The 72,089-nt window shown below is 40.0% G+C and overlaps 3 protein-coding genes across 3 annotated transcripts; all 3 read left to right on the top strand.

The window, feature by feature from the left end:
- Positions 1-21,523: 21,523 nt before the first annotated feature.
- Positions 21,524-25,718, top strand: LOC115823811 (uncharacterized). Its single transcript, XM_030787836.1, has 5 exons — positions 21,524-21,656; positions 22,106-22,429; positions 24,514-24,810; positions 25,311-25,372; positions 25,662-25,718. The coding sequence occupies exons 1-5, from the start codon at positions 21,524-21,526 to the stop codon at positions 25,716-25,718; spliced, it is 873 nt and encodes a 290-aa protein (XP_030643696.1).
- A 14,103-nt stretch (positions 25,719-39,821) lies between these two features.
- Positions 39,822-54,858, top strand: LOC115823810 (uncharacterized). The gene is made up of 4 exons (XM_030787835.1): positions 39,822-40,002; positions 48,074-48,400; positions 50,888-51,184; positions 54,761-54,858. Exons 1-4 carry the CDS (start codon positions 39,822-39,824, stop codon positions 54,856-54,858), a joined length of 903 nt encoding a protein of 300 aa, XP_030643695.1.
- Positions 54,859-66,136: 11,278 nt separating this feature from the next.
- LOC115823809 (hepatocyte cell adhesion molecule-like) lies at positions 66,137-70,948 on the top strand. Its single transcript, XM_030787834.1, has 4 exons — positions 66,137-66,155; positions 68,348-68,677; positions 69,576-69,872; positions 70,941-70,948. Exons 1-4 carry the CDS (start codon positions 66,137-66,139, stop codon positions 70,946-70,948), a joined length of 654 nt encoding a protein of 217 aa, XP_030643694.1.
- Positions 70,949-72,089: the final 1,141 nt, after the last annotated feature.

Below are 72,089 nucleotides of genomic sequence, written 5' to 3'. Positions count from 1 at the left end.
GGTGAATAAATATATCTAAGATGAAATATAAGATATGTTTTCGCTTTTTTTTTTCAATATTCCTGTCTCTGTTATGTTTTGGTTGCACAGGGAAGAGATGAGAGTTCAGAGACATTCCATTCAACTGTGTCACATCATTGGACATATTTTTGTTTCTGTTTGGGTGTTCATTCTCTCTCCTGCTCTCTCCCCCTCTCGTTCCCCGCACCATTTCACCTTTTCGGATTGCTCGCCGTTAGCGATTGGCTCTGCCGCTGCGTTACAGTTTTTTTCCGATTGCTTACACACTGGAAGTGAATGCCTGGACAAAAGCACCAAAACCTTCACTTTTGCAACCATGTCTTAAACAAAGGCACCAAAACTACAAACACATTTTCTGCTTTGCACTTTGTCTGCAATTCTGCAACACACTGTTTGCAAAACACTACACACTGTTTCTTACATTAGACACATTTTTCATGGATGAACCTCTTGCAATCATTGGGAAAACACTGAAATTGGCAACACCCAAACATACATATGAAAACACTTGTACAGTAATTGAACACCAATCAGTCTGAGCCTTAGCACTACTAATAGACCTCAGGTAAGCTTTTGGTGGGGGTGGGGTGTCATATGGGGCCCCTGCAAGGAGTCTGTAAGCTGTTCTCCATCACCATGCCACCCTAGGTTGCTACAACACAGCACACATAATCACATTTCTGGATGCACTACATACTTGTACTGGACAGACCAGAACAGCCCAGGTTTGTTGTGATCTGGGATAATGTTAGTTTCCACCAGGCTGCTCTGGTCCGAGACTGGTTCACCAACAACAATAACTTTACTATTGTACACTTGCCCCCTTACTCCCCATTTCTCAGTCCTGCTGAGGAATTCTTTTCAGCTTGGCTTTGGAAAGTGTATGACCACCAACCACATGCCCGCCTGCCATTTTGAAAAAGGATTGTTAGGTTCTGATTGCAGACTTTTATTTTGACATAGACGTGAGATGTTTATCTCCAAGTGTTGTGTCTCATTCGCTTGTGTGTAGAGATTCTGACACAATGAGCAAAATTCCGCAACAAGTGTGTAAGCAATCATAAAAAACTGTAAAGAAGTAATCAGTCTGTATTACTTTCTGTCTCCCTCACAGAGTCCTTTTGCCCATCTCATCCCTAAATACTAAGAGTGTGATTTTAGAAATATGTTCTCTTTCACTGGCAGGATATTCCCCTACGGATTAGCAGAAGAAGCCAGGGGCAAGTTTATGGTTAGATCACTAAACACAAACAGATTCCTCTGTCTAGTTAAGGCATGTCACATAAAAAATACTTAAATCATCGCCTCTAAGAAAGTTTACCAGTCCTAAATAAACCATTGTGTGTACACTGGATGTTCTGAGGTTTTATTCTCTTTACTTTTGCAAGATGAGCCCTGTAAGAGCACAATGAGTCGAAAATATCCGAAATATTTCAGGTCATCTTTTGGTTCAGTGTTTTACTGTATTAGAGGAAGCTTTAGCGCAGGAGTTTATGCTGTTCCCAGAGTCTGTAAGGATGTAAATCATTATTAAAAGAGAGACATTTGTAAAAAAGTATTCATAAGCACCCTCCCTCAAAAAACAAACAAACAAACAAACAAGAACTCCCAGTAAAACAAAGAATTGTATATTCCCATGTAAAGGGACACCAGGGAAATGCAACTAGAATTTCTGTTACAGAATTTGTTGTTTCAGTTACTTCTTTGGTTTGTTATAGAAATGTATGACAGTTCAGTCACATTTCATTTTGAAAACTGAATAAAACTCATCAGACCTGTAGTTCTCCTGTAGTATGTTTCCATGTCCTTTTCCCCATGCAAACTTAGCAATGCACTGTGTAAGGAAGGGATATATAACCTGCTAAAATGAACTACTGTCATATTTTAAGTCTGTATAATTGAGAAGAACAGACATGTGGAACTCGCAAGTCTGTGTCATTGAGAGACCTCCATGAGATTTTTTCCCCCTTTAAAATAATACTGTTACGGCTGTGGTGTTGGGGTGTGTTCTTTTTTCCGTCTCTCTCCAGGTACCGCCCTCCACTGTGCGCATCGTTGCCGGGAGTGGTTAACGGCGCCGGTGCTTAACTGTTCGCCAGAGGCGGCTGTTCTAAAAGACCCGGGGAGACCTACAGACGAGGCCAGATGGCAGTGCGAACGCTGTGTGTGTGCGCGCGCGTGCATTCTAACTTTCCATAACAGCGATCTCTCTCTCCCTCTCTCTGTGTATATATTTTAATGTCTGATTACAGGAGTTATGCTGTGTGTGTGATTTGTAATTTCTGATAACCGCGATTACGCTGTGCGTGAACTATAGTTTCGCGGTGCGGTAACTATGACTTCCTACAGGAGGGAGTAGTTTTGGTTATTATTTTCAGTTTTGTTACATCCTTTTCTCTCCTTTTTTAATTTATAAATAAATTTACGATTTACTTACATATTTCCGTTTCCCATGTATCCTTTTTCCCTCGCTTGCTGTTTTGATACCTCCCACATCCCCTAGACTTAATTCGCGGGGACGTAACTAATACTAACCTGACAACGGAACATGCCTAGACAGACATGAGTGAGAAGGTGAGTGTAGAAGATATGTCGTTCCTAGAGAGTTAAGACCATACACACATTTATTTCAGGTGCAGCAATCCTATTAAAATATCGCAGAATTAAAACGTTAAATAACTGAAATATGTCTGGCATACTTTTTTAGCCCTTGTCTCCCTGCTGTTTCATATGTGAGACTCTCAGGAACATTTAGAAAACAAATTTTGACAACTAGTCCCACATTTTGCCCCCATATTTCCTTATTGATTGCATTTGCATGTATAAGCATCACTCGTGAGCAAATTCTAACCTCAGCTAAGCCTTCACCTCTTGTGTCTACACACACACACACACACACCCGCCCGCCCTCACACGCCCAGACACACACGCCCATACACACGCCCATACACACACACACACCAACACAGTGCAGTCCATACACTGTATGATAGCATTTAACTTTAAGCGATATTATCTTGTGCAACTGACAAACTTATAAAGATAAGAATTCAATATAATAACACATATAGTTCTCAAATATAGTACCCAGTTAATCACCTTTTTTTTTTTTTTAAATGTTGTTTTAGGATTTTTTCTCCTCTATGCATGTATTTAGTATAACAGTGCGTTTGATGTGGTTCAGAGGGAACCAGGGACATGTTTCATCATGACAGGATTTCAAAGCCTCAAAGACACATTTTTAGGTGCTGTTCAGGCATAGCACAAATTTCTGGAATATCTCACCAGTGCTGCAGTTTGCCCTCACATGCATTCACTGGACAATCTAAACTGTTACCAAAGTTCACTAATGTACTTGGAGGAAGAAGGTTCTAGAAACAATAGAACAAATGAGATCTGTAAGAGTATGATTTGTCACAAACATTTCACATGTACATGTTCTCTTGTGCCTTGCTGGTGGTTATCTGAGCTTTTGAAGCAGAAGGAGTTTGTTCTGTTCTCACTCTGTCAGCATGAGCAATACTTACCTAATGACAAAGCATGTTTCAATAGACAAGGGGAGGGAGAGACAGGAGGTAATGCAAGATTTTGAGCCAAGTCTTGTAAATGAGAGTTAATATCTGACACACTTCGATTTCATTCACAGACAACAGATATTAAACATGAAATGTTGAATGCCTGGAATGTAACAAAAATTTGCGCACAGGCTAAATCATTTCATAACTTGTTTCTATGGTGCTCTTTTTTTTAAAATATAAAAAAAATAAATAAATAAAAACAGCCTTTTAAGAGCTTAAACCAGCACTACCCTTTTCAGATTCACCGACTATAATAATAACTTCAACTTCAACCACCCAGTCATTAATGTATTTCAACAATTTTTATTCACAAATTAATTCTTAATGCAGCTGCTGTTCTTTTTATTTTCATTTTCATTTAAATGAAAGTGCAGATTTATTTCCAGTTGATCAAAGTGCAAATCACTTTTATCGCAGCTAGTGATGACTCTTAACATAAAAAATTCTTGTGTTGTCAGTAAATGGCTATTTTTTTCTTAACAAACTTGTTGACTCTATTTCTATAATAAAGATTTTGACTGATACCAACTTGTACTATATCGAACATTCCCAAACTTCAAATTGAATTTGCTGTGTTACTATTTTTAAATCCCTTTACATTTTTGAGTGTGTGGTCTAGGACAGGCTGTTTAGGGGTCCAGGTTGCCCTAAAACACAAAAAAAGTGGTTCCATCGCAGATAGCACTATAGTGCATGTTATTGTTTTACAATGCAACAGTCCGCGGTCCAAAAAAGTCCGCGGTGCAAAAAAAGTGAAAAGTGTCCAAATTGTAATTTATACAGTGCAATAAATATTTACAAGTACAAACACACACACACACACACACACACACACACAAAAGAATAGAAAACAAAGAATTAAACAAAACAAACCGCCATTTTCAATACTCAACTCCCACAGCTACGCTGGATGAGAACAAACCAGCTTGTGACTCTTTGCTGTACGGAGGTTGAATCACTAAACTCTGTTCCCTTGTGGGATGCACTGTTAGTGATGGAACAGAGGTCCACCCTGTATGTAGGTGGGTTCCACTGACTGAATGCAAGCACTAAGGACGACCTGAACAAAAGGCTAACAGTTGCTAATTTCTAGCAGTACACGTTGTCTCAGATTACTTGACTGACTTACAGCTAAACTCTGCCAGTAAAGCTATTAGACCTTTCAAACAAGTACAAGATCATCTGTCAGTCTCAATTTGCTTAATGATTTCCTTACATAAACATTTTTTTTTTCAAAAGCTGAGAGTGTGTGACTAAATACCAAAAAAATAGTGAGTCGGGTCGTCACTGTCCACAGTTTGTCCACTATCCAAAATGAGTAGGCTCATCACTGTCCACAGTTTGTCCACTATCCAAAATGAGTAGAGTCATCACTGTCCACAGGCAAAACTAACAAAAACAAACAGCTAATAATTCCACCTGAATACAGTGCTAATTTCTCTGACACAAGACAAACTCTTTCTGATTGTTTAGCTAACTAGCAGCTAGGGTTAGGCTCTGATAACACAGCCGACACAGTGGTGTTAGTGGCTTGGCTGATGTGTCATAGTACTTTTTTCTAGCAGTTTTATCTCCAAGTACAAAATACTTACATATCTCTCTGGTTGACTCTCACGAGTTGAAGCCTGGGCAGATTTTAGCAGTCTTCTACTCGTCAGTTTTGCTAATGTTGTCCACAGATGTATTGTGATGTCCTAGCAAACTAATACAGGGATCCATTTCCCCTGCCTTTTCCTTGTCTTGCAAGGTTTTGGAGATTAGCACGGTTTTCTGGGCAAGCTGCATCGCTCTGCAACCAATGTAGAATCATCATAACATGTTCAAAAGCCTTTGTCTGTGTAAAGGATTCAAACTCCTTCAAATTGTACTGTGGACCATTATCTACAATAACATGTTCATCAAATGCACGCCTGGTAAATGCAGTAAATTTGAATGCAGTGAATTACACCATCAGATCTTGCGGTGCTGACTTTGTCCAGCTCAGACTATCATCTTTAGACGTCAACAATGACAATTATTGTTGTTCTATGAGAACAAATCTGTTTTTACAATTTGCCGAGGCCTGTCAGGAATCTGACGAGGTGTCACTGGTATGATGTGTGACACCTGAGAGAGATTGAGCACTTCTCAAATCATATCTCCACTCTGTGAGCACTTCTCAAATCATATCCCCATTCTGCCAAAGAAGCAGCTGAGAGCCTTCGGATTGCTGTCCACCACTCCCATATGACCTCTACAAACACAAAATAGCATCTCTCCTTATTTTCCCTTGAAGATGATTCCACTGATCTCATAAAGTTAATCTCTCAGATTCTGGTGTTCCAAAATGTGTGACTGAACACAGTTTTCTCTCCACAAGCCAACCTTCAGGAGATATTTTGAGCTGCTAAGGCTCTCAAAGTCCCTACTTGATTCATTTTAGGTTTGTTTACATCTGCTAATAGGTAAGTGTTTGAACACTATGAGCATTTGAAGGTCCATGCTTGAAACTGTTGTCCTGAGTATCCAAAACTTGGTGGGCGTGTCTGAAACAGGTATGTCTTTTTGGTGATGAAGGATGACTGTGAAGTTGTAATTCTGCAAATGCAACGTAATGGGCTAGAGCAGGGGTGGGCAAATCTGGTCCTGGAGGGCCATGGTCCTGCTGTTTTCCTTGTCAACTAACTAAATACAATCTGTGATTGGCTGAAGAGCGTGCACACCTGTTTTTAAGGTGAAAATCAACAGGTAACTAAGAGGTGGAAACAAAAACCAGCAGGACACCGGCCCTCCAGGACCGGATTTGCCCACCCCTGGGCTACAGTCTGGGCGGAGTAGCAACTATTGAGTTTTACATGATAGTTTCTAGCAGTTTTTGGTCTTGTTCCATAGTCCATACATTTACTGGTGGAAGCGCATGCATTCGAATAGAATGGTCTACAGCTTTTTTTCTATTTGTGCATAATTTACCTCAATTTCTTTCAGGGACAGAAGCATATGCAGTGGGCTTAATATCTCACAGAAAACTGCCCCTGGTTTATGTTTAAAAACATTAACTTGTACTCTCAGCGCCTAGTTCAGGTCAGAGTAACTGGGGGCTGGTCCTGGTTCAGCTGAAAGTTCTTCATCTTTTGAAAAGCAGTGTCATGTTGCTTCTCCCAGATGAACTCTCACAAGTGTCTTAATAGTTGATGGAAAGGAGCTTTTGTACCAGAGGTCTGCTGTGAGGTTTGATAGGTAATTGGCCATTTCAATCATGTTTCCACTTCCAATTATGCTTTCAGGTTCTTCGATGGCATATTCACTGCACACATCCATGCAGGATCTAATTTGTATCCATCTAGTGTGAGACAATAATAGGAACAACTGACTTGAGTGACCCCCATGTTGCTTTTTTTTTTTTGGGTTGACCTTTCAAATACTGCATGGGAATTTAACCCAGGACCTTCCTGCTGTGAGGCAACAGCGCTGCCCACTACCCATGTGCCTCCCAACACATGGTTTAAGTGACAAAAAAGGCTTAACTGAAAATCTTCAAACGCATGCAAAGACTTGATCTGTACATGTCCACAGAGGGACCATGAAGATTGACCATAATATACAGGACTTAAATACACACCACGAGACAGCTGTAACACATAACTAATTAATACATGTGGAAGCTAGTGAGAATTAACACAAAACACAAAGACAAAGACACTCTATCGCCCTCTGGTGACAACCTGAGGAAGTAGCAGCTGCACTCCTACAACACCTGTAGGAGCTGATCTTAGTAGCGCCCCTCCAAACTGCACTGTGTTGGACCAGGGGGGTATTCCAGAAAGTGGGTTTAGTTAACACTCTGAGTTAGCTAACTCAGAGCAAGTGGTAAACCTCTTAATAGAGGAGCCCTGTGGCTTTATTTTGCTAGGAGAATGAAGCAATAGGGCTCTTCTATTAGGAGGTTTACTACTTACTCTGAGTTAACTAACTCTGTGTTTTCACGTAACCCGCATTCTGGAATACCCCCAGTTACGTTCAATGACTGGACACAAAACCACAAGAGGATTATAAAAAATAATAGCAAAAAAATCTTGTCTGCTGTGCTCTTCTTTATGTTCTAAATAGTTTACGCTTCTGAATGAAAGCACGAGCTCAGTGAAAGGCTGACGCGCTGCACTCCCCCATTGGCCGGCTACTTACCTCTCTCATTCTCGCAGACCAATGTATCATCTCATTTACAGTTCACAAATTGGACCATGTTACAGGGGACATCTATTAACCAATCCCACCTAACATTATAGGACTGTGCATCTCTATTTTAAAAAACGGATCCCTAATTTCACACACTGACAAGAAACTAAGTGTGATAATCATTTTTTGCTTTTTGGTTTGATTGCGTGGTCAAACTTCATAACTCCAAGGACCCACTTTGATCCAGATATTAATCCTCGTTATTCAGCCTTGCAGGATGTAGTTTCACAGGCCATTTACAACTTCAGCACGCACATTAATACAGGTTGTATACAGAAAAGTCACCCTGTGTTTATATGCAAGGTTCCATGGTCAAACCTTGCCTTCACACCTCCTGGCTCATATTTACATGTACAATACTTCTCTGAATGTGCCATATAACTTGACTTGTGTCAATGGGTTTTGTCTCCTCATGTATGTCTATGAATCCAGGACCATGGACAGCACCCAGCTGTCACTCTTCTGCTATCAGAGGCAGTATATCATCATCACAGACATTGTATTTGTAGTGTTGTGTTATTCTACAGTAATGAGGTTTTTTCTCATTTATGATGATTTATAGTGTTTAAATTTTTATGTTGAAAAAGAGATCAAACACAGGATGTTTCCACTGTTGTGTCTGACTGTACATGACAGCAGTGTGGAGACAGAGGGTCACACTGTCATTGTCTGGATGTGTTTGATCATGATCAAGTTTCCTGCATTAGTACACTGCTGCTCTTAAAAGAGTTAAGCCTTGTTCCTCTGTGGTCATCTTCCATAAACCTTCATTTCCATTGGTGGTATTTTAGCACTACCCCCGTGTATAACACGTTTCACTATACTTGACTCTAAGAGTGTAGAAATAACCCGTGACTGGTGGCTTAATCGAAAAGTGATACACACTTTTTAGCTTTGAAAACCTCGGGTATAAAATTCAACAAGAGGTCTCTGATAAACTGTAACAATTATGAAGAATATGTGTGACCAACACAGTCAACCAGTCTGTTTCTTACGTGACTGCTTTTGCATGAAGTCTCTGCAGTCATTTAACCGACAACCTGTTTTATATTACGTCAAAGTAATGTAAAATATCATGATGGTTAAAGGTGAGTTTATGTCCTTGGAAAATATAGGATTCTGTTCTATATGTGCGTTTCAGTTATCTTTTCCTCATGAAACATCATCCTTCAATACAATTATCTCCACTCTTCCATAACAAAGTTAATTAGGATTACACTTGCTTGTGACAGCTATAGGCAACCAAAGAGATATTCACAGGGCCATGCAAAGAAAATGGTTACAGTAGTTCACCATGATGTGTTAAACTTGATCAGGCCAACCTGTCTGACTCTCTTGTACACATGGGTAGGGGGCTGGTTACTCCTTAGGCAGGAGTAACCATGTGATTGTTTTTCTTGAATCAACTGAATTAAACATAATGAATTAAAGGTGGGTGCACGGTGGTACAATGGGTAGCACTGTCGCCTCACAGCAATGTAGTTGGAGTGGAGTGTGGAGTTGACATATTGTTTCCGAGTAAAGTGTGGAGTTTGCATGTTCTCCCCACATCTGCTGGGGTTTCCTTTGGGAGCTCCGGTTTCCTCCCACAGTTCAAAGACGTGCAGATCAGGTGAATTGGAGACACTGAATTGCCCCAGGTATGAATGTGTGTCTGTGTGTCTGCCCTGCGATGGACTGGTGACCTGTGCAGGGTGTTTTCCTGCCTTTCGCCAAATGAACGCCAGGATAGGCTCAAGCACCCCCCGTTAGGATAAGTGGCTTGGGAAATGGATGAATTAACAACATTTTGCGTGACGATGTCATCGCTTTTACAAATGCAACACATTTGTTTAGATCAGGGGACTTTTGGTACTGTTATTCCGCTTGTACGAGTTACAAATTTTCTCACAAATGGGCTGAGCACCAAAGCAGCAGGTGGCGCCAAAGGGACATCTACCTTCCATTCAGCGCATTTAGCCTTCCAAAGGAGTTGCCTCGGAGTTCACCAGATCAGTCAGAGCGCATGGACATGTGTTTTAATACGGGCGGTCGGCAGGTGGGTCAGTCTTTGTTTTGCGAGGAGAATGAGACCATAGGTCTCTCCTATACGGAGGTTTACAACTCAGAGTTTTCACTAAACCTGCGTTGTGGAATACCCCGCAAATATCAGAATTTGAGTCAACACGAGAATTCTCATTTCTCGACAGAGTAAGCACAAAGACAGGAAACGCGTGTGTATCGTATTCAGTTTCGGTTAGTGCAGAGACCAAATACTACGGCAAATTTGTAATACAGTGTATTGTATATAGTCTATCTAAAGTGGTCCTTTCCTAATTTAGCAACTAATGAAAATCCCGGAAAAAGAATCTGCTGCTGGCGCGGTACTTTCGCATTTTTTTCCGAAGAAGTGGCAGGTTGGGTCGTGTTTGTTTGAGAGGAGAGATGGTAATTTTCGTTGCATTGTGGAGCTAAATTTAATCTCCAAAATGGACAAATATGGATTGAGTTTCTGTACCTCTGTCTGATACATTTTCAGATATGGATTATGTTCTGCATCTCTCTCTTTACTTGACGTTCAGAGGAGTGGTATCTGTTCGAGGACGTTCAACCGCGTGTTCACCTGGCGCGTGTGGACGAGGAGCATCGCTGCCGAGGAAGATCGCTACGTTCACTGAGAGGGACGTTGGCTACCTGCGATAATTCGGCTGAATGTGTTCTAAACTGAGGACGTTGGAATTATTCTACCGTGGCTGACGGTGTTACAGTAACTACAACTTGTGCTCATTGGTCAGTCACATGAGCCCCAACGTTAAGGGCCCCAACGAAATCGCACCCAGTCCTCGATCTTCAACTTGTCTGTTTGGATGTTGGATGTTTACTTTGATTGCTTCAGTTTGAACGGAGGTAACATTTGTCCATTTACTAGGCTCATTTCATTTTGTGTAATGAACTGTGTACAAAAGGCCGCAAACTTATTTGGTTTCATTTGTGTTTGTTTGTGGACGCGGGTTAGACAGAATAAATTAGTTTCAGTTTGTAATAATCCTTAGTTTAAATAAATTTAATTTTTGGGTTCCTTCAGTTAATAAATTTGGCTGGCGCTCGAGTCAGGTGCAGCGCCTGCGTCATAATGAAGGGACTTTCTAGTACGCGTGGTGTGTTTTGTTCATGTTAGGCTGTGAGATTCTTCGGATTATTGACGGCTTTTCGCTTTCTACCCCGTTGTGCGTTAATGCAAGAAGTAGGTAGTGTGATTTCTATATTATTTAAGCATAAGCAGTTAAACGTGAACACCGAGAGTTATTATAGCGTGAATGGAGCATGTTCGCTTGTACACTTATAGTTAGCTCGATATGACAGGTTGTATTAAGATAGCTAAACAGTCTCTGCTCGTAGTTTATCGAGCGCATTTTCGGAAATATATTTGATCGTATGTGTGTGTGTGTAAGAGTGCTGTTTATGCTTGTGTTTGAAGTTGCCTGTTGTATATTTTTCTGATAACAGCACAAGTGTTTTATCTACGTGCAACGTTACTTTGTAAATGTTGTACTCATTGCTTTGCTTTGTTTGTTCACAGAACCACACATACAGCGCTGAATACAGTTGAATATCAATCTTTATTCTGGTCTCCTGGTGATGTCCTTGCCTGTGTTCAGTAAGTTTCATCCTGGCCCTAAGTGGTGTCCTGGCCGACACCCCAGGTTAAGTGCGGTGATAAGCACGACCAGCGCCTCACAGTCCCACAACACCACAGCTCTCACAAACAAACTGTTTGATGTTTGTACACGTATCCACATCTACCATTGCATTTGGGAGTTAAATACATAACCGTTATTTGAAGATTCCATTCTCTCTGAGCTTTAGTGCGCATGCGTAAATGTTTTTCGCTTTATGAGAAATGGCACCCAACTCTTTTTCAGGTGTTATGAAGGAGCAACCGCAGAACATAATATCCCTGAAACAGTCCATTTTCTGATTGAGGGCATTTTCACCAATAATCCCACGTAGAAATCAGTGTCACGGCTAGATTCATTGCACAAGAATAGTAATGTAATATTCTTGAGTTTTGATGAAAGTGTTACATGAATGTAATCTAGGGCACTGTCGCCATCTACTGGTAAATTCAGTCTCTTGTAAAAGAACAAAAAAAAAAAGAGAGAAAATGGTAGCCTAATTTGTTCTGTTTGTCTATAGGGTATACCCTGCCAAAATTAAAATTAAAACAGTTGAATTAAAAGACGAGAATGCAAAATGCGATTTGATTTTCAACGTGAATGCGCTCTATCTGGGAACAGACTAGAAGTGAAATTTGCCACACAAAAGCATTCACGTCCGTATCACTAAAAACTGCGATATGTCGCCGTCTATCTAAAGTTACTTCACCTCGAAGTAAAAGGAGGTTTCTGGCGATCACACGACTGTCACCAGCGTTAAATTACTATCGGTGATGACATGACTGTCAGCGTTGGTAAACAGTTTCCGGCATTTGCATGACTGTCAACATCAGTGTCCGCTTTCACATATGATACAACACGTTGTGAGGTCTCACGCAAGTTTTGAACTTCGCTTCAGACTGAGGCATGTTAATATTCCCCTGTGTTGCATTGCAGTTAGGAGTTATTTCAAAAATGATTTTTGTAAACTATCTTCTAACAATATTTAATGTAGTCAGTTGTTCCCGTATACGTATGTCCCCTTAAGTTGATAAATAACATTATAGTGTATGACCACTTGGGGACAATGTGGGCCACTCTAATTTGATTTACTAACACCAAACAGCCATTTGTGGTGCGCTACATTAAGTCTACTGTAGCCTACTGTATTATTTTTATAGATTTTTCATGGTTGTTTTGAAGCTGAATTGCTGTGTCATCATGTCTTAATTACATTGCTGAAAGCAGTAGCTGAAAGCATTGAAACCGGGTGGAGTGCTGCACCGTTTTTTTGAGGTCTGCTGCTTTGAATGTACTGTGAATTTGCCTTTTTCTTTGCATCAGTTATATAATCCTTCATGCACTGTTTTCAGCCACCACCCGCTACTGTTCACTGTTAATAAAAAAAAAAAAACCTTGTGTTAAATTAACCTTGACCAGTCTGAGGAAATTCCCTGCTTTCCCTCTGTTATTCATAGATACTATTCCTGTGTATTCCTTGTGGCAGACATTTTTTTACTCATAAGATAACACTTTATTAATCTGGGCAGCCTTAAAGGTTAGAGAACCGGGCTCGTGACCAGAGGGTTGCCGGTTTGATTCCCACGACCCACATCCACGGCTGTGTGCCCTTGAGCAAGGCAGGGAATGCTGCCTTCAGGTGTGTGTGTTCACTACTGATGTGTTGGATGGGTTACATGCAGAGGACAAATTCACTGTTCGGTGTGTGTGATCACGGAGACCCCAGGTAGAGAGAAAGACATAGATAAAGATAAACATACAATAAATATAATATACTATAGTGTAAAAAATAGTAATGAGCAATATGAGCACAAAGAACAGAAGAGCACAAACTGTACATGCAGTGAAAAAGGTGCAAAGAGCTGTGATGGCTGTCAGTAAACAGAAGAGCAGAACAGGTTGGGTATTTACAGTGTCCAAAAAGCACATGTAGTGCAAACAAATGACCAAGACGTTTGGAAATTAAGTGTTCACGTAGATAGAGGTGACCAGGTGAGGAAGAGTGTGTTTAGTCCAGGGTATGTGTGGGTAAAAAAATCCACCGTGGAGGGAAGGTTTCTAGGGGTCTCAGGCATTGTTGTTGTACAGAGAGTAGATTGTATATTCTAATGAATGTAAGGGAAATGATTGTTATAATCCCTTTGAAATAAAACTAGACAGAACTCTACTGAGGATAGACACAGATCTTGAAACTGTGGTTTTTATAAGAAGAACACCCAGAATCTGGTACATAAAGGCCCGTTCATTGTCGACATGAACAAAGGCATTGACTCAGGATGAAGACATATCATCTTTAAAAGCCTTTTCTGGGAAACATTAAACTTGGCTCTGAGATGAGGGGAACTGCCTGAGAGAGTGAGAGAGAAAGAAAAATGGGGGTGTAAAGTAAGTGAGGGGGGGGAGGGGTGATTATAGACAGTCTCACTTTTTAATATAGACAACAAAGAGCAGCCATCTCTATGTTTATAAATATTTCAGACACCACATGATGGTAATTTCCACAATGCACACTAACTGAGTGAGTCTTTGTCATAGACGTTAGAGGCCCAGAAGCAGAATGAAAAACAAAGGGAGAGGGGCTCAGTGGTAGATGAAAAACTATAGTGAGTAATTCTGGAAAAAATATGGCTACCGCATGTTACTTCTGTCTTTATACAATATAAGTTGTTTATGACGATCATCAAGCATGAGTTTTATGTGGGCTTTAATTAGCGGTCTCGGTTTTCAGCTAGTGACGGACCAGTTACGCTGTGAGAAAAAGAAACTTTTAACGGGGTGAAAAAGGGACCTCGGCCACAGAAGTAGTAAACAAAAATACATTACGCAAGCATTTGAAAGCTTAATCTCCAGTTTGTGTCACTTATGGAAACAAAATGAGTCAGGGTCAAGGACAGGGTGGCATTAACGGACATCAGCATTTTCTCTCTTAATGTCAGCAAACATTTCTAATCTTTTGCGTGTTTCAGGTTGCCCTCCGTGGACAGTGTTAAATAATCCAACTGAATGAATGTATGACTGTCGCCTAAGAACTTGCATTACAGGTAAGTTGAGCATTTAGGTAATAATTACACAAATTGCATTAAGGCAAATCCCAGAATCATTTTGCCTTTTGTCCTGAAGTGTTTCTATCTCCTTAACTTACTCTTTTAAAGAAAAATCTTACAACATTGCCTATTACATCAGGGGGCCTAACAGAATAACTGAAAGACTTCCTGTTTGTAGATGGGCACTGCACAGTTTCCATACATAAATGAAATGGACAGTGAGACTCAATTTGGGATCTGGTGTACAAGTTGACCATTGCAAAAAAAAAAAAGTCTGCATTCTGGTTTATACCTGTAATATTTTACCAGCCTTTGGCGCTCAGATGTGCAAAGGCGACATCTGAAAAATATTAATGAGGATCAGTAGTGTCTGTCAGTGTTCTGAAGCTTCTCAGCTGTTTTAACTGGGACCATATGTTCAGTTAGTTAAAAATTTACTGTGACTGTCTACTTAACAGTCGGTGCTGCTCTTATAATAACACAATGTTCAGCAGGACTGTTCCCCAATACTTTACATACCATTGAAAAAATAAAACGGGTCAGGGTATGATACTGCCATATTGCCCGTCTCTAGGTATGGGCATTAAATGATACAGTGTTTAGTTTGGACATGAATGGATGGGTCAGTAGTTGTGTAAGGTCAAGTAAATGTCTTTGAGGGGCAATTCATCTGTGTACCAATTCATCACAACAATCGTCAGCAATAATCAAGAGCATCAGAGCACATGGGTATGGAGCTAAAAACCATTTTTATGCGTGTTTCAAAACCCCATAAAACATCACGTCTTTAAGACTGTTGCAGAACTCGGGCCAACACAGAGGTGAGGTTTGTATAAACGAGACAGAGGATAAATGCTGTGAGTCTGTCTTTTTCTATAACACGTTCTAACGTGAGGTCATCAGTTCTAAATACTGTTAGCGTGCTGGCCTATACCCACACGTGCTTACCGCTGTCTTCGAACTTTAAAGCATCTAGCGCTTGCCTATTTGTCCACTGCCGAGTGTTCTCACACACACACACAGACGGAGCATGACTGTTGTGAGCATTTTACCGGCTATAGGGTAGAAGTGAAGCCCATGTGGTTTTTTGTTTTTGACCCACTGGAACATAAGCAGTAGAATGTGACTATATAGGGGGAAGTGGGCTGTACACAGGCTGTGCTGTGTGACAGACGACAGACTCACACTAACCACAGTCAGTTATTCCTAGCACTCACCACATCACGAGAGGCACATGTGCTGTTGAAGAGACTGTGTTAAACGACAGTCTAAAATTTATTTACTTCAGGTCTGAAACAAAATGGAAGTGATCGGAAATACATTGCAAAAGCATATGAAATGCTTAGGTAAACCCTCTAATGATTATGGAAACAGACGCATAACTAAGGGTATTAAAAGTAACTTTATCAGCATCACACATACACACGTTACACAGCAATCAGTAAACAAATGACTGTTCACAGTAAAGAATCATGATATTATTGTTAATATTTGCTTGGGATGATATGTCACTTCATTTTTTAAAATAAACTGTTGACCTCAACAGAGTCATTAAACACTGGACGTTTCATGTCTCTCACAGGCCTACAGGATGTGTGTGAACCACACTGAGATGAGTGAAGAGAAGAGGACAGAGAGAACAGAATAAACCTCACTGACACTAAAGACTCTCCACTATTAATCATTTTAAATATGCTGTGAATCTTTTCAGTTGCTTTTAAATGTTTTCTGAACACTTTTTGCTACCCAGACCTTTTTACACCATGGTTCCTATGTATATCTCTCTCAGTTCCGCTACTGCAGAACGTTTACATACAGCCGTTACATGCAAAGAAAAAAACAGATGGAAAAAGTCTTATTTCTTTTGTGGGGAGGGGGGTTGTGGTTTCTATCAGGGTTCCTCTTTACCAGCGATGTCACAAACAACTTTAATGGCTATTTTACCGCTGTGCTGCCCCATAGACTACTCTTTAAGACACTGCCTATGAAAACTCTAAACTAGCAAAAGTCTTACATCTATGTATATAAAGAACATAATTAAAGCAAATTATCTGAAGAGTATCTCTGTTATCTGCAGTGCTGTTCACACAAAGTAATGTGCAATCACATATTTTACATTCAGTTACAGATGTGACGGAAAATAATTTATTATAGAAATGGTGGTAAGTTGTTTTCAATGATTGCATTCCTACTGGGAATTTTTTGCTAATGAGGTAGTTAGCTAAACTTTATTGATGCACTAATTGTAAGTCGCTTTGGTTTAAAAGTGTCTGCAAAGTCACATACAAGAAAGGGAGGGTTGTTGATCTTAATGTTTTCTTCTGACACTTTTTACTTCTGACCTTAAACCATGTCACATGACACCCAAATCTCAAACTGCACATACTGCACTTTTGGTAAAAATGCTGAAGTTGCAGAGTCTTATATGGGATGACCAGTTATTTTACCATACAGACTCACTCTGTCACAGGAGACACACTGCTGTTAGAGAGTACTTTACAAAGGAAATGAGATATGCATTCTAAGATAGATCTCAGGGCTGGTTCAGATCAGATTATGTGAGTGGTTCGTAGGATGTACTGATTTCAGTCTACAGACAAAGATCAGCAAGGGATAGGTGGAGATAGAGAGGCTGGAATCAGAGTTATACAGACCCAGTGAAGTCATACAGACCTGATGAAGTCATATAGACCTGATGAAGTCATACAGACCTGATGAAGTCATACAGGCCTGATGAAGTCATATAGACCTGATGAAGTCATACAGTCCTGGTGATGTCATACAGGCCTGGTGAAGTCATACAGACCTGATGAAGTCATATAGACCTGATGAAGTCATACAGTCCTGGTGATGTCATACAGGCCTGGTGAAGTCATACAGGCCTGATGAAGTCATATAGACCTGATGAAGTCATACAGTCCTGGTGATGTCATACAGGCCTGGTGAAGTCATACAGACCTGATGAAGTCATACAGACCTGTGAACTTACTGTCAAGTGGAATATCTTTAGCCCTGTCACATGACAGCCAAAAATATAACTTATGCCTCTAGCTGAGTCTTGTACACAGATACACAACCTGTTTTCACAGTTAAAACCCAGACTCCAGCGCCCTACACCATGTTTCTAACAGCGATTTCAGTCACTGCTCATGCTTAAGATACAGAGTCATGGTACTGAGTGACTAGTGCTATATCAAACATTACCACATTAATGTTAGAGGAGATTATCAGCTCCATAATTGCGGTATGTGGTTTACACAGGAAATATAATATTGATTCAAACATAAGAGCAGAGCTGGTTGAGATCAGGATATGCAAGAAGCTCTTAAGACATAATGATCTCAGTCTACGAAGTATTTACTAGAAAGTTTATTTCCAGTCTATCTCAGTTTAGCAAGGGAGAGCAAGATCAGAAGTACAATGATACAACCTTGATTGTAATATAATATAATATAATATAATATAATATAATATAATATAATGTGCACAAAGAGAGAGTAGGGAGGATGGGGTAAGAATAATCTTGAAAAGATTACAGACAGTATAACATCTAGTAAAATAAAGTCAACCATTATAAAGCAACTCAGTATACATATATGAATAATGTTTAAATATTTAAAGTATCTTAATGCATCTCTTGTTCTTCTTGTTAGCTGAGAAGCTTCATATGTATGTATGTATTAGATGCATCTTGGGTTACACTGTCAGGATTTTAACCACGGAGCTGGACACAGGTGTGGAGTGACTGAAATATGTTTAATTCACACAAGTAGGAAGTTTCAAACAGAGTTAACACAAGATTTAAACTGGGCTTTGACAAGGCGCAAACAGGACACAAAACGTTACACACACACACACACACACACAGACAGACAGACAGACGGGTAATGGGGTACCTGAAAAACTGAGTAGCAAATGCTAGTTAGAACTGTAATAAATTGGCTCAGCAAACACATGAAAGGTGTAGACTTCACACCAGAGCAACGGAACTGAAGGGTTTAAATACAGAGAGAAATCAGAGTGAGGACAGGTGAAAGAGATGAGAGTGATCAGACCGATGATCAGTAAACTGGCGACGCTGATCAGAGAATGGTTGAATCCGGCGAGGGAGGAGACGAGGTCGTTACATACATGCATCTTTATACAGTCATCTTTGGATGTCATTAGACACTTCTGTCTCTTCTGCACAATTGATGCTGATAATGCACATCAATTTACATACTGTGAACAGTCACAAACTGATATCAACCTTAAACTGTAATAAAGAGATGGGAGGGTGAAGGAAAGAGTGACTATCTATGGCACAACCAAATTAGACAAACTGTTGCTTAAGAGTGACATTAAGTCCTTTGACTGAGAGAGCGTAAAGGAAATGACTGATATCCCTGTTCACCTCAGAGCACCAGAGTCCAATAGATTTGTCTCCATCTTCATAGGTTTCATTATACATTTAGACTTTTACACTTGGCATTACTGAATTTGTTGTATGGATCTGATGTCATGGCTGTATGGATGTCATGAGTTATTTACCCATAATAGTGTCTACGTCTGTTGTGATGGAACACAGAGCTAAAGATTAACGCGACAGCGTCTGGAGTCAGTCCAGGAAGAAAACATAGGGTGTAACAGACCCACTCCACGCTAACCTTTATAGCAGAAAAGGTCATGCAAGAGGTCATGAGAGAGAAAGAAACAGAGAGGAAAGCCAGTAATACAGAACCATGCCTGTCCTCAAAATGACTTTTGATAATCTAATTGTAAATGTGGTTTATTTCCTCCTCTACATGGCACCAAAGTACACAGAGAAATTCACTCCTGCTCAGTTAATGCTGTGTGTCAGATCCTCAGATTCATACCCCCTCTAACACATTTATAGTGTCTTTATTTCAATTTAACAGGTAGAGTCCAGGCATCTAATGGGGATGCATCAATACTTTGACTGTTTGTCAAACTGGAGACTGACAAAACTAACAGTGACTGTGATAATGACGCATCCTGCCCTCGGCTCATAGTTCAGTGGTGCCCATCTCCAGTCCTGGGGACCACCTGCACTGAAAATTTTTGTTTCAGTTCAGGGCTAACACACCCTCATCCACTAATCAACTAATCAATAAGGCCTTGATTAGATCGATTAACTGTGATAATGAGGAGTTAAAACAAAGATATGTTGGACAGGGGTCCCTATGACTGGAGCAGAGAACCAGTGCTAGTGATCTAATATAGTTGGTCTCTGCTCAACCTCCTCTGGGCAGCTGGCGGTCCGCTCGGCCACGCCTTTTTTCTGTCCTCGCTCCGCGGTGGTGGAATGACCATCTTTTCATAATCCAAGTGAGTCAGTACAGACCGCAGTCATTATCTTAAATAAGCAAGATAATCCAAGCTCTCACCTGTGTCATACTGACTGGCACCTTGTAATCGCTCTGGAGAAAAAGAGTTTACCCACCCAAAACTAGTGGGTCATTGTTTGATTCGCACACAGCTTATGGGCGTTACAACAGCCATATCTAACGCCACCTCCATGCAAACAAGCAACGTTGTAGTTTACGAGTCAAATCTTTCGCATGTCACTTAACATGAAACTCGTCTCCGAGTTTGAAATGCGCTGGTTGTCCCTCCAGAAATAAGGGGCTTATTTGAGCAGTTTGAATTGTCATTATCCGCAGTATGGTCTATAGCAACAATATTAATGACAAAAGTAATAATTCTATGATGTGTAGACGATGTCACAGCAACGCTGCCACTGAAATAGTCTCGATTTTGGATCGCGCAAATATGTTAATGGACCTTATTTTTACTCAACCAAAATTGCCAAAAACAACACCGAGTTCGTACGTCACACAGGAGACAGACGACAGCCTTCTCTGTTTGAAATGAACACGGCTGTTTGCTACCCATCCGCTCCCTCAGTACGAAAAGTTACGTATGACACATTAAAATGAAGCAATATAAAATTTTCACTGGACTCATTTTGATATATTTGCTCATCCCAAACGGTAAGTACCCTATTTTTCTTTAATTATTTTGGTCCCTCTGATAAACTAATCAAAATATTCTGTGTGACTGAGTGCCAGTCATACAGAATAGAACACAGTACTAAATATATTTGAAGTGTAATAGTAGTACCGTGTTGTCAACTGTTGGGCGCGACTGTATTTTCCCCGGACAATGCGCAGTGTAGACGATGAACATGAACAGGCTGTGTACGGAAGAGATGTTTTGTGAAGTTCCATAATGTTCGTGTATTTGGCAAAAACTCCAACCCTATTACTCCATGTGGTAGCCTAACGAAATTTACAGAATCGTTACTGGAGGTTTCTCATTTCTCTGCTAAGGATTTGGGCAGGAAACAGGCAGCATTTCGGAGTTCAGAGGTGGCCACTGTAACTGAAAACCAAGACACTTGTGATGTGCTGTTTAGTCCTCACTGCAGTGTAAGACGGCCACTTCTGAGAGACATCTCCCTGTCTCCCTGATAGAAGTTAGACAGGTCGTGTTGTTTTTAGTATCATATACAAATTTCATATGTTTTGTTAGCATTCCACTGTTAGCTTTCCAGTGTATCTGGTCACTGTGTGTAACTGGTGTAGTATATATGAATTCATTAAAATCTAACGGTGCACTAGTAAAGCGCACTGTAACAGTTATTCACTCAGCATATTTGAATTCGTATCAATAATTTCATGATATACCTGTAATTTAATTTCAAAGACTATAGATACAAACTTGGAGAGGTTTAGGGAAAACTGGTGAGTTCATGTAAGGTCTATAAGTCAGTGTTCATCACAAATTATGAACATATATAGCATGTGTTAAACGGCTTTTCTGTATTTTACACCTTTCTACACCTCTACAGTCCTTTAGAGAAGTTTTTATTTATATTCTGTTTTTTGTTTGTTTGTTCAATGGTGAAACAATTAAGGAAAATTGGCAAAATAACTAGGCTGCATTTTACTTTGGGGGGTAAGCAAGAAATTGCAGTTTTTCTGAGTAGAAAGCAGAAGATGGAGACTAAATGTCAGTGAACGACTCTGCGTTGTGTATGATACTGGATTCGAACCGGCGACCCTTGGGATGGGAGGCGGGCGTGCTAGCAAGGACGCTAAAATCCACGTACGCTATTGTTAGTCGCCAGGACGTATCTGAAGGTGTCGGGGGAGTGAAGTATATTCAATGTGCAGCACTCTACTCGCTGGCCACCGTTACATGTGGATTGAATTTGCTGAAGGCTTTACATGTGGGAGCACATGTCACATTTGAATTACAAAACCACTGACTGATATGGGGTCACATAGGGTTTGAAATGGTATGAGACTGTGATGTATTCTGTGTCCTGTTTTGTAAAAGAAGTATGGGGCCGACTAAGCACTACCATTCAAAATGTGAACATTTTAGGTACAATGGTTTGCTCTGTGTGAACTTCACTCATTTGCATTGAGTATTGTCAAAACTCAGAACTGTTTCTTTCTCTATCCTCTTTACTATTCTCATGGTAATTTATCAGAGTTCTGCTTTTTGTTTGTCAGTCAACTGAACTTGGAGCGATGAAACCACACTGCAGAAAGTCTGATATTAAATGTGATTTTATGATTCACAGATGTGCTGGGAGTTACTGTGGATGAGGAGAAGACAGTGAGAGAGGGAGAGACTGTTACTCTACACACTGGTTTTACTGGACTACAGAGAGATGTTCAGATACAGTGGTTTTATGGACCTGTGGATCCAGACACAATAATAGCTCAGATCCTCAGAGGAGAGATTATAACAGATTACAGTGATAGATTCAGAGACAGACTGCAGCTGGACAAACAGACTGGATCTCTCACCATTAGGAGCATCAGCATCACAGACTCTGGAGTTTATAAAGTACAAATCATCCGTGGAAAACTCTCAGAGAAGAAGTTCAGAGTCACTGTCTATGGTGAGTTTGTTAGTGTACATGTTACAGCTCCTCTTTTCACTGTCTCACATAAAAAACATGAATTACTTTTCTACACTGTAAGAAAAATAACTTTAAAAGAAAAACAGAAATATGCTGACAGCAGGGGTGCCAGTAAAATACTGCAAAATAACAGAAATTAACCACCTTATAAAAATACAGTAATTTCCATAATTAAAATACAGTTTGTTGCATTAATCGTAGGCCTTCATGAAATTGCACAAATTTTATGTCTTTTAATGTTTAAATGAAGATATTTCCTCCAATTAAGCAATTAAACAATTAAGCTAGGTATAAAAATTCCACAGTGATACAAATTATGAGACTTAATATGACAAAACTTTACCATTTTAACTTGTGTATTATTGCATAACTTGACGTAAAAAGCTCGTTTACACAATCAGCATTTATTGTAATAGAACACCGTGCTACTCATAACACATTTGATGACTCATTGATCTATGCGTGATATATGGCACTGCAATTCTATACACATGCAGTGCATCACTGGGAACGGGCGGCGCTATCAGGCTCGTACAACTCTCTGCACGAGTGTTTACTTGGGGAAACTCCCAACTATCCAATTCCTTCCAGGGACTGTCACAGTACAATGTCGATGTGTGTTCATGAGACTCTGACTTGGAGGCGGTCCGTCATTATCTCACAGATGGTAGCTTCGCACCACTGGCTTGTTAGCCAAGCACTGCACCAAATGCAAAGTAGTTGTAATGACAGCTGTAGTGACCGTTCTCTGGGCATGATTTTTTTTTTCAGTCGCTAAAAGTTTGCTGGGTCGAATATAAATGGAGGCGACACATATGATGCACCGCGGCTCTGATTTCGGAATTCCAAAATTCTAAATTATAGTGATTTAATAATCTGGTGTTCGTACTTAATCCAAAATTGATTTGAAATTAATCAAAAGTTTTTACTATACAGAACAAGATTGGATTACACGCTATAACAACTGAAAATTTTGAATTCAGTAAAATTTATAAGGACATTTTAGGTTTACACAACTTAATAAAATTAAGTTGGTTGAGCGTTCGCGTTTACAGTGTGAAACGACTAGTTCTCTTCAGTCCTCTTTGAAAGCCTACAACCTTGTTCCTTTCCCCTCTCTCGACCAATTATAAGCTGTGACTTTGAAATTGTATTTTAACAATGTTTTAACGTAAAAAATAATCTACATTTTCCCTTAAAAATAGGAATATGTTATGTTAATTCATGGTTACACAATTTTCATGTTATTTTACATTAAACACATAAGTTCACAGTCCGTAATTTTATTGACATTTCCATTTATTACCAAAATACACGAAAAGTCTGTAAAATAAAAAGGAAAAAAGCACTTGAATTCATTTGCAAATGAATTAAACCAGAGGTGCCCAAAACTAGTCATGGAGGGCCAGTGTCCTCAGTGCCCTCTTGTGGGCTCTTCAGCCAATCAGAGACCGTAGAAGTTGGTTAATGAGAAAAGCAGTAGGACTGTAGTCCTCCAGGGCTGGAATTGAGTAACTATGAACCAGACTGATACACACTGTTTTCATGACTGGATTCATCCCATATTGACCATATCTGTTATCAGCCATTCCTCAGTCTGGGTGAAGCAGGGAAAGGATATGTAGATGAACAGAAGAAAACTGAGAACACAGACATACTGCAGTGTAGTCCATTTAAAGAGGAGAGTCTACTCTCTTTATTTACTTGAGATGAAACAGTGGACATGGCCTTGGGAATAATCAGTTATAACCTTTTATTTTCTGGTTTGTCTGTCTCTGTCTAAAGATGAGATGTACTGTCAAAACAGAAAATGAGCTTTTATATGACTAGTTAACTGGTGGTTCCTTGTGAATTAGAAAACCCTAAACAAGAACTAAAGAGTAATTCACGTGTGCTAACCACTAATGAATCCATTAATAACAACTGACTGCTGTTCAATGTGTTATTCTCCATCACTGACATCACTGATATGCATGAAAATACACTATATGCTTATGTGCCATTCTGCATGCAGTAAAGACAGTAAATATTTCTTATGGTTCATTTCTCTCCATTTCTACCAGCTACTGTTCCTGCTCCTCACATTAGAGTCAGACAGAATCACTCAGCAGTAAGTGGATCATCTGGTCCAAAGCGTTCAGTGGAGTGTTCAGTGGAGAATGGGAGAGATGTGACTCTGTCCTGGTACAAAGGGAAAGAGATACTGAACCAGACCAGCAGCCCTGATCTCAACACCAACCTCTCTCTCACTCTGGAGATAGAAGATCAGGACTGCATCACCTATAGCTGTGTATCTGCTAACCTAGTCAGCAACAAGACAACACAACTCAATGTAACTGACCTTTGTAACATGTCTGGGAGTACTTCAGGTGAAATTTTCATGTCTGACATGTTGTTCAGTGTTACTTACCGTCATTTGAATAGCGAGTCTATTTACCATAGAATTATGACAATATTTTAAATTCAAAATTATAGAGATCTTGACTCCTTTGTCTTCCTCAGTTTCTCACAGAACAATGATGAACAAAGTGAAAACAAATCATAAAGCTTAGGTCGCATCATTTCAAGTGCTGTGAATGTTGTTACAGTTTTTAATGGCTAAATTACTCTCTGTATTTAGAGACTTTTATGGGAAAACGTCATCACTTGCCAGTTCTTCTGTCAGTACTTCTGTGTGTTTTAATAATAATGGCATTTTCATTATGGAGGATACGGAGGAGGAGACAGTACAAAGGCAAGTATTGATTAATTACACAAAAAACAGAATTAAAAACTTTAATTTCAATGTTCAAAGTGAATTCCTGCAAATCACCTGACACATACTTGATTGTAACTCCTCCCCTTTCACACCTTCATACAGAACCAGCTGAGGAGCTGAATTACTGTGAAATAAATGTTCCAACACAGAACACAACACAGAAGGTAATGACTGTCTGTTTAATGTACCTAAACATACTGCATTTAACGTGAGTAATGCATATTCAGTGCTCTCCAGAATTACTCACTGCTCACAGTTACACACTCTCTTAAAAGAAATAATTCAAATTGCTCAGCAGCTGAAGGATTCAGATCTTAGATCATGACCGGGAGAGGTTGCTCTCTCCCTGAGAATTTGAGAAATGTCACTCAAGATATATTACATTTTTGTTTTCAAAATCCTTACATGATGTTTAACACTGGGATGTCCGTCTTTCTGTTTTGTTTTGTTCAGGTCACACAGGAAACTGCTGAGGAACCAGAAACAATCTATTCATCTGTCATCACCTGACACTGGAGGTAAAATGACATTGAATCAGTATTATAACATTCTCCACATCGCTCCTCCCTCATGTGATCAGTATTATAACATTCCCCACATCACTCTTCCCTCATGTGATCAGTATTATAACATTCTCCACATCACTCTTCCCTCATTTGATCTTAACTCTGCACTCACAGTTTCCCTGCATCTCTCAGTATTTCCTCTTCACACACACAGGTGAGCAATGAGCACAATTTAACCTCTTGAGTCTGATTCACCTCTTATGTGATACACACACACACACACACACACACACACACGTCCTCCCAACAGTCAACTCCATTACTTATACACAAGAATCTCTTTTTTCCCATAAACACTGGTGGCTTCTGCTCCTTAAACTCCATGTTTCTCCCTCTTAAACTTAGTCAATGTTTCATTTTAACAGCTTTGGTGTCTGTCTGGACATCCCTTCAGCTGTGACTGATTCTGTGTAATGCTAAATCATAAACTTTTAAACATATGGGTGGATCAGCTGCTAGCTTGGCTGAGTCTTTTAAGACACAGATCATTCTGTCTTGTTCAGGAATACCACAAAGTCTCTGTCATGCCTTCAAGCTGTGTTCACCAGTGCTAACACTTGCCCTCACAAGCCCAGTGTATAATTTGAGTGGCTATGGTGTTCACTAATGTGCTGGGAAACAGTAAGTTCCAGAAGAAATGAGCTTTGTGAGAGCATAACCAGTCACAGATGTTTCAGATGCACATGTTGTCTTATGACGTGGTGTTTGTGATCTGAGTTTTTGGAGGAGATGGAATTTGCTCTGTTCTGACTTGGGGGCATTTTTTCCTTTTTATTTAAGAGCAACACAGTTCTGAAAGAACATTCTCAAATATCTCAGCTAGTATTTCAGTCTCCGCATTTCAATTTTTGTGCTGAGGGTTATCAACAGAAACCGATGACTGACAAGAGTTGCAGTTTACTGTGACTGTTATATGGGTCAGTCATTTTTTACGTTCTCGACTGCAGTTTGAATGAGGAACCAGAAACTGTAATTCACCCAATATCCATGTTTATATGTGGCCATCAGACTGGAGAAACACCCAGGTTTTCCCATGTATTTAACTGTCATGGATCTAGCCCAACAACAGAGCATGCCTGAACACATCAATGAAAATGTGATGAATTTGGATGTAACATCTTGACTTCAGGCACAGAAAGCACACTGACACCTTAAATGCACTTATATGATTAAAGTATCATACATGCCAAAAGTTCTTGCACAAACTTGAACTCATTCCTTGTTTTATTCGTGGATGTTTGGAATGCAAGACTCCCCTAGTTTCTCTGTTTTTGTAACCCAATCACAGTATCTGATAGAAATGAGCAAACTGAATTGACTTACTTCAGTGAAGAATTTATTCAGGGTTTGATAGCTGTTTACTATCTGAATCCAACAAAATTATTGGACTGGAACGTATCCTTCTCATAGAATACGAAGTAAATTATATATCACAATAAAGGTTTGTTCAATCCATAAGACCAATTCTGTCCATAGTATATTACACTGCTATTGTCCAAAATAAACAAAACGGATTCTAACGAACATTTGAATTCACCTCCCAAATGATACTTTGAACACTTCAGTTAAACATAAACTCAACTGACAAATCCTTTGCTTAGTCCATTCTACCACATTGGTTTTATAAGGGTCTCTCATCTGAAGAAATGGTTCCTTTGCCAAATCTGGGTGTCCTTATCCCCGCACTTCAGTTCAAACATAGAAATTTGAGAAGAAAGGGGAACAAAACGAAGCATCCAAAAAAAAAAAAGAAAGGGGTACCCAAAAAAAAATATTTTGCATAGAGCTCTATGTGGACAAAAACAATTGAGTAATACTCAAGTTGTCCCGGTGGGGTGACCAGTGCGAATCCGTCTGCTCCTCTCCTCAGCGTGTCAAAGCGTCCAGGACTACTGACGGCAGGCAGTCTAGCGAGAGAATATTGCACCGTTATGGTTGATAACGAAGCTCAGGCGAGGACTACACAACTCCGCAGATGTGCTCTCTGCCTTCGCGCAGCCCCTCTGAACCCCTTACATGGTTACTAGAGTTATTTTATAACACAACATAAAGTAACATATAGCTTAATTTACTTTGAGGAATCCACTTCTACTTAATTACCAAAACTTAGAACGTAACATAATGCCGTTTATCATGTCAAACTTCCATGAAATACTTTCACAATTACTTAATGTACACCTTCTAACAAAACACTTGTATTAGTTAACTTAAACAATTAACATAACCCGCACGGAAAATGCGTGCTAAAACAATGGAATAGCTCAAAACTCGCTTAAATGAGTCTTCTCAAAATGGCGGCGATTTAGCAATCGGCCGTCGGCTTACATTTAGTCTATTATCATTACAATTCTTCAATACTCCTGTTCGAAGCTACTATACTTGACATAAAGTATATTACACCACACACAGAAATAACCATGCTCACCTAGCGAGAGAATATTGCACCGTTATGGTTGATAACGAAGCTCAGGCGAGGACTACACAACTCCGCAGATGTGCTCTCTGCCTTCGCGCAGCCCCTCTGAACCCGCGTGTTCTCCCGCCAGTGCGTTTGTATGATAGCTTCCTAACCCTACCGGAAAGCGGTTGCTACTGTCGTATACTAGTGTTAAAGTGACAGTAACTATTTACTGGCAAAAACAATCAACACAAGCTGAGTAAATTACAGCTGGGTTACATCCTCCCCCACTTAGAATATGACGTCCCCGTCATTCTCACTAACCATGGACTGTATTAACCCTGCAATCTGCTGTTGCAAAGAAATTAAAAAACCATAAAACAGTGTTTTATCAGCAAGAGGATTGACACTGTGCTGTCTACAACCAACACTATAGTCCTTAAGGTGAACTGGGGGGGCACGTCTCCTCTGCGGCCTACCCTGTGTTGGGGCTGACAGTGCTACAGTCTCAATATCTGACAACTCTGGAGAGCCTGAAACAAACTCATCAGCTTCAGGATTCAAAGGGCTTTGAGACTGAGATGCACATTGTTCAGCAGACAGCACTGTCAGATGTTTGGGATGAAGTAGAGGGAGTTTCTCCATCATCCTCTCCTTCAATGGTGGATGGAAGCTCTTTGGTCTTCCCCTCCCCATCAGTCGCTCTGGATACCTGAGCGGGAGAATGATCTACCACATCACTTCCACTTTCAGCCTCAAAATTCACTGGCAGAAACCCACATGGAAGCAACATGTCGCGATGTAGGACCCGTTCTCTACCGTCTCCATTCTCAGGTCTCACTACGTAAACCGGAATACTCTCATCAGGCTGCCTGACTACAATGTGGACCACAGATTCCCACCTATCTGAAATTTTGTGCTTCTTTCTGAGGCTCAAATTCCTTACCAGAACCCTGTCACCAACTTCAAGAGGCATAGCAGTGACATTGGCATCCCAGCGTCTTTTGTTAAGTAACTGCCTTTTCTCAGCGTTTCTTGAGGCTAGATTGTAGGCATGTCGGAGTCTGCTTTTCAGCTCACGCACATATTGTGAATGTGTTTTGGCGTTGTGACCCTGAGGACTGATACCGAAGCAGAGGTCAATTGGAAGGCGTGGTTGCCTACCAAACATAAGAAGGAAAGGTGCTTCCCCAGTTGCATCATTCCTGGTGCAATTATAAGCATGCACAAGGGGTCTAACATATTTCCTCCATTCTTCCTTTTTCTTCTCCTCCAGTGTTCCCAAAAGGTCAAGCAGAGTCCGATTGAATCTTTCAACTGGATTCCCTCTTGGATGGTACGGGGTTGTCCGCGACTTAACCCCAGACAATACACACAGCTCAGACACCACTTCGGACTCAAAATTAGCCCCTTGATCACTGTGTAATCGGCGAGGGAAACCATAATGGCTGATGAAATCTTCCCACAAAACCTTGGCAACCGTCTTAGCCGTTTGATCTCTTGTTGGGTATGCTTGCGCATACTTCGTGAAATGGTCAGTTACGACCAATATGTTTCGAGTGTCTCTGGAGTCAGGTTCTAGGGTGAGAAAATCCATACAAACGAGCTCTAGTGGCCCACTGACTTTGATGTTAACTAGTTTGGCTGCCTTCTGGGCTCTGGCTTTCCTCCTTACACACCTCTCACACGTTTTGCACTTAGTTTCAATATATTGAGCCATTTTGGGCCAATAGAATCTAGCTCTCGCAAGTTCTAAAGTCCTCTCAACACCCATGTGGCCTGTTTCATCATGGACACCGTGAAAAGCTCTCTCTCTCTGACTAACGGGCATAACAAGCTGATGAAACACCTCTCCCCTCTGGTTTAGGACCTTACGGTACAACACTCCATCCAGCAACATCAGTTTTGACCTCTCCCGTAAGAGTAGCACCACTTCAGGCTGCTGTGGCCTTCTACCTGATGTCTCCGTGTCTGATTCACCTTCTAAAATGTCTATAATGCAGGCCAGATTTGCATCCTCTCTCTGCAACCGCCGCCAGTCCTCATTAGACATCCCCGGGAGGGCTGCTTGGCCAGGCCACGGCCCTGGATCCTCCAGGTCATCAGGGACAGCACTCTCATTGCATAGGAGGGTTTCCACTGCGGGGATTCCACTATCATCATACTCAGCACCTCCTCTGGACACTGCGAGGACCCTAACACCATGGCGCATGCATTCCGTTCCCAAAACCTCAGCATCGAGAACACTGAACTCACCAGGGGCCAGACTAGTGCGATCTAACAGACTGGATATCTTCCGGTTCAACTCCTCTGACTCCTCGTCCTCTGCTGGAGGTCCGTGGGGCTGCCGAGAAAGTCCATCAGCATCTGCATTTCGTAAACCTGATTTGTAGTGGATGTCAAAATTGTAGACTGACAGTGCAGCAAGCCACCTATGGCTTGTGGCATCCAGCTTGGCACTTGTCAAAACATAGGTTAAGGGGTTATTATCTGTCAGCACTTTGAACTTAGTCCCGTACAAATAATCATGAAACTTCTCGCTAATAGCCCACTTAAGGGCAAGAAATTCTAACTTATGGGCAGGGTAATTTTTCTCACTTTTGGAGAGCCCACGACTTGCATAGGCTACCACTCGAGTTTGACCATCCTGGACTTGATATAAGACTGCACCTAGCCCCGTTGTACTAGCGTCAGTATGCACTACATATGGAAGTCGCCAGTCAGCAAAGCCAAGAATGGGTGCTGAAGTCAGCTTCTCGATGATAAGTTCAAAGGCTGCCTGACAGCTATCGCTCCATCTATCACCTAAGCAAGGTGACCTTGTCCGCAGCCAGTGACTTGGGCGCTTATGTCTGGGGGCATAGTCTCCCTTTAGCAAATCATTGAGAGGACGGACAATTCGGGCATAGTCATGCACAAACCGCCGGTAGTATCCAGTAAAACCAAGAAACGACCGGAGTTCTCTAATGGTCTGAGGGCGAGGCCATTTCTTGATAGCGGCAACTTTTTCAGGGTCAGGCTGGATTCCCTGGGCGGAGATCACATGCCCCAAATACCGCACAGACGTCTGGAAAAATTTGCATTTGGAGGGGGACAATTTAAGCCCAAAGTCAGCTATGCGTTTGAGCACTTTCATTAACCTTTCCTCATGCTCCTCTAGTGTGTCAGAGAATATTATTAGATCATCGAGGAAAGCAATGACTTCTTGGAGATTGATTCCCTCCATTACTTTCTCCATAGTCCGCTGGAACGTTGCCGGTGAGTTCGTCAAGCCTTGAGGCATTCTCCGGAACTGCCAGGTTCCAAACGGGGTTGTGAAAGCTGTCTTGGGCCGATCAGATGGCTCGACCTCAAGCTGATAATATCCACTCTTAAGATCAAGGACACTGAACCACTTTGAACCCGATAGCAGCGTGAACGTCTCCTCTATTCTAGGTAATGGGTACGCATCCTTCTTAGTAAGGTTGTTTAACCTCCGATAATCCACTACCATCCTAAGTTCGCCATTCTTCTTTCGAACAAGCACGATTGGGGATGCATAGGGACTACTAGATTCCTCAATGATGCCTGCTGCTAAGAGATCCTGTAAGTGCCTCTTCAGGTCATTAAAATCTGCAGGTGAGACACGCCTTGTGCGCTCTTTGAACGGGACATGCGGCTCTAACTCAATACGGTGGCTAACACCTGCAACGGTGCCAACATCAAGGTCATGCCAGGAAAAGGCATGCGGCACTTCGTTACAAACTCTAGCTCGAATGTGCTCTTTAAGTTGTGCAGTTATGGGGCTGTCAGCAAAATCTAAATTGATGGTTTCAGCAGCAGAAATTGCCTTCTCGTTTGGGGAGACCAAGAAGGAATGCAACTGCAGTGTAGAGACATCAGGTAAGACATCAAAGGCAGCTGATGTAATCGGCACAGCCCAATCAATAGGAGAGCACTCTGCAATGACTGTCTTTGGGGGTAAAGTGATGTCGTGCTGAGAAATGTTTTTGACAGTAAGCTCAAACTTATTTTGGGCTCCACGTTTCACATCCACTATTTGATCATATACTATCAAACCTCCAGGAGTGGGTATTCCCTCTAAGCCACCAACGAGAGCTTGGAACATCTCACCTCTAGTCTTAGAGTGACAAATGCCCTGTAATACACGCACTTCACCTTGCTTTAAGTGCACTGGTTCTTTGCTACTAAGCATCACGTGTAGAACTTTAGCATTATCTATCTGGGGTTTGGACTTTTTACAGTACTCTGCATATGCCATTGCCCAACTATTCTGAATGGGCAAGGTCTTGAGAAAACATGATCCACCTTTCTTTATGCAGTGCTGTGTCAGCTGCCGCAGAATATTGGTGCCAACAATTACAGAGAAATTCTCATTGTACGACTGGTTAGGACCTACTAGTGCCAGGGTATTGAAACGTCGACCAGTGCCGCAAGCATTTTGAGGAAACTGAACCTCCACCTCGATATACCCTAAATAAGGAACTCGCTGCCCAGCTGCACCCTCAATATTAAGGACTCTGCCAATAGAGAACAATTCTCTGTGGGATAAATGTTGTGAATAAAATGACTGACATACAATTGTTACCTGTGATCCAGAATCTATTAAACAGGGGCATTGAACTCCATCCAACCAAGCCACACCCTCACAGGGTTCACCCACTAGACCATCCGGGATCTGGGTAGCTGCTTCTGCTGTTGGTGAGAGGTCATACATACAACATGTTGAAAGGGTGGAACTGGTTGGGTCATGAGCTCCCGCTTGTTCCACAGCAGGAGCTCCTACATGTTTAAAGGTGGGTTTGATTGTAGGGCTGTTTGAGGTGGGGTTGGCTTACTCCGGTGCCTCTCGCACAATTTCTTTTGCACCAAAACGGCATTAGCTGGATTAGTACATTGAGGCAGCAAATGGAAGTCCTCTCCACAATTATAACAGAACTTTCCGACCTTTGTGGCCTTTTCTGCCAGCACAACAGGAGTGGTGCTAGTGCTTTTAGTGTTCGGTGCAGGCTTACGCCTGACTTTTTCATTTCTAAGTTTCTGAGTGTCTGGCACGGATGCATTTTTCATGAGCTCAGCCTCCAACTGTTTAATCCTCTCCTCAAGGCGCTCCATTGTAGCAGCCCCTACAACGGTTGAGATATCACTGCCAGAGACTTCAGGCTCATCAACAGCCATCAGAGTTTTGGTATGGACTTTAGTTGAGTTTCCCCCCATGTATCGCTTTCTCCTCATTTCTTTGAGTTGACTCTCTTTCTCATAAGTTCTGATTTTGAGTAACAGCTCAGAGAAGCTGGGGGTCATTTTAGGAAGATCATTTAGTGGCTCTTTTAAGTGCAGAGTGGTTATCAACTGATCATCCCAGCAGCCTCTAATGAACTGCTTTAGCAAATGAGCGTCTGCATCTTGTTTTGTCAAGCCATTTCTCTCTATAACTTCCTGTAGCAAGGTATGAAGGCGACGCAAGTAATCGGATGCCCTCTCCCCACTATTCTGGTGCGTTTCCAAGAACTGAATGTACAGTTCCTCACCTCCTGTAACATTACCGTAAGCCTTGTCCAATTCCTGGAGATAGGCATTTGGGGATGCCTGGAGACCGATGCCCAGGGCCACATTCAAAGCAGGGGAAAGTAAACTGTCAAGTAGCACCCGACGCTGCTGACTCTCACTAAGGCTAGAATCATTCAGCACCTGTTTTGCACGAAGCCGCCACATGTTATAGTCTACCTCAGTAGAGGGTTTTGGAGAATTTCCAGAAAATGAGCGTATCTCTTTTACAGTAGGAGTATATGTTTGTGCCTCATGCTTAACAATATGTTCTACAATGACACGATGCGCATCTGCTGGTATGGGAATCACAAATGAGGAGTCAGCCTTAGGAGCCTCCATGGAACCTGAGGGGCACTGCACATCACTGGTAGCTTCTCCTGAGTCAGGCGAAGACTTGAGTTTGAGACCAGAGGCAGGAGTTGACGTTACAGGGCCTTTATTACCATCTCCCCTTCTGCCAATATGACCCACTGCTAGCTGACTCAAGGTGTCAGGATTGACATTATACTTAACAGCCAACTCACTGATCTGCTCTTTAAAACTGACCGTCATATCATCAATTACACGAGCTAAAGGCACTAGTTTATCCTGCGGCGGGGCCACACCTATGTTACCCGGACAATACTCTTCGAGCTGAATAACCTCCCAGCGGGAACCACTACCATCAAAGTGCTCATCCTCTACAAGCATTGGGGTGATAGACTCCTGAAACTGACATAAAATGGCATTTGAATGTCTGTCAAGGTGCTGAATCCGCACAACATGATCTATCAGGTCGAATACTTCCCGCACTTGCTCAAGGCTAACCTCTGGCCTAACTCCTTTAAGTATGACCGTACACTCAGGGTCAAAGCCGTACTGTTCACAAAGTTCCATTTTACCTTCCAATTATGATTTAAATAGAGTTGGACACGCTCCAGTCCCTGTTCGGGCGCCAATTTTTCTCCAACTATGTAACCCAATCACAGTATCTGATAGAAATGAGCAAACTGAATTGACTTACTTCAGTGAAGAATTTATTCAGGGTTTGATAGCTGTTTACTATCTGAATCCAACAAAATTATTGGACTGGAACGTATCCTTCTCATAGAATACGAAGTAAATTATATATCACAATAAAGGTTTGTTCAATCCATAAGACCAATTCTGTCCATAGTATATTACACTGCTATTGTCCAAAATAAACAAAACGGATTCTAACGAACATTTGAATTCACCTCCCAAATGATACTTTGAACACTTCAGTTAAACATAAACTCAACTGACAAATCCTTTGCTTAGTCCATTCTACCACATTGGTTTTATAAGGGTCTCTCATCTGAAGAAATGGTTCCTTTGCCAAATCTGGGTGTCCTTATCCCCGCACTTCAGTTCAAACATAGAAATTTGAGAAGAAAGGGGAACAAAACGAAGCATCCAAAAAAAAAAAGAAAGGGGTACCCAAAAAAAAATATTTTGCATAGAGCTCTATGTGGACAAAAACAATTGAGTAATACTCAAGTTGTCCCGGTGGGGTGACCAGTGCGAATCCGTCTGCTCCTCTCCTCAGCGTGTCAAAGCGTCCAGGACTACTGACGGCAGGCAGTCTAGCGAGAGAATATTGCACCGTTATGGTTGATAACGAAGCTCAGGCGAGGACTACACAACTCCGCAGATGTGCTCTCTGCCTTCGCGCAGCCCCTCTGAACCCCTTACATGGTTACTAGAGTTATTTTATAACACAACATAAAGTAACATATAGCTTAATTTACTTTGAGGAATCCACTTCTACTTAATTACCAAAACTTAGAACGTAACATAATGCCGTTTATCATGTCAAACTTCCATGAAATACTTTCACAATTACTTAATGTACACCTTCTAACAAAACACTTGTATTAGTTAACTTAAACAATTAACATAACCCGCACGGAAAATGCGTGCTAAAACAATGGAATAGCTCAAAACTCGCTTAAATGAGTCTTCTCAAAATGGCGGCGATTTAGCAATCGGCCGTCGGCTTACATTTAGTCTATTATCATTACAATTCTTCAATACTCCTGTTCGAAGCTACTATACTTGACATAAAGTATATTACACCACACACAGAAATAACCATGCTCACCTAGCGAGAGAATATTGCACCGTTATGGTTGATAACGAAGCTCAGGCGAGGACTACACAACTCCGCAGATGTGCTCTCTGCCTTCGCGCAGCCCCTCTGAACCCGCGTGTTCTCCCGCCAGTGCGTTTGTATGATAGCTTCCTAACCCTACCGGAAAGCGGTTGCTACTGTCGTATACTAGTGTTAAAGTGACAGTAACTATTTACTGGCAAAAACAATCAACACAAGCTGAGTAAATTACAGCTGGGTTACATTTTCACAACATAAAATATTCTTCTAAGAGTTTAAACCAACATTACTGTGTCAAGACTCAGTTACAGTGATAATATGAATTATTTTTAGGGATTAAGAATGTGGTTTAGAAAGCTAACATCAGCAGTCTAACTAGCGCCATCTGGAGGCTAATATACATAACTATAACTGAAAAGGAAAAAGACAACTCAAATTTGGCACTATTATAACCAACACCAGCCAAGTGTTTCTTCCAAATTTACTAGTGTCCAATTCCTGTGTTCTCTTGTCCCCTTCGCTTGCACAGCCCCTGCCTGGTCTGGAGAAAGTTGTAAACTGCTTCATGTCTCCTCTGATACATATGGACTCAATGGCTGCTTCTTTTCACCAAACTATGGAGAACTTCTCCAGGAAGCTGTAACATATGCTGGTGTTCCTGCTATGCTCACGTGCTCTGCCCTCCACTAATCTAGCATCCTGACCAACCAATGGGAGTCGCTGCAGCAACGAGGAGTTGATCCGCTGCTGGCTTCCCACCCATGAACGTTGCCAGGTGGTCATGTGGACGCCTGGTCAAGCTGCCAGCTTATCCAGACCAAGGAAGAGACCTGGGAGACCACACGACGACCACAAATATCTATCAAAAGTAGCCCTATAAGAAAGCGTATGAAGACTTATTACACCAAAATATGCGACTGATACATTTATATTCGGGACTGCAGCTGCAGTTGAAGTTGTAGCCGCTTTGGTCGCTGTCCGCCATGTTTTTTTTAATTTTTTGACAGTTGGAAATCACCGCGTTGCTTCATGGGATGCAGTACTCGACGAAGTGAGCTCCAGTTATATACTGCAAATTTTCTCTAGAGTAGTACATCATCTGGGTAACTGTCGTGTACTGCAAAATGTTTATTTTTCATGTACTGTATACTACTTACTACTTTTACATCAAGATCAGTATGTGAGTAGTATGACGTTTCAGACACAACCTAATGTGTATAATACACCTACCTCTTTTCTCGCCACTGCCGCCTTTGGGTTTGTTGACTGTTACCTCACCATGGGCCAAAGCTAATTCACTGTACATATGTCATACCTGGCAAAAATTATTCTGATTAATATTTGGCATTTTATGGCAACTTCAGCGGAGTGAGAAATAATGAAACAAATTGAACTTAAACAAGAAGCAGCCATTTTTTTCCTTTTCTCTGTATCCATACACATGACCTTATTAAACATGACAATGATGGAAAAAATATTCTGCACCAGTTTTACTGGATATGAATATATAACCAAGCACTGTTCAGGGAGTGGAAAAAATTAACAACCCACATCTAGGCTACATTATTTGAGCACTGTATTAAATATGTTTAAGGAATGTTGTCCTGTAAATGATGAGCATCTCTTTATCTGTCACTACTGCATCACTTTCATTGCCCTCAGAATACACAGCCTTCACGTAACAACCAAAGCAAATTTTACTGGTGATTCCATTTCCCATATGTAGTGATCTGCTTTCCTTTATCTCTGCATGGTTAAGGTTTGTGCCACATCCTCCACAATGGCTTAACTGAATATTTCGATTACTGGGTTACAGTCTGCACTGACTGATCATACAGGCTACCTACGTGGCCAGTTTACCATTCTTTTCAACTGAACACATGATATTTTGCTGTGTCAGTAGCCTTTTCTTGCATTAGTTCTGCTCTTTGATTAAGGAACTGAAGCAACTTAATCAACCAAAACTAAAGTGATGAAAGTATTTAATCATTTAATCAGTATTATTTGTTATGTTGTTACTTAACATGTTGTACTTCACTCTACCCACAAGTAGTCATAACTTTCTTAATCGATCAATTATTTATTCTATTCATAAACCCTCACAGGTCACAAGCATGTGCTCAGAACACAGAGGTACCTGTCTCTTCACACACATTATTCAAACGATTTATTGTGATACTGCTGTATCCTGAAACATCCACTTCCAGTTATTATGGATCGTTCTATGTTTTTATAATCTGATAATGGGACTGATTAGTTTCTGTTTCTCCTCTCTATTCTTCCTCCCTCTATATAATATCGAAATCTTGAGAAGAAGACCTTCCCTACATTGTGATCTATTATTTCAAATGCTGTAGAACCCAGAAGGGGCAGGGACAAGTTCCATGAAGTAATATCACAGCTCAGACCTTTAAATGCACAGAGATGTTTTATCTGCTTGTGCTGCACAGTCTCCATCGCTGTTTCTGGTAAAGTTTACTAGTCCTGAAACTAACCCTGACATGTGCCCACTGACTGATCTGGGCTTATAAAGACCCCACTGATGTGCTGGAAAAGTTATAGAAACAACAGAAGAAATAAATCCTCTAAGATAATGAGTTAGGCATGAATCAGGTGTATGTGTTCAGACATGTCATGCTGTCTGTCGTATCACAGCAGACTTAAGAGCAAAGTTTGTTCAGTTCTCAGAACATTAGCATAAATCTGACTCAGGATAACAATTCTCACTTTTCAGCATCTCATTTTTCACAGACAGCGAGCGAAGGGAGAGAGGTGTGATATCCTGTTAAAATGCTTACCTGCAGTATGACTCCACGCCGGACTTGGAGGTTGGAGGCACGACTTACCAGTTATATCCTTGCCAGAAAAAGAGACAGTCGACACGTCATGAGATCGCCGTGACATGTGATGGTTTAAGTTGATTAAACTGATAATTTGCATCCCGGACGGCCTCATCATTGAAATCAAAGTCAAGTTTTCCAAGGAGCCTAAGTCAGATTCACCCACTGGTTGTGCTATTTGTAAATTCTGCTCTGTATTAACCATTCAGATGAAGAAACTTTTCCCCCCTCAATTCAGTCCCTGGATATTCTTGTTCATCGCAAACGGTAAGTGTTTTCCTGTGCTTATTTCGTGCAAGGGAAGCTCCGTGAAAGAAACCGTCAAACGTTTCTGGGCGACTATAGCACCTGAAATATACTTTTTATATGCTTTTAGTACGTGATAAAAAATAAATTTGTAATGTTACACTAGTCCGGTAAACACAAGAGGCACACAGCACTTTGTTAGCTTAGTCTGTGGGATGTTGTCACTCCAGTGAGTGATTTTGGCCGCCATAATCTGATTGTACCCGAAAGTTTACAACCTTGTAATGCAAGATGTTTACTGCATGGACAGTTTGACTGTGTTCTGGTGAATAAGAGATGAACCCTGTGTCTTCTAGGACTTATGCCAGCCAGATGAGGATGGGACCCCCCTTTTGATCCTGGTTCCTCCCAAGGTTTCTTCCTCCTATTCATGTCATTTTAGGGAATGTTTTCTTGTCACTATTGCGTTGGGCTTGTTCACTGGACATTTAGTCAATGATCTCTGTAAAGCTGCTTTGAGACAATTTTACCTGTAAAAAGCACTATAGAATTAACCTTGAACTGAATTGAACTGAACTGAATAGAGAGGGTGTGTTCATGTCTGATCATCTAGTTGCACTAATGCTGTAATCAACTTGCTATCTGTAATGTCTTTAAGTACTGGAAATTTGTTGACTGTTACTGCACCATTGGCTGAAGCTAATTCCTTGCATGTATGTCACACCTGGCAAAAAATTACTCCGATTAATATGTGTGACCTTATGGCAACTTCAGACCAACAAGAAATAATAAAACACACCCAACTATGCAGGTGATGTGAGTGGTCCTACTGCACATGTTTTGTGTCTTGAGTATGGTCCACAGACAGGTCCATAGCTCAAGAGATAAAGCAGTCACAAGATGTCTGGCAGCCCTGCCCAGCCCAGACCAGCCCAGCCCAGACCAGACCAGCCCAGACCAGCCCAGCCCAGCCCAGACCAGCCCAGCCCAGCCCAGACCAGACCAGCCCAGACCAGACCAGCCCAGCCCAGACCAGCCCAGCCCAGACCAGACCAGCCCAGCCCAGACCAGACCAGCCCAGGCAGGACAAGAAGAGGAGACACTGTCCTAATCACAATGTTCTAACATCTGCCCTGGGCTATAGAACTGTGTACATAAAGATTTTTCAAACTATGTATCTCTGATGTTAGGTCCCTTGCTCTCTGTTTTCTCAACATTTATATTGAGACTTTAGAAGAGACCTTGGAATTACAGACAGATGGTTATTCAGACAGATACATTGTATACTGTGTGTTTATGAATTACAGACAGATGGTTATTCAGAGAGATACATTATATACTGTGTGTTTATGAATTCAGTTTGTCTAAAGCCCATATGGCCTAATTTGCTGGAGCAATAAGCGTAGCATCAGAACAACCAGTAAAGCCGCACCAAACAAAGTACAAGTGATGCTTTCACCCGCTCAGTCACCTCTTTAATAATGAGTTGGACTGGATGGTTGTATATCTGGCTTGTAGCTACACAGCAGTAGAGACTGTTGTCCTGATCTATCTCAAAAGTCAAATCTCTACAGACAACAGACCCTAGAACACACTGGCCTAGATAATCCACTAACTGCTAAGTGACTTTATCAGCATTATCAGTGTGTAGAGTAACCTCTCCATCTCTTACTTTTGTCAACTGAGACAGTGTAACTTCCTACAGACACACACACACATACACACAGTTTTCACCTGAAGTTACTGAATGTGTTTTGCAGAAAAATGCAGCTAAGCCCACCAAAGCTTTCAGGCATTTAAACAAGAAGCAGCCATTTTTTCCTCTTCTCTGTAGCCATACACATGGCCTTACTAAACATGACAATAATGGAGAAAATGCACCATATTTATTGGATATGAATATATAACCAATACCACCTTAATGCAGCTCAAGAAGGGGTAAAACTCACAACCTACAAAACTCATGAGCTGCATCAGAAAGAGGGAGATGATGAGAGACAGAGGAAGAGGGAGATGATGAGAGACAGAGGGAGATGATGAGAGACAGAGGAAGAGGGAGATGATGAGAGACAGAGGAAGAGGGAGATGATGAGAGACAGAGGAAGAGGGAGATGATGAGAGACAGAGAAAGGGGGAGATGATGAGAGACAGAGAAAGGGGGAGGTAGACAGCAGAATGTGGAGCCAAGCACCAATACTGAAAGTAACACTTCTACACCAGGCACACATCACATTTTAAAAGATTAAACAAGAAATTACAAATCTCTGACATGCAGCTGGCATAAAGTTTCTTGTTTCCCTGGTATTTAGGGTACATGATTATTAGATATTTAATATTCTTTATTGAGGGAGAGAAAGAGAGAGTGACAGGGAGAGAGAGAGAAATCCCAAACCTTCAGACTGTTGACAACAAAGTGATTCTGCAGTAACAAGGTTATTTTCAAATTGATGGTGCATTACTATGTTTTCTGTTTTTATGCTGAAAAACTGAGATGAAATATAGTTAATGTCCACTGTTGTTCCTGACTTTACATGACAGTAGTATAGAGACATAGGAATAGGATGAGTGGACGTGTTTTATCATCATTATCACGTCTCCTGTGTCAGTACATTGCTGTTCAAAGAGTGTTAAATGTCAATGCACTTCTCACACTCTCAACACACCCTCAACACCAATAAATATAAATTATACATTACTTAAATAAACATAAATAACTGATAGAAGTAAGTAACTTAATTGACAAAAAAGTTCAGATATTTGTTGTCATGCACTATGATCAGCACAGTAAATCATTTGGTTTGTTTCAATTTTGAGCATGTAAATGCCTAGCATACAGATTAATTTAGAGATTATATGATGTGGTGTCTGGTTTTGGAACACAGCAGACAGCCTAACGCACTGCGGTGGTGAAACTATGACGGATGAATTAAAAAGACAAAGTCATAACAGCAGGTTCTGAGTGATGCAACAGACTGAAGGAGCAGAGAGAACTGTGTCAGAATTTTGTGACGAGTCTCAAAGCTGCCCTCATTATCAAAGGGGGAAAAAATTATATATATATATATATATAATTATAAACATTACACTTGGCTCTAAGATGAGGGGAACTGCCTGAGAGAGTGAGAGAGAAAAAAAAGGGGGTGTAAAGTGAGAGACAGGGGAAGGAGGGGTGGTTATAGACAGTCTCATCACTTTTTAATATAGACAACAAAGAGCAAGCATCTCTATGAATACACTTATAAATAATTGGGATGCATACCACTCATAAACACACACACGCACACCACGTCATGGTTATATCTGCAGTGCACACTAACTGACAATGACACTGTTATAGACATATTTTTAAATGGATCAATTGGATTATTTGCCTTGTACATGAAAGCCTTGTACATCTGTATCATATAAGAGCATGATTTTTGCCCGAGAACTCACATTATAGGTAAGTCAAGCATGTAGGTATTAATTACACAAATAAAAGTTAGACAAATCAGTAGACAAAGCAGTATCTATCAGTGTTCTGAAACCCTGTTTCTCAGCTGTTTTAACTGAGACCATATCTTTCGTTAAACATTTACTGTGACTGTCGCCTTTTTCCAGGGTCTTCTTGAGTGATGATATAGAGTGATGCCTTCATTGCTTCAGTGAGTAAAAAGGAATGTTTGTTTGTTTGTTTGTTTAGGTCTTGTTGATGCCTCTGCCTGTGTGGGTGAGACTGTGGTTAATGATGATGGTCAGACTCTCTGCATGTGCTCTTTGCAGGGCTTTCATTAAACGAGGCTAAAAAGTTTGGCTTTGTTTCCAGCTGTTGTGTGAATGTTGTCTTTGCAAAGCTTGCAGTGGATCGAATCAAGATGGATTTGGTAAATCCAAGCCATTTCTATGTTATTCAGGTTAGGGTTAAGGTTAGGGTTCACAACCAGTTCTTCCTTTCCAGCAATGTTGTCCTCTGTTTGCAATCAGGTTAGTGTTGGAGAAATATTACTCTCCTTTAAGATAATCACTGTAGTAACCATGGTAAACAATGTGACAATAATGTATTCATTATTATAGGGGTGAATCAATGTAATCGTTTATATTAACAGCTATATAACTATGCAATCCTTTGTACTGTAAGAAACATCAAGTTCTCTTTGTTCAGAAAGAAAAGGCCTGTGTGGCCCTATAGAGGACAGCATGTGAGTGGTGTCAGAAGTGGGATTCGAACCCACGTTAGCACGTAAGGGAGGAAAAGAGATGTGTTAACTAAATGTCCAACCAATATAATTGTTTTAAAGGTATCACCCACCATGCATTATTCCATTGGTTTATTGGTGTGGGGATGAGTCATCCTGAGCAATAGTAAGAGTTACAGTCTGAGTTAATAAGTTTGGGAGCAGCATGTGAGTGTTGTCAGTGTTGTTCTCATAATAATACAATGTTGAGCAGGATTGTCTCACAATACTTTACATATAGTTTGGACATGAATGGATGGATCAGTAGTTGTGTAAGGTCCGAGAGGCAAATCGTCTGTTTACCAATTCATCATAACAATCATCAGCAATAATCAAGAGCATTAGAGCACATGGACACAGAACTAAAAAACATTTTTATACATGTTTGAAAATCCCATAAAACGTCATGTCTTTAACTGTTACAGAACTCAGGGCAACACTGTGCAGTGGTCTACATACAAGACAGAGGATCAATGCTCTGAGTCTCTCTCTTTTTTTTTTCTATGACACATTCTGTTGTACAACATCAATTCTAAATACCGTTAGTGTTGTGGCACATACCCACACATGCTTTTTTTAAAATGATTTTTACCGCTATCCTCAAACTTTAAAACAACTAGTACTTGTGTATTTGTCCACCACAGAGTCTTCTCACACGCACACGCACACGCACACGTACGCACAGATCATGACTGTTGTGAGAATTTTCCATAGGCTATAGGATAGAAGTGAAGCGCATGTGGTTTGTGTTTTTGACCCATTGGAACATGAGAGGCAGTAGAATGTGACTATATAGAGGGAAGGGGGCTGTACACAGGCTGGGCTGTGTGACAGATGACAGACTCACACTAACCACAGTCAGTTATGCCAAGCACTCACCACATCACGAGAGGCAAACTGCTGTTGAATAGACTGTTAAACAACAGACTAAAATTTATTTACTCAAAGTCAGAAACAAAATGGTAGTGATCAGAAATACATTGCAAAAGCATATGAAATGCTTGGGTAAAATCTCTAATGATTATGGAAACAGATGCATAACTATGGGTCACATATATTAAAAGTAACTTTATCAGCATAACACATACATACATTACACAGCATTACTAAACAAATGACTGTTCACAGTAAAGAATTATGATATTATTGTTCACCTGTGATCACTTAGATTTTTTTGAATAAACCGTTGATCTACCCCTTGGAGGCCTCAACAGAGTCATTAAACACTGGACGTTTCATGTCTCTCACAGGCACACAGGATGTGTGTGTGTGTGTGTGTGTGTGTGTGTGTGTGTAAACCACACTGAGATGAGAGAAGAGAAGAGGACAGAGTGTACAGAATAGACCTCACTGACACTAAAGATTCTCCACTATTAATCATTTTAAACACGGTGTGAATGTTCTCTGTTGCTTTTAAATGTTTTCTGGACACTTTTTGCTACTCAGACCTGTACCTTCTTACACCATGGTTCCTGTGTCCATCTCTCTTCCATTTCACAAATGCAGAACGTTTACATACAGTTGATACATGCAAAGGAAAAAAAGAAAAACAGATGAAGAAAGTTTTGGGGGGCTGAGCCTCTTGACTAACTACATCACAAACAACCTTGATGCCTATTTCACAGCTGTGCTGCCCCATAGACAACTCTTTTGATCCTCTCTGGAGATCTATAAGACACTGACTAAACTAGCAAAAGTCTTACATACATTGATCCCATGGGAACTACTTAAAGGAAACTCTTCATATAAACATTGTAGGTGTTTGGATTTTAAAATCATCATAGAATCTATTGGGGGAAATAAACAAAACAAACAAACAAAACATAACAAACAAACAGACAGCTACATGTCATGGAGGACGTAATGGATTTTAATACCAGCCCACCTCTGTCATGCCAAAACAGTGATCACTTACATTTTTTTGACAAACTGCTGATCTACCCCTTTAAAATGGATGCCTCAACAGAGCCATTAAGAGTGACATTCAGTCCTTTGACTGAAAGAGCAGGAAGAATCCACAGGGTGTAACAGACCCACTCCACGCTGACCTTTACAGCAGAAAAGGTCATGCAAGAGGTCATGAGAGAGAAAGAAACAGAGAGGAAAGTCAGTAATACAGAACCATGCCTGTCCTCAAAATGACTTTTGATAATGCAGTTGTAAATGTGGTTTATTTCCTCCTCTACATGGCACCAAAGTACACAGAAAAATTCACACATACTCAGTTAATGCAGTGTGTCAGATCCTCAGATTCTACCCCCTCTAACATATTTACAGTGGTCTCTGTCTTTCACTTTAACAGGTAGAGTCCAGGCATCTGATGGGGACGAATCAATACTTTGACTGTTTGTCAAACTGGAGACTGACAAAACTAACCATGACTGTGGCAATGATACATCCTGCCCTTGGCCCATAGTTCAGTGGTTCCCAACTCCAGTCCTGGGGACCACCTGCATGAAAATTTTTGTTTCTACTCAAGACTAACACACTTTCATCCACTGATCAACTAATCAATAAGCCCTTGATTAGATCAATTAACTGTGATAATGAGGAGTTAAAACAAAGATATGTTGGACAGGGTGTCCCCATGACTGGAGCAGAGAACCAATACTAGTGATCTGATATAGTTAGTCTCTGCTCAGCCTACTCTGGGCAGCTGGCGGTCCGCTCACTTCGGGAACCTGGCAGCCGTTCCACTCAGCCACGCCTTTTTTCTGTCCTCGCTCCGCGGTGGTGGAATGACCTTCCTCACCAGAAGGAAGGTCATTCAGAACTGCGGAATCTCTCGCTATCTTCCGCAGGAGACTGAAACCCTCTTTTCAGAATCCACCTGGCCCCCAATGTGTAGCCTCTCTTTTATGTTATGTTTTATGAAAAAAAAAATCTGTACTAACCTTGTCTCTATTCTGCAGGATATACAGGACCGTGGTACTGAAAATAATTCAGGTGAATTCCTACTGTGATCTTTGCTTATTTGGTAGTTAAACCTGATTGACGCACCATTTGTAAGTCACTTTGGTTTAAAAGCGTCTACGAAATGCCAAATTGTAGGCTGTACTAGAAAATAACCAATGCTTGTATAGCCCTAATTTATAGTTCTTTTCATTCTTATGAGAAAGAGAATGAGATGTGGCATACGTCAGTTTTGCGGTACTCAACAAAGAAAAGTGAGTCAATAGAGACTGCAGTCATTATCTTAAATAAGCAAGATATTCCAAGCTCTCACCTGTGTCGTACTGTCTAGGACATTGTAATCGCTCCGGAGAAAAAGAGTTTAACCACCCTAAACTAGCGGGTCATTGTTTGATTCGCACACACAGCTTATGGGCGTTACAACAGCTATATCTAACGCCACCTCAACAAGCAACGTTGTATCTGACGAATCAAATCTTTCACATGACACTTAACATGCAACTCATCTCCGAGCATGAAATGCGATGGTTCTCTCTCCAGAAATAAGGGGTTTATCTGAGCAGTTTGAATTATCAGTATTCGCAGTATTGTCTACAACAACAATATTAATGACAATAGTAATAATTCTATGATGTGTAGACGATATCACAGCAACGCCGCATCTGAAATAGTCTCGATTTTGGATCGCGCAAATAGGTTAATGGACCTTATTTTTACTCAACCAAAAACAACACCGAGTTCGTACGTCACACAGGAGACAGACGACAGCCTTCGCTGTTTGAAATAAACACTGCTGTTTGCTATCCATTCGCTCCCTCAATACGAAACGTTACGTATGACACACTGAAATGAAGAAATATAACATTTTCACTGGACTCTATCCCCACAGTCTCATTTTGATATTTCTCATTCCAAACGGTAAGTAGCCTATGCTTCTTCAATTATTTTGGTCCCTCTGATAAACTAATCAAAATATTCTGTACAACTGGGTGCCAGTCACACAGAATATAACATAATACTAAATATATTTTAAGTGCAATAGTAGTACCGTGTTGTCAGTTGTTGGACGCGACTGTATTTTCCCCGGACAATGCGCAGCTTAGACGATGAACATGTACAGGCTGTGGACCGAAGAGATGTTTTGTGAAGTTCATTAATGTTCGTGTATTTGGCAAAACATCCAACCCTGTTACTTCATGTGGTAGCCTAACGACATTTACTTAAGCGTTGCTGGAGGTTTTTCATTTCTATAGGATTTGGGGAGGAAACACTTAGAGTAACAGGCAGCATCTCGGCGCTCACATGTGGCCACTGTAACTGAAAACCAAGACACTTGTGATGTGCTGTTTAGTCCTCACTGCAGTGTAAGACGGCCACTTCTGAGAGACATCTCCCTGACTCCCTGATAGAAGTTAAACAGGTCGTGTTGTTTTTAGTGCCATAAACAAATGTCAAATCTTTTGTTAGCATTCCACTGTTAGCTCTCCAGTGTATCTGGTCAGTGTGTGTAACCGGTGTAGTGTAAATGAATTCAGTAAAATCTAACGGTGCACTAGTAAAGCACACTGTAACAGCTATTCACTCAGCACATTTCAATTCGTATCAATAATTTCATGATATACATGTAATTTAATTTCAGAGACTATAGATACAAACTTGGAGTTTAGGGAAAACTGGTGAGTTCATATAAGGTCTATAAGTCAGTGTTCATCACAAATTATGAACACATATAGCATGTGTTAAATGGCTTTTCTGTTTTTTACACCTTTCTACGTATGGGACAGACTAAGCACTACCATTCAAAATGTGGACACTTTATGTACAATGGTTTGCTCTGTGTGAACTTTACATATGTTTTGTATTGAGTATTGTCAAATGCAGAACTGTCTCTTTCTCTATCTTCTTTACTATTCTCATGGTAATTTATCAGAGTTCTGATTTTTCTGTTTGTTAGTCAACTGAACTTTGAGTGATGAACCCACACTGCAGAAAGTCTGATATTAAATGTGATTTTATAATTTACAGATGTGTTGGGAGTGACTCTGGATGGGGTGAAGACAGTGAGGCAGGGAGAGACTGTTACTCTACACACTGGTTTTACTGGACTACAGAGTGTTCTTATACTGTGGTTTTATGGACCTGTGGATCCAGACACAATGATAGTTAACAGTCATGTCATCACAGGAGAGATTATAACAGATTACAGTGATAGATTCAGAGACAGACTGCAGCTGGACAGACAGACTGGATCTCTCACCATCAGGAACATCAGCATCACAGACTCTGGAGTTTATAGAGTACAAATCATCAGTGGAAAATTCTCAGAGAAGAGGTTCAGAGTCACTGTCTATGGTGAGTTTGTTAGTGTACATGTTACAGCTCCTCTTTTCACTGTCTCACATGAAACACATGAATTACTTTTCTACATAAGCTGTGACTGTATTTTAACAATGTTTTGACGTAAAAAAAAGTCTACATTTTCCCCTAAAAATATGTTATGAACACATACAGCACGAGTTAAATGGCTTTTCTGTATTTTACACCTTTCTACACCTCTACATTCTTTTAGAGATTAAGAAATTAAGAAAACTGGCAAAATAACTAGGCTGCATTTTATTTGGGGGTTAGCAAGAAATTGAGGTTTTTCTGAGTAGAAAGCAGAGGATGGAGACTGCATGTGGACTGGATTTGTTGAAGGCTTTACATGGGAGAACAAATGTCACATTTGAATTACAAAACCATGACTGATACGGGGTCACATAAAGGGTTTGAAATGGTATTAGATTATGTCGTATTCTGTGTCCTGTTTTGTAACAGCGGTATGGGGCAGACTAAGCACTACCATTCAAAATGTGGACATTTTATGTACAATGGTTTGCTCTTTGTGAACTTTACATATGTTTTGTATTGAGTATTGTCAAAATGCAGAACTGAATAACTTTTCTACACTGTAAAGAAATAACTTTAAAAGAAAAACAGAAATATGGTGACAGCAGGGGTGCCAGTAAAATACTGCAAAATAACATAAATTAACCACCTCATAAAAATACAGTAATTTACCATAATTAAAATACAGTTTGTTGTTCTTAAGCCTACATGAAACTGAGCAAATTTTATGTCTTTTAATGATTAAATACAGATATTTCCTCCTTTAAAGACAATGAAACTATATATAAAAATGTACTGATGCTGCAATGATACAAATTACGAGGCCTAAAATTACAAAACTCAATTTAACTTGTGTATTATTGCATAAGTTTACATAAAAAGCTCGTTTTCATAATCAGCATTTATTGTAATAGAACCCCGTGTTACTCATACAGTATTTAAAAATTTTCGTCTATGCGCTATAAAGCGCTCTAAGAGTATACACATGCAGTACATCACTGGAACAGAGCAGGTCTGTCAGACTCGAGTGACCTTGCGTACCGCCATTTACTTAGCTAAGCTACCGAATAGTCAATTCTTGCCGCTGACTAGTTACGGTGCAGTGATACTGAATTAGTTTAAGACTCTAACTTGGAGGCGGTAAGTCATTATCTCACAGATGGTAGCTTCGCACCACTGGCTTGTTAGCCAAGCACTGCACCAAATGCAAAGTACTTGTAATGACGGCTGTAGTGACCGTTCTCAGAGCATAACTGTTTTTTCAATCGCTGAAAGTTCACTAGATCGAATGTAAGTGGAGGCGACACATATGATGCACCGCGGCTCTGATTTCGGCCGCAAACGCAGAATTAAGAAAAATGTTGGAACTCCAAAATGTTAAGTTATGGTGATTTAACAACCTGGAGTTCATATTATTTCATTTGAAAGTGATTTTAAATTAATCAAAAGTTTTTAGTTTACATAACTTAAAATTATATTACACGTTATACCAACTGAAATTTTGAAGTCAGTAAAATTTATAAGGACATTTATAAAATTAAGTTAAGTTAGTTAAGTTAGTTAAGTTAAAAATAGGAATATGTTATCTGATTCACGGTTAGACAATATTCATGTTATTTTACATCAGATACTAAGTTCACAGTCTATTTTTGTAGTTGTATCGTAAATTCCATGTATTACTGAAATACATGAAAAGTCTGTGAAACAAAAATGAAAAAAGCTGTTGCGTTACAGATTTTTTTGTTTTACAGTGAATACAGATGATCCAAACAGCACTTGAATTAATCTGCAAATGTATTAGACCAGAAGTGCCCAAAACTAGTCCTGGAGGGCCAATATCCTGCTGCTTTTTGTGGGCTCTTCAGTTTGTCAGAGACCATAGAAGTTGGTTGATGAGAAAAGCAGTAGGACTGTTGTCTCCAGGGCTGGAATTGGGCAACAATGGACCAGACTGATACACACTGTTTTCATGACTGGATTCATCCCATATTGTCCTTATCTGTTATTAGCCATTCCTCAGTCTGGGTGAAGCAGGGAAAGGACATGTAGATGAACAGAATAAAAGTGAGAACACAGACATACTGCAGTGTAGTCCATTTAAAGAGCAGAGTCTACTCTCTTTATTTACTTGAGATGTAACAGTGGACATGGCCTTGGGAACAATCAGTTATAACCTTTTATTTTCTGGTTTGTCTGATGAAATGTACTGTGAAAACAGAAAATGAGCTTTTATATAACTAATTAACTGGTGGTTCCTTGAACAAGAGTAATTGCTTTATGTAAAGCACTGCTGAATCCATTAATGATAACTGACTATGCTGTTAAATGTATCATTCTCCATCCTCAACATGACTGATATACATGGAAACATAATATATGCTTATGTTTCATTCTGAATGCATTAAAGTGGGCAAGTATTTCTTATTGTTCATTTCTCATCATTTCTACCAGCTACTGTTCCTGCTCCTCACATTAGAGTCAGACAGAGTCACTCAGCAGTAAATGGATCATCTGGTCCAAAGTGTTCAGTGGTGTGTTCAGTGGAGAATGGGAGAGATGTGACTCTGTCCTGGTACAAAGGGAAAGAGATACTGAACCAGACCAGCAGCCCTGATCTCAACACCATCCTCTCTCTCGTTCTGGAGATAAAAGATCAGGACTGCATCACCTATAGCTGTGTATCTGCTAACCCAGTCAGTAACCAGACAACGCAACTCAATATTACAGAACTATGTCCTCACAGTCCTGGTATGTCAGAAGTGGCCTTAGTATTTGTCAATGTTTTGGATACAGTCTTGCTTGTTTACCACCACATTACTGTTCTCCGGAACATGATTGACAATATTTTGGGTACGATCTTCATTTCTTACAGATTGTTCAGTTTATTATGCATTTAAATTAGAGATTATTGTTATCAGAAAATAACAGAAACATTTTGAGCCCAGAATGATATTTATGTATTGGTTCCATTCTCTTCCACAGTTTATTATTGACACACAGCAAAGGGAAACAAGTAACAGAATTGAAGAAATGCCAAGAGATGCAGATCTACAGTTTATCACTTTAATTTTGTCTTTTCTTTTTGTTTTTTAACAGCAGATTCTTCAGTAAAACTGCCCATATGGACAATACCTTTGACAGTATTTATATGTACTTCACTGGTACTGCCATGTTTGTTATGTGTCATCTGTTATGTGTCATCTCAAGGCAAGTGTTGAGTAATGAAAACTCAAATTTCATTTTTAATGTTGAAATGAAACTCTTTTAGTCTTATTTGGATTGTTCCTGTGTTTATTTATTTATTTACTTTAAACTTTCATGCAGCACAAACCACAGAACTGAATTATAGTCCAACTGAGACACTGAGTTTCACTGAGATCACACAAAAAATGGTAAGAGTTCACTTCAAAATATACTGTATTCTTCAAAATGACTCTCTTTAACATTCAAGTGTTGCCTTTATTTCTGGATTTCCCTGTACAGCATCAATATTTGTGACACATGCAAACAGACAGCAAAAGACACATGCAACATGAGACATTAGATCTGTTTCTCTCATATGATTCTAATAAACGTGTCACTGTATTTTCTCATGTTGGTTTCTACAGGGAACTGAAGAGATGACAGCAGTAGTGTTTACATTCATCACTAAACAAAACTGGGAGGGGAGACATTATAAAGACATTCACTGATAATGAATGATGTGTCACATCACTCTTCTATTGGTCAGATCATATCTCTCTATGATGGACTCACGTTGTCCTTCCATTTCTCATCATTTATACATGCATGCATGCACGCACACACACACACACACACACACGCACACGCATGCACACACACACACACACAAACAAATATACAAACACACACACACACACGCACGCATACACACACACACACACACACACACATGCACACACACACACACCCACACAAACACACCCACAAACGCACACGCACAAATACACACACGCACACATGTGTGCACACACACACACACGTGGCATGTTTTCAGTTCATACACACATCCCACCGCCATCCTGTTCTCCTTCTGTCTTTCAGTCGCAATTTTTATATCCTCACTATTTATTGGCTGTTGCTACCTGTCAAATTTGCATTTTGCATTTATGTCTGCTCCGTAAATATTCCATTTGTAAAAACATTATTGTCTGTCTTCATGTCATTAATGTGTAGAGTGATACATTAGTTTGTAATTTATGTTTTGGTTGGGGTGGCACAGTGGGTAGCACCTCATGGCAAGAAGGTCCTGGGTTCGATTCCTGGCCGGGTGGCCAGGGTCCTTTCTGCGTGGAGTTTACATGTTCTGTCTGTGTGGGTGAGCTCTGGTTTTCTCCCACAGTCCAAAGACATGCAGGTTAGGTGAATTGGAGACACAAAAAAAACCATAAAAACAAAAAGAAAAAAAAATCAGTTTCCACACTTATGGTAGAAGAGAATATTAGAACTACTCTCCCTCGCAGTAAAAGAGCAATCTCAGCTGGAATACTAGTGCCATCTAGAGGAATTGGACGACAACAGCAAGAAGTTAACCTATGATGAACTGTACATTTCATGTGCGTCACAGTAATAAAAATGAAGAAACAATTTGTTTGCAGTTATTTAAGTAACTTCAGTCCAGAGAATAACTGAGTAAATTCTATTAGACTATGAGTGTCAGACTGGCCTTGTTCCTCTCAGATCGTCCAACAAGACAATCACACAACTCAATCACAACAAAACCAGTCAGCAGATTCAGTCAACAGAGCAAATTTATTCAGTGTAGTCTGTTGATGGTGCACAGCCATTTTCTGAGTTGACTTGTGTTTTCTGACTGGTATCAAGAACAGTACTGACATGTGCTGAATGCAGTATTGGAATATGTAGGAGTTGTACAATATTCTAAGGACTTTTCCTATGTAATGAGGCAAGTACTAAAGTGTTACATGGAGTACTATCTAGTGCTTATACACAATAAAACTGGCCAGGATGACTGTCTTTACTGGCTAAAAATCATAATATATACGCACACACACACACACACACACACACACACACATATATATATATATATATATATATATATATATATATATATATATATGTATATGTATATGTGTGTATGTGTGTGTGTGTGTGTATGTGTATATATATATATATATATATATATATATATATATATATGTGTGTGTGTATATATATATATATATATATATATGTATATATAGTTTTTTTTATACTTCTCATCTTCAGGCACTTCATTATCTTTCTATCATATCAGCATGAGAATACATTGATTGAACACCTTTCATAATAATGGTTTATTTTAAAATATTCAAAACTAAAGATTAGCACACAAGTACACACTAAGACAAATGCTGAATCAGAATCAACAAAAACGCACAATATACAAAAGTCATGTTTTATAGAATTAAATCTCAACCCGATCTTGACCACGCCAAACCACACTAAAGCAGAGCTAAAACTAAGGGCAAAGTTCACACTCTTATTGTAAAGGAATTAAGTTATAACCATTCAACACAAAGTAAATCTAATACTCACTCTGTTGTGATCCCATATGCACTGTCCTCCTCAGGGCCTTTATTACAAACACCATGAGATGGCGCAGTTTAGCAAAAAAATAACATCAATGCCATCAATGTCTGTCTGAAGCCTGAAAAATTCCACTTCTGGATGAAAATCATGGCAGCACATCTTTACAAAGGCTCTGTTCAATTATTAAGATAGAACAACATATGTCTTCATAAAGGCCATTACCAGATAGGCTGTAATGACTTCCATTTACACTGCAATACCTCCTGGATGCACATTTAGAAACTTAAATTGCATCACACATCTAGATATGAACTGCCACTCATTAGAAAAATCTTTATTTTAAATATGGCAATATGGCAAGCTAGATATGTAATCTTTCCATTTAGGTGTGTGGTTCTTCAACAGTAAACATATTTAAACAAGTTTACAAGGTGTTTCATATGCGTATGTGTATCATACATGTATGTCTATGAATATTACATAGAAATCATACTCAAACCGCTGTACAAAAGTGTATTGTGGCCCCAGTATGAAGAGTCCGTATGTTAATGTTCACAGAGAGTCTGTGTCAGAGTCCAAAAACAGGATTCACCCATGAACCTCCTCAGTGAACTTTCCCAGCAGCCCCAGTGAGATGATACCTGTTTAACCTCCTCAGTGAACCTGCTGTTTTCCATCCCCCTTCTCCAGGCATCGACAAATGTCCTAATTTGCATATTCAGTATCCTATTTTTGCATATAGTTTGCTTATTTAAATCATCTCTGCAGGGTGTCTGAGGGCACTGACTCCAGAGGTATCGGTGGGTTCTGGAAAAGAGGCTGCTCCCACACCCATGGCCCTGGTGCCATACCACCCTCACGTGTAACAGTCACAACTTCCAGGCCTGTAAGACTGAGGCATAGAAATCTGTGAGACCAGTCAAGTCTGAACCCTCACTTTTCATGAGGAATAGCTGTCAGTCCAACCCATCTCACCAGCACGTTTAGGCAGCGCACATGCCGTCCCTCTCCAGCAGACATCTGGATAGTATAACAGGTTCTGAGCAGCCTTGAGTCTGAAAGCTGCTACTCTGCTCCCCCCCGACACCCCCCCCCCCCCCCACCCGCCATCGACGGGTAGGTACATGACAGCTGCCTTCAGCCCCTTCCCTTTAACTTGTACTTTTTGTGTCGCGCTTATTGTATTGCCTTTATTGTAGTTGTGGTGCACCTGTCATGTCCTCTTGCACTATGTGTTACTCAGTCTTTGCACTCACTGCTTCTTGCACAATATGTTTATGTTGATGTTGATGTTGCTGAAGTTTCAAGTTTCAGGTTTATTTAGAGCATGCTGTTCTTGTATGCTGTACCATGGTGCAGGGAAAATGATATTTTGTTCCACTGTTGTATACTAGTATATGGTTGGAATGACAGTGAAGTTCACTTCTTGATGCTTACCTTGAATGGGAGAGATCTCCATTTAGACGCCAGGACAAAATTAAAGAGCAGGAAAAAAAAACAAAAAAACAGATGGGCTTTGACTCACCACAAAATGATCTCTTTATGCTACAATGAGCTCTCAAAAGATGCTAACATGGCTTTAGCACTGAAGTGGACCTCATGAAAGAAACATCACATACTCCTAAAGCATGACTGGTTTCTCTTCCCACATTGTTTTATGTGGGAGCAGCACACATTTTGCCAGAAGAAGCTCAGTTATAGATAAGTTCCATATTTCTCTTAAGGGGAGGATTTGTTCCTATGCTTGTCTATTTTAAAGAGAGATGGTGTTAGCTGTTAATGATGCACACAGGTCAGTGCACAAGAGCAGGTGCAAGGTCTGTGTGGTTTATGTGTTTGATGTCAGTGGAATGAAAACAGTGGAAACAAGAGAACAAAGTGAGGACATGTCGTGACTCAGTCTGCCAGTGTGGTACTATAAACAAGGGGCCACATACGAAAAACACCACACACCACGCTGTCTGATTCTGACCACAATCAACAGTCAACATACACGCTCTCACTTTCCCACGTCAGGAAACACAATCTCAATTCAAACAGATTATATACTGAACAAACAACGATTCAATGTTAGATTTAAAAGACTGTAGTTCTTTTAAAAATACATTCAGTAATACGTTTCTCCACACATACAACATTCAGTTCAGTACAGTAAGCTTTACTGACAGGATTGTAATATGTACAATGTTGCAAAAGCAGATGATACAATAGTGAGAAAAAATAATATTCCCATTACTGTTGTGCTTCGTGTGTAGGCAGTGAGTCTCAAGTTAGACAACGTTTAATGTAGCCTTTCACAATTAGGAATTTACTCAATGGCAACGTTAAAAAAAAAAAAAAACAAATTGTAAAAGCACCTGAAAACCACACTTCTCTCTTCCGGTGAATTTCAATAGCAAGACATGTTTAAAATAAATGGGATGACAACCTTTGGCCAGTTGTACTGGACAAAACACAATTTGACAGCTCGTTGTCTTTTAGATGAGAATTTGACAAAAAGATATCACCATGGATATATAGCTTACTTCATAATCACCTCTGGGTTTCTGCCAAAGTTCCTAATTATTGTTTTCATGGTGTACACCTGATCTCGCATTAGAAACCTTTGGCTTCCCTAAATAGGCCTACGATTCTCTGACAAGGAACAAACTGTCTTTCCTGATAACTCTAGCATGTAGAAACAAAACGTAATGTGATTCAGTGAGACGGAACTCACAGAAACCTAAACTTTAAAAATATACTACAGCCCCCACCAACAAACGTATCCTATTCATTTTATTTATTTATGCACTCATTCTATTACTCAACTACGTATTCAATTACCTAAATGTTTTTTTTTTCATGATACGCCCACCATTCTCAATTTTTTTCCATGACACTCCCACCATTCTTACTCTATGCTTCTTCCATGCCCGGTTTAAAATCTTTTGACTTCTGTCGTCATTTAGTCAACGCAATTTAAAAATGAGATGGCAGCACATCGTCGCTTGATATCATCCTCATGCCCTTATTTAGATGAATATTCTCCACTCAAACGGTAGGCTTTACTGCTGCACTGCTCCTATCATTTTCTTCAAGCAAAGCTCCTTCAAATGTAAGCGGTGGAAAGGCTCTGAACAACTAGATAATGACTGCTTAAAATGTTTGAACATAAGATTAATTATGACTACCCAAACTTACTTGCCAGTAGGAATGATAATGCGCAGCTCCTAATTCGCTACATCACTAACTCTTATGTGCTTTAAGGCAGCGTTTCTCAAACTCAGACAGCGCACGACTGATTCTCTTAAAGGAGCTCTGTTTGGAATGGTCTCCGATACTCCTTTAAGCCGGTTTATTAATCTTAATTATAAATGAACCTACGCTCTCAGCCTGAAACGTAAATGGGGCCATGCACACCTAAAACGGTAGCATTTTATTAACTGCTGAGAATTTCGTGTAGAAGAAACTGAGCAAAAAACGCCAAGAAGGACGGTTAGTCAAGCATATAATACAGATACCGTTGTTTCAATTTGAAGTAAGTATGAAAGTCAAGTTTAATCATGGTTTCTTTTGATGCTAAATTGCAGTGTGGTGTTATCCCACGCTGTCTTACTGTAAATATCTATCAGTTTGGACGTGGAATGCTTTAATTTTGGGATCCACAAAACATATGTTTTCACTGTGTAGCAGTGTATTACAGCACACTTTACTCTCATCAATACTTAAGGCAGTGTAGCTAAATTGCTGACAATAGTTTGTAAATGACAACTGCTAACAATGACCATCAATGACGATAAATATAAACACTTAATATAAGGACAGTTACCCTTTGTTTATGACACTGAACATCCCTGTTTCATCATCACATAAAACAGATAAGGCACCCTTTGTTCTTTCTGATGCATGCTAGGGAGTCTGCTGAAATTTAAACCAGACAGAAGTCTTTCATGGGCAGAAAGAAACAATGTTTGTGCATTAGGTTTCTCACAGAATCATTTTTATTGCCAACACCTAAAAATGAAAATGCTACCTCAAAAGCACACCTGTCACACAGAATCCTCATCTGTAGAGATGATTTAAGGTGAAATCCCCAAGACAAACTGGTGAACAATTCCTTTGAAATAGAAGCAGTGCTTGAAGTAGCAAGTGGCGGTACTCCACTTATTCACATGTTGGGGTGTATCGGCCGGTATCAGCAAATCAGTAGGTATTACATTCTGAATTTCTACAGTGAATAAAAGATACCAGGAGAAATCGCTGATGTTCACAACGTATATTTATTTTCTCAAAGGGACAACCATTTTCCAACTCACTCTTTGTGCCCTGTTGTAGCCAGAGCAGCATGAGTGAACATTATTAACCATTAACATTAAATAAATTAGGCTGTATTCGAAATGTTATATCACATACTATTCGCATATTGATTTTGACGTTAAAATAGTAAGTAGTGTGCAGTAAATGAAAAATAAAAATTATACAGTATCCTTCCGTTACCTGGATGATGTACTATTCTGGCGAACATTTGCAGTATACAATCGGAGCTCACTTCGTCAGGTACTGCATCCCATGATTCAATGCGGTAAAAAATTGCAAAGAACAAGGCGGTCAGCGACGGCTTAAAATTAAATTGCAATTCCGAATATAAATATATTAGTTGCATAATTTGGTATACGATGTCTTTATATAGGGTTACTTTTGACAGATATTTACTAGAGTCTTGCGCTGCCCGTTTCTAACAGAACAAACAACGTTAGTAAACGAACAATATATTATACGAAAGTTTTCATAGTTGCATACTATACGGTATACAAGGGTGGGGAGTAGTGTGCAGTACACAGTGTATACTGGGCCAGTATGCAGTACGCAGTACACTAGTATGCCATTTCGGACACAACCTTAGACTAGCATTAATATGATTTAGATTTGTCGAGACAACGGGATCAGGTGAGCGTCACGTAGTGCCACCTGGGTAATGTAGTTTATATAGGGTCATTATAAATCGTCCAGAACCTGATATGGGGAGAGCAGAAAAGAGTACCGGCAGTTTGTGAGAAGTGCCGGCACGCAAGAAACGTCACGGTACGCCAAAGAGTGAAATGTAGAAGTGCCGGTACTGCCTACCGGTGAGTACCGGTCCACTTTGAGCACTGAGTAGAAGTACAGGGATGTAATTACAAAATGAACAATAATCAAATAGATAAATAAATACCTAAGAGTATTTTTAAATGTGTTCGAATGCCCCGTTAAAGACCATGGCTTTTAAATGATTACAGAGCGTTTATAATAAAGAATGCAGGCCAACTGTGTGCAGAGGTCAAGGCCGGGATGCATAACTGGTCCCAAAAATAGCTGCATTAACACCAACATACTTTTTAATTTTTATTACAAACCACTTCAAGTATCCATTGGCTTCAAAATGCGCCCTGCGACACCCATCTTAAAACTCGTACTTGCTGCTCTGTCAACAGATAAAAAGAGTTTATGGTAATATGAAAGACTATGCATCAAACATAAAATATCTCTAAAGAATTCAAAAAGATTGAATATTGGTAGTGATGTCAACAAAGCCTACTGTCCCTTGAATTTTATAACATCCCCTTTTTATTTATTGCTCAGCAGAGTGAAATAGAGAACAAAAGAATAGAACAAAAAGAGTGAGACTCCAAAACCAATAAACAAAATTAAGAAAGTTGATTATATAAAAGAGTGACAGCAATAGCTATGAGCATTCTACAGAACTCTGTGTGCTGTTATATAAATGAGTCTATGTGGTTTATGGTTTTAGCTGAGGGGAATGGTAAACAGCAGGACTCTGCTGGTAAACAAAAAGCAAAGACACATGATTTACTGTAGAATGGAGCTGTACACAGACACGAGAAAAGCCGCAGACTCAATCTAACCACACTCAACAAGTCCAGATCACAAAGAAGAAACATTTTGAGCAGAATGAGTTAAACTGCAAATTATTATAAAAGACTCTTGAAATCTGAAATGAAGTAAAAAATTTATAAGATAAACAAAGACCACAAAATAAATTATTAAAAATACATTGCACAAATACTTAAAAAGCTTGAACAGAAGTCTATATTGATTATAAAAACATCAGAAGCATCATAATAGTGCAGATTTGATGAAAAATAAACCAAGCTTATTAATCTAAATATCCACCAAATAAAGGTCCAATATAATTTATCAAACAATATGTATCTAAATGTAAATCAGGAAAAAATGGATTATAAAACCAGTCCAACTGTGCACTGCTATTATAGTAAAACCGAGCAAGTTCATTAAAAAAAAAAATGTTGGACTGACACTTTTAAACTCGCGAAAACAAACAAACAAACAAAAAATGCAACTCTGTATTTCTTTTACTCATTACCATGGAGAAAAGCCTTAAAATAACTAGCTAAAAGATGAATGTTAAAACAAAAGATATTGGAGAATAGTTTCATTCTCTGATGTTAATTTTAAGTTGGTTATTTTTGTGTTCAACTTGTATATGTTTACCGGCTCTGCCAGTGCTCCACTCTCTAATATTCCATGTCTTTTTTCGCTTTGTTTAGATTTTTGGGTAGAAGAATCCTCGCTCTCTTTCCTTGTAAATAAGGCTGATGTCTGGTTAACACACACCACATCTGCTTGATACTATTTAAGGGAGGTGCTGGTTGTGGAAATGCATTCTCATGTACTGGTATCAAAAATATCATGCTGCTGAAAGTCAAGGATTTGGCAAGAAACTACAGGGGTGGGTTTTGAAACCAAGATTCTGTAGAGGAGTTTGATGTGAAACTTAGGTGAACTAAAGCTTTGAGGTGTGGACCTTGGCAGTGTGGGGCTCACTATCAGGTGTCAGCCTCACTGGCCTTTGTATGATCTGTAATGAATACTGACACTGATACTAGCAGGTGGGTAGTGCTGCAGGGAACTGACCTAAGCACATGCAGATGGAAGCTGTACACTCTGGGGTCTAATTACTGAGGGGTTTTTTTTTTTGTCTTTTGATCTAAGCTAAATGGCATGGCACAGAAACCCAAACCAGCACCGACTTGCTGATGTGTAATTTACAGTTCAGAAATCTCTGAAAGTGGTTATTTTCCTGACTGTTTTTAGCATTTAAAATGTTAGTCTTAGTTCACTTCACAGAATCATGTTCATGAGTATCATTTTGTATAGTCGGGTATTGTATTTTAATCACCTGGCCATCTCCGTGCTTACTTTAACTTCCATGTTGTCATTGTAAAATCCTAAAATTAGTAGATATAGTGTGAGTTTACAATTACACCTATTGGACATATGCTGCCTCTTTCAGCACTATAATGAAAATATCAATTATCAGGGGACCTTCAAACACAAAGGGCACAGCGTTTACAACAATGGCCTGGAACTGAGAGAAGTTTGAGTTCTTCCCCTATGAGTGCTCTGTGTGTAGTCAAAATAAAGGACAGACAGGTACAGAATAGAAGCTTTCAAAGAGAAGGCGACATAATGAGATCAGCTTTAATGACAGAAATGGAAGAGCCTTGGAAAGCTCATGATGGTGGTGTATAAACATCATCTGCCCATATTTCCACCATGACTATCATCAAATAAAGCATAACAGTGTAATGGAAACAGCTGAGGCTGGTAGTCTTGACTACCTGCACTAAAGCTGTTGGTAAAGGTTACTTGAGGGAAAACTTGCTCATAAATTGGTTTGACCTAAAATAAAATAAGGAGACAGAAAGGTGAAAGAAAGAGAGACAATCCATACTCAGTCAGTTACTCCAAAGTAAAGTAGACCTCCCTCCGAAGTATCGCTCCCTGCAAAATATGTCAATTTTCTCTCCTCTCCATCTCTTTGTCTTCGTCCCAATCCCCGTTTCAGAACAAAAGTTCCTGCACACTTAATGTGCTTCAAATGTTTTCCAAGATGCTCTCATATGTGCCTAACATGCGAGAGGTACTTGGGTGTGTCCATGATGACGTGTAGCCTACAGAACATTACCTCGTCTAAACGATTTACATTGTGTGTGTCTTTGTGATTTAGCGAGTTGACGGGTTAATGGACGTGAAAGTAGGGTCTACACTGCGATCTATAATGGAGCCACTGCCACTGAGAATGTCTATTTTGGCTTTAAGATGCGAAATCATCTACCGTTAAATACGAAATGTTTTATTCCCAGGCATATCGCACTTAAAAATGAGGCATAGACTTTTCCCTGGATACTACTGTCACACTCTAATGTGGATGCTTTTTCTCGAATCAAACGGTAGGTATTTTGCTGTAATTATTTTACCTCAAGAGAAGCACCCTTAAGAAACAATCAAAATATGCTCCCATGATTTTTAAAGAAGAAGAAGATGAGGGAAAAGAAGAAGAAGAAGAAGAAGAAGAAGAAGAAAACTGCTGAAAACCACACACGGACGCATGTCAGTCCCGCAAAACACTAAGATTAAGGTTTCTAATAAATGAAGGGTCAGGCTAGTGGACGGGCTGCAATTGGCTTTTTTCCGCCTAAAAGGTAAAGAAAATCCCCTAGTCACATGAGCTTTTAGTGATAACAAAGGTGAGCTATTCGAGGCAGCACTATCTCTGGTTTGGTTAATGTATATGGTCCTGTATCAGCTGTCGGGAGAAAAGCGTTTCTGTAAACTGCTGTGTGCTATCATACTTCATCACTGTAGCAAACATGCACTGTAAGTAGGCTATTAGATATTAGTTCACTGTGTGCACAGTAATTTTCTTATTAAACGTAATTTGCATATTTCAGCCTAGTTTGAATGTAGACTGAGTGTATTCCAGACACAGACTACCCTGATTCAAGTAATATATTGTTTAATTTGAATGCGACGATGTTTTTCTCCACACACTGTTTGATGGTGTGACAATATCAACACGAGAGCACTATACGTGTAGAGATTATTGTGTTGTGACTGGTGTGTTATTGCAACAGTGTTGTGTTACGGTACTCCGTATTGTGAATTGTTCAGTTAAATTGTTAACATCTTTCGAAACGCAGATGGATATGTGTATGGATATACAATTGGTATGTACTCACCGTAGCAAGGAGACAGAACTGAAGAGATAAATAATGCCGTGACAATGTGCACATCCTGCGCAAGACGTGTTTGAGCAAGTTTAAATTAAAGAAACTTACATTTTTAGAGGTGATCGGGTATTCCACCTGTTTGCTTGTCTGCTCCACACGGGGGTATGGTTCGCTCTGCTGGCAGATTTCCAGTACTACAAGTATTCCATTGACTCCCATTATATTTTGACATCATATTGATTTTTTCCGCCCCGCACACCTGTAAACTTTATGAAATAATCGCTTACACATAAGGCACAAACTTAACAAATGTGGTGTAGATAGCGGTTACCCCTTTGGAGTTATATGAAGCCGTTGGAAGCATATGAAATTATGATATTATGGCACAGGTGAACTTTTGATCCAGGTGACTCGTAAATTCTAGGAGATATCCATATACCCAGGGCAGTTTGATTAATAGACTCATATGGCTACATCAAGGACGACATTTGACATTCCGAAAACTTACAGTAACCCCCCCCCCCCCCCCCCCCCCCCCCCCCCCCCCCTCCTGCACATTTCCATGCACAAGCTCATGTCACTCCTGGCATGCCTAGCAAACCTGGTGCAAATCAGACCAATCTTTTTATGAGTTTGGCCTGGGAGAAAATGGGTAGGAAAAGAAACTGAACGAAAGAACGAAAACAATTTGCCTCCTGCATTGCATGTTGGGAAGCTTAGGTTTTCGGATTGCTGTTATTTAATCGTAAGTAAGCTTTTTCAACTGAAGTTTGGCAAAAGTGTGGTATTGTCTAAACTGTTGAAAACAGACCTAAAAAGCATGTGTGGTCTTTTTAGAAGACATGCAGAGCGCTGCTTCTGTCAAGCAGGAGCTTGTGCAAGGGTTGCAATTACAATTTTAATTTCAGAAATTTCCTGACTTGTCATATGAGTCCTAACTGAAAATAGGTTATTGGAAGTACCATATTCTCTGGTTTACTTACATATACATATATGCTCCTGTAACAGCTAATGGGAGAACAGGTTGTTTGGAAACTGCGGTTATATAAAACCATTTGGGCTTAAAATTAATGGTACTGACTTGTAATTACTTTATGCATAGTTTTTTTGTATTCCCAATGGCAGAAAGCAAAATTTGACTTTAATCCTTCAGCAAAATATGACTGATTCAGGATAAAGAAGTATTCTGAATGCATATAAGACCCGAAGACTACTTTGCACTGTACTATAATTTATTGTTATGCTGATGATACTCAGATTTTCTTACCTATCCAGCACAATGACCGCTCTGAATTGACTAACCTTGAGGTATGTCTTTGTGCTATTAAGGGTTGGATCTTTTCAAATTTCCTGATGCTTAACACAGGCAAGACTGAAATGCTGATCATTGGTCCCCCTACACATAAGCATCTTTTTAGTGATCTTACCCTAACTTTTGACAACTGCATCATCTCTCAAAACTCTTCAGCTAAAAACCTTGGTGTGATTTTTGACTCTAGTCTCTCGTTAGTCACTCATATCAAGAAAACAACCAAAACTGCCTTTTATCACCTCCGTAACATTACTAAAATTAGGCCCTTTCTAAGTATGGCTGATGCAGAAACCATTGTTCACGCATTCGTCACGTCTCACCTCGATTACTGCAATGTTCTTTACTCTGGCCTGCCTGCCTCTAGTACCAAAAGTCTTCAGCTGGTCCAGAATGCTGCTGCTAGAATTCTGACCAGAACGAAGAAGGTTGATCACATTACACCTGTCCTGGCTTCCCTTCATTGGCTCCCAATTCATGCAAGGGCAGACTTATCTATTTTCTTGAACTTATGCATAATATAATTTTGATTGGCTTTGTTATAGACATGTAAAGCCCTTTGAGACTATAAATAGTGATATTGGGCTCTTAATAAATATTATTATTATTATTATTATTGTTGTTATTATTATTATTATTATTATAAATGTGTTGTATGATGACGATGTTCACTGAGTGTATAGCTAGACTGTCTAACGGTAGTTCAGTGATCCACTCTCTGATTTCTCCGTGTTACTATTGAGTATAGAAGTGTGTTTATGGTCTTTGGGGCACTGTCTCACTGTAATGTAATACAATACAATTACGTTGTTGATTTTTGGTCACATCTGGAGCTGACCCTCCAGCTGTGTTGCCTGTTCCACATCCAGAGCATCCAGTCCTGTCAAGGGGGGGATGAAGGAAGGGGGGAATAGGGGTACTGTCACACCCTAGGTGCCCCCCCGCCCCCCCCCCCCCCCCCCCCCCCCCAAAAAAAAATAACATGACCCATGACATAGGGATCAACTCTTCATTCTGTTCAAAGTGCCAGAACAACATATCAAAACATGCATCAAAACACTATGTTGTATATCAGACAGTGAACTCTAAATCCATTGCACGATAAATGTATCATATCTTATTGTTCTGTGCTGTATGTCTCCTTTCCAAATGCAGGAATTATTGTAAGAATGAGCTTTGGAACAAAGTTACATACCCTGGCTTGTTTAGTGTCATCCGAAAGTAAGATTCACAACACTCATTTTCGAAGCTGCTTGCCCTAATTAGGGTCACTGGGGGGTGCTGGAGCCTATCCCAGTGTTCATCAGGCGTAAGGTGGGGAAACACCTTGGACAGGTCGCCAGTCCTTTACAGAGGTTGTGAACAGTTTAATGGATTCACTCTTTATTCTGTTAAAAGCGTGATAACAAAAAGGAGGGGGGTGGTACCCTACTCCATCAGTCCTGACTAGATTATCACCAAATGTGCTGAAAGCTTTGATGGTTGATGAACACGCCTACAGTTAACTAGGATAAAAGATGAAGTACAACAATCCGTCTTTGCATTTTACAGCATTTTTGTCTGGTTGACAACTGTGCCCAAAGTGAACACCCCATGGTGTGTTTCACCAAGGTGTCTGATACTGCACCGATCTCAGACACCATCCAACAAAGTTTGCTGTGGCTTCAGAAAGAGGCCTCTCTGTGGCTACAGCCTTCATGACCCTTGGAACCAGAACTCAACACATTTAATCAACTTCCAATATCTCGATTCACAAGTTGGAGACGATTAGCTTCCTTTAACTTCCTTTTCTTTGTTCTCTGCTGAAATCTTGACTTTACCTTGATGTATCTGAGTGCCACTAGTAAGTCTTACAATTCCAAGAGTTGTTTTGAATTCTGTCTTTATCGGGCTTTGTTCCTGTGTCCCTGTTTTCCTGGCCTATGCTGTATTAAATAAAACATGCATCCAGTTTATCAACCTGTTCATAAATGAGCAAACAACAACAGCAATAGACAGGACTTTGGAAAATCCCCACAAAAATTGAGGAAATTTCTTTGTCCACACAAAATATGGTTTTGTAATAAATGCTGTAAACTGAAGAAAAAAAGTTCTGTCTCTCTTTTGTTGCTGTAAACCAGATCACTATATAAACTGTAGAACCAGAGGTGTAAGAAGGTCCTGCCTGTATTGCAGTAAATTAGTAATGAGTTTTATCAAACTTAACAAAGCAGTAGGTTCATTTACTTATTGTTAAGGCATGCAATATCAGTAGCTAGTGACACATGATTCTAGCACACCCAGATTTACTGGTGTGCAGCAAATGTTTCTGATTATGAAGAACAACACAGAGGAAAGACAAATTGAACAGCCATCAAGTTCCTTTCAGAGATGTTAGCATGTTTAGGATTTAGAGGTGTAACAGTTTTATATAGACCTGTTCCAGGAGACTGCAGACAGTAATATTTGGCCTGTAAGCAGCACTCCAGAGTGTCGCAGAGTGCATTCAGTTGCATTCTTAACACAGAACAGTTGTCTCTGACAGTGTGTATAACAGGATACAGGAGGGGACAGGGCAAGTCATGCAGACAAAGAGCAGCTGTACTGTATACCTGTCAGATCCATACTGGGTAAAACAGTGAAAGGTCATCTTATCTGGTTATTTTAGGCCACCAACTGTGCTGTTAAGGAGAGTTTAGGCCACTGTTATAGATTGTTTTTTTTCTAGGATAGGATATTTTGGGTGTCTGAAAATGGTTCACTGTTGTTGAGAGAGGAAGGATGTCAGGATCTAGCTGGTGAGTATAAAGGCTGCTTGTTTGTTTGTTTGTTTGTTTGTTTCTGCAGATCTTACATAAAGACAGGCAGTTTTTATTTTTTGATAAGATTGAGATATTCTACTAACAAACTGCTCTGGGTCTATTCTTATTAAACTCCATGTTTAGTGTGGGTATTCTGTGTGTATAGAAATTCATGAAGAGTTTCAGAGTTTGCTCAGACACTGGGGATCTGATGTAAGTGACTGATGGGTCAAATGCTAGGGAAGATCTGACAGTATTTGTCTGAGGCTTACAGAGGGACAGGTCCACTGATAATTTAAATCCAGATGCTACTGACCTCTTTCCAAAGATTGCTATCCAACCGAAATAAATTAGGTACAGATAGAGCGTGTCTACACGGCTTATTCCAAACAGGCAATAGAATATCGCACTGAACTCTCTGTTCAGGGCCTGGGTTAAAGTCTTGAATAAAGAAAAATCAAGAAACATGGCCAACACACTCTGGAGAACTCAGCTAGGAATACACTCCAAAACCAGGCATGTGTGTAGAGTGTTTTACAAGTGACTGTTGATCAGTTGTCCAGTGACATGTGTTACATGCTGTTACTGTTGTGAATGTCTGTGTAACCATTTTGATCATAGCTCTCACATGTAATTTCCAGTGTGTTTCACTGTTTTCTGCATTCTGTTGTTTTCTTCTTCTTTTTTAGAGGTGTTTATCAGTTTGTTTACTATTATTATTTATGTAATTTGGTTTTCGTTATGTTAAAATGAGGGCACATGTAGCGCAGTGGGTAGTGCTGTCTCCTTGAAGGCAAGAGGGTCCTGGGTTCCATCCTCGACTGGAAGCTTTGAGTCTTTTCTGTGTGGAGTGGCATATTCTGCTTTTATTTTACTATTATACCTTTATATACTACCACAAACCTTTAGAGAAGTCTTTATTTAGCACATGTAACATTTGAATCACAAAACAATGACTGATACGGGGTGACATAAAGGGTTTGAAATGGTATGAGACTGTGATGTATTCTGTGTCCTGTTTTGTAACAGAGGTATGGGGCAGACTAAGCACTAATATTCAAAATGTGAACATTTCATGTACAGTGCTATGCCCTGTGTGAGCTTCACATGTGTTTTGTTGAGTATTGACAAAACGCGGAACTGTCTCTTTCTCTATCTTCTATGCATAGAGTTCTATGATTTTTTTGTTTGTCAGACAGTCAACTGAACTTTGAACGATGAAACTACATTGCATGTGTGTTTTTAAAATTCACAGATGTGCTGGGAGTTACTGGGGATGAAGTGAAGACAGTGAGAGAGGGAGAGACTGTTACTCTACACACTGGTTTTACTGGACTACAGAGTGATGTTCTGATACTGTGGTTTCATGGACCTGTGGACCCTAAGACAAAAATAGTTCAGAGTCAGGTCCTCAGAGGAGAGATTATAACAGAATACAGTGATAGATTCAGAGACAGACTGCAGCTGGACAGACAGACTGGATCTCTCACCATCAGGAACATCAACATCACAGACTCTGGAGTTTATAAAGTACAAATCATCAGTGGAGAGGATTCATATAAGATTTTCAGCTACACTGTCTATGGTGAGTTTGTTGAGTAGTGTACACATTATACATCCTGAGTTCACTGTCTTGCATGAAAAACATAAATTACTTCTCTATACTGATGATCCATGAACGGCACTTGAATTAATTTGTGAGTGTATTACACTAAAGGTGACCAAAACTAGTCCTGGAGGGCCAATGTCCTGCTGCTTTTTGTGGGCTCTTCAGCCAATCAGAGACCATAGAAATTGGTTAATGAGAAAAGCCGTAGGACTGTGGTCCTCCAGGGCTGGAACTGAGTAACTATGGACCAGACTGATACACACTATTTTCATGACTGGACCAGACTGATACACACTATTTTCATGACTGGACCAGACTGATACACACTGTTTTCATGACTGTATTCATCCCATATTGTCCTTATCTGTTATCAGCCATTCCTCAGTCTGGGTGAAGCAGGGAAAGGATATGTAGATGAACAGAATAAAACTGAGAACACAGACATACTGCAGTGTAGTCCATTTAAAGAGCAGAGTCTACTCTCTTTATTTACTTGAGATGTAACAGTGGTCATGGCCTTGGGGACAATCAGTTATAACCTTTTATTTTCTGGTTTATCTGTCTCAATCTGAAGATGAGATGTACTGTCAAAACAGAAAATGAGACTTCATATGACTAGTTGACTGGTGGTTCCTTGTGAATTAGAAAACCCTGAGCAAGAGTAATTACTTTATGTAAATCACTGCTGAATCCATTAATGATAACTAACTGTGCTGTCAAATATGGCATTGTCTATCACTGAATATGACTGATATGCTCTAAAATATGCTTATATGCTCATATTAAAATATACTTCTTTTAAATTATGTTAAATTCTGCATGCATTGAAGAGAGCAAATATTTCTCATTGTTAATTTCTCTCCATTTCTGTCAGCTACTGTTCCTGCTCCTCTTGTTGGAAAAAAACAGGGTCGTTCAGCAGTAAGTGGATCATCTGGTCCAAAGTGTTCAGTAGTGTGTTCAGTGGAGAATGGGAGAGATGTGACTCTGTCCTGGTACAAAGGGAAAGAGATATTGAACCAGACCAGCAGCCCTGATCTCAACACCAACCTCTCTCTCCCTCTGGAGATAGAAGATCAGGACAACAACACCTACAGCTGTGTAGCTGATAACCCAGTCAGTCAGCAGACAACACAACTCAACATTACTGAACTCTGCTCTCACATCTCAAGTAAGTCATTAATGCTCAATGTAACTGAGCTTTGTAATGAGTGTGAGATCACTACAGGTGAGATTTTCATGTCTGACATGTTGTTCAGTGTTACTTACCGTCCTCACAGTCCTGGTATGTCAGAGGTGACTTAAGTGTTTGTCATTTTGGATACAATCTGGTTTGTTTACCATGTACTGTGTAGCAGCCACCTCAACAACACAATTCAGACATTTGACAGTGTTTTGGGTAAGATCTTCATTTTTGACATTGTTCAGTTTATTATGCGTTTAAGTAGAGATTATTGTTACCAGAGAATTACATTTTGAGCCCAGAGTGATACATATACACAAACATACACAGTCACTTACACATGAACGAACACACACACACACACACACACACACACACACACACACACACACACACTCATGAAATGTATATGTGTACTGATTCCATTCTCTTCCACAGTTTATTATTGACACACAGCAAAGGGAAACAAGTAACAGAATTGAAGATATGCCAAGAGACGCAGATCTACAGTTTATCATTTTAATTTTGTCTTTTCTTTTTCTTTTTCAGTAGCAGATTCTTCAGTAAAACTGCCTATATGGACAATACCTTTGACAGTATTTATATGTACTTCACTGGTACTGCCATGTTTGTTATATGTCATCTGTTATGTATCGTCTGAAGGCAAGTGTTGAGTAATGACAACTCAGATTTCATTTTTAATGTTGAAATCAAACTCTTCTAGTCTTATTTGGATTGTTCCTGTGTTTATTTATTTATTTTTAACTGTCATACAGCACAAACCATGGAACTGAATTATAGTCCAGCTGTGACACTGAGTTTCACTGAGATCTCACAAAAAATGGTAAGACTTCACTTCAAAATATACAGTTCAAAATTATTCTTTTTAACATTTAAGTGTTGCCTTTATTTTTGGATTTCCCTGTACAGCATCAATATTGGTGACTCATGCAAACAGACAGCAAAAGACACATGTAACATGAAACGTGAGATCTGTGTCTCTCATATGATTCTAATAAACGTGTCATTCTATTTTGTCATGTTTGGTTTCTACAGGGAACTGAAGAGATGACAGCAGTAGTGTTTACATTCATCACTAAACAAAACTGGGAGGAGAGAAATTATAAAGACATTCACTGACAATGAATGATGTGTCACATCACTCTTCTATTGGTCAGATCATATCTCTCTCTGATGGACTCACGTTGTCCTTCCATTTCTCATTATTTATACACACATGCATGCATGCACGCACACACACACACGCACACACACACACACACACACACACACACACACACACACACACACACACACACACACGTGGCATTGGAGTCCTCACCTCTTGTTTTCAGTTTATACACACATCCCACCACCATCCTGTTCTCCTTCTGTCTTTCAGTCTCAGTTCTTATATCCCCAATATTTATTGCCTGTTGCTACCTGTCAGATTTGCATTTTGCATTTATGTCTGCTCTGTAAATATTCCATTTGTAAAAACATTATTGTCTGTCTTCAGGTCATTAATGTGTAGAGTGATACGTTTAATTTGTAATTTATGTTTTGGTTGGGGTGGCACAGTGGGTAGCGCTGTTGCCTCATGGCAAGAAGGTCCCGGGTTCGATTCCTGACCGGGCGGCCGGGGTCCTTTCTGCGTGGAGTTTGCATGTTCTTCCTGAGTCTGTGTGGGTGAGCTCTGGTTTCCTCCCACAGTCCAAAGACATGCAGCTTAGGTGAATTGGAGACACAAAAATACCCTTAAAAACACTTTTGGTCATCTTTATTGGTTTCTAAACCAATGGTAGAAACAAAAAGAAAAAGAAAATCAGTTACCAAACTTATGGTAGAAGAGAATATTAGAACTACTCTCCCTCACAGTAAAAGAGCAATCTCAGCTGGAATACTAGTGCCATCTAGAGGAATTGGACGACAACAGCAAGAAGTTAACCTGTGATGAACTGTACATTTCATGTGTGTTACAGTAATAAAAATGAAGAAACAATTTGTTCGCAGTTATTTAAGTAACTTCAGTCCAGAGAATAATTGAGTAAATTCTATTAGACTATGAGTGTCAGACTGGCCTTGTTCCTCTCAGATCCTCCAACAAGACAATCATACAACTCAATCACAACAAAACCAGTCAGCAGATTCAGTCAACAGAGCAAATTTCTTCAGTGTAGTCTGTTTATGGTGCACAGCCATTTT

The sequence above is a fragment of the Chanos chanos genome, chromosome 11 (assembly GCF_902362185.1).
Source record: "Chanos chanos chromosome 11, fChaCha1.1, whole genome shotgun sequence".
Classification (NCBI taxonomy): domain Eukaryota; kingdom Metazoa; phylum Chordata; class Actinopteri; order Gonorynchiformes; family Chanidae; genus Chanos; species Chanos chanos.
This window is presented reverse-complemented; position numbering and strand designations above follow the sequence as displayed.

What these genes read in the sequence shown, in the direction of transcription:
- LOC115823809 (XM_030787834.1), top strand. An exon ending in TTTCAGCTACACTGTCTATG is followed by an intron (nt 68,678 to 69,575) that starts GTGAGTTTGTTG and finishes CATTTCTGTCAG; the next exon opens with CTACTGTTCCTGCTCCTCTT.
- LOC115823811 (XM_030787836.1), top strand. Translation starts at nt 21,524, where the DNA reads ATGTCAGTGAACGACTCTGCGTTGTGTATGATACTGGATTCGAACCGG. An exon ending in GTTCAGAGTCACTGTCTATG is followed by an intron (nt 22,430 to 24,513) that starts GTGAGTTTGTTA and finishes CATTTCTACCAG; the next exon opens with CTACTGTTCCTGCTCCTCAC. An exon ending in CACAGAACACAACACAGAAG is followed by an intron (nt 25,373 to 25,661) that starts GTAATGACTGTC and finishes TGTTTTGTTCAG; the next exon opens with GTCACACAGGAAACTGCTGA.
- LOC115823810 (XM_030787835.1), top strand. Translation starts at nt 39,822, where the DNA reads ATGTCTGGCAGCCCTGCCCAGCCCAGACCAGCCCAGCCCAGACCAGAC. An exon ending in GTTCAGAGTCACTGTCTATG is followed by an intron (nt 48,401 to 50,887) that starts GTGAGTTTGTTA and finishes CATTTCTACCAG; the next exon opens with CTACTGTTCCTGCTCCTCAC. An exon ending in ACTATGTCCTCACAGTCCTG is followed by an intron (nt 51,185 to 54,760) that starts GTATGTCAGAAG and finishes TCATCTCTGCAG; the next exon opens with GGTGTCTGAGGGCACTGACT.